Here is a 72,089-nt window from a genome sequence, read left to right as displayed (position 1 = left end):
AAATTTGCACAACAGAGTTCACTCAACACGGGGACCAAGAAAAGAATGGTGATGGCGAGAAGCATCACTGTATCACGAATTCTTAAGAGGTGGTGTAATTCTCACAACATTGATGACATAAGAGATGGTAATGTTCCAAGATAAAGAAGAACAATTGCTGGATAGCAAGGAACTCAAGGTATAACACCAAACACGAACAAGCTTGTGTTGGTGGGAAAGCAATAAAGTGCTCGATGATAGTAAAATTCATCGAGGGCAAGGATGGTATTTCTAATCATGAATTCAATTGATATCCTAGAAGATCTCAGAATACTGATGAGGATCACGACACATTTGTTGAGAGATTTCATGAAGATGTAATTGATCGATGATGACATCAAGTCAAAGGAATGATGAAGCACAAGGTATTGGAACCACGGGTAAGACACAAACTCAAAATCAAGCTTGATGTTCAAGGCGAAACAATAGGACAAGGAAAATCAACGTAAGCTTAGCTCACCATCGAAAGTTATGCTTCAGGAATAATCACCAAGTAGCACAGTTAAAATTACCACGATAATGATGTAGCCAATCAGGCTGGAAATGACGTGATGGAGTATTGAACTTCTCAACAACAAAGTACTAGGGGTACTGAATCAAAGTGTTGATTCGATTCACTAATCGGTGTTCTCTGTTGACGATAACCCAGAACCTGGGGGAAATCTGAGGTCGGTGAGAAGCAATACTAGATGAAGACTCGCAGGAAGCAACACAGTTCTCGAGATACCAAAGGTTAATACTCGAGGAAGATCAAAATAGAGGTTGCGAAGATGTATCATTCAACAGAAGACAAGTGCTTTAACTTGTTTGAGAAATGGAATCAAGAAGAAAATGTGGTCGGGACCACGATTGCAAAGGATCAATACGTAGATACCAGATGATATCATATCAAGGAAATAGTTATTATTACAAGAAGCTTCTATGATAGGATCTACATCGTGTCCATGGGCATGAACACAAGTTCAAGGTCGACTCCCACTTCTTCAATGTATATCCTTCCATTCACCTCTCACTTTTCAAAAATGAGATTAGTTGTTTAAAGTTTTACCTGGTGCAATACCAGATAAGTATGACCCGTGAAATCTTTCGGGTTCACACAGATTAAGGAAGGCATAGGTTCAACCCATCGGGGCATCTTAGGAACATATACCACAAACTTCAGAGTAATTAATACAAGCTTGAAAGTAGAGCATGGTTTAGAAAGAAGAGGATACAATTTACCAAAGGCATTATGTATCCAAGGACATGCTCACAAGGTTATCAAATAAGAAGGACAGTGTCGGATACAATCCAACAAAGGATCTGATAGTCCATAACGGAGCTGATGTGAGCATCGGCACACAACCAGAGGAAGAAACAATGCAAAGGCATTGGTTTATAGAAACAACTAACTAATTCAAAGCTCAAATGTAAAGGTATTATGATTTCCGATTCAAGGGATCAGAAGCAAACGCTCTGATTAAGGATGGTTAAGCTGAATAGACTTAGGGGTACAATCGATGATAATTTGATTGGTCGATATCCGGCTCATGTTTAAAATGATGTCTGAGCCAGAAGGAGGAATTCTAGGAGCTGATTGAGGATTGCGAGCATTCGCGTCATATCGAATCAAGGGACTCAAAATGATAATGATAAATGATGCCAATAACATTACCATACTTATGGGATTAACCATAATGCAAGCAAGTAAGAATTTCAAGAGCAATAGGCTGCTGAGGACTTTCGGAAGATCGAATGGTATTTCGAAGACTTATGTGAAATACAAGAATCAACTGGGATGAGCGGATACTCAGTAAGTGCGAGAAATTGTCCGTAGAGGTATTCAGGTGGCAAAGAACTGCAAGGCAGTGGCACGAAGTATTCTCAGAACAATAGAGAATTTTCGGGGTATCTTGTAATAACAAGATCAACTGGGAATAAAAGTAAGAACCACAGGTGTATGTATTTATCCATGGGGATATATCGATGGTGGGGAATTTCAAAAGCGACGGGCACAAAGTCTCAAGAGGACATCATAGAGTAACTTTGGAATCTTCTGGTGCAGTAGGCGATCATCTATAAAAGGGGCTCTCCGGGTGAATGCGTCACATCTCTAGTTCTGGTATGATCTAGGCTTGCTTTGTGCATCATGTTTAAGTTTCAAATGAAATTGAAATGGGGAATGTTTCAAACCCTAGCACCAAAGCAAATTCAAATAGATTCAAATTATAAATGGAATTTCAATGAACCCAAAATGCTCTTCAAAAATGTTCATGGTCTTTGGAAAATGTTGGAAACAACAACCAGAGGTGATGCACATTTTTGCTAAACATTTTGGATTTTTGAATGAACCCATATGTATTTGAATTGGAGTTGTTTAAATAATATAAATATTTTAAAGGCTCCAAAAATGTTGGAAATTGGTGAGGGCCTCTGGTATATTATAACTAGTGGTCACAAGGAATCTCAACATTTTTAGAATTGTGCTAGTATTTATTTTAAGACAAAAGCAAATGTCAGAAAATAGAAAAGAAAACAAAAAATGGGAAAACTTACCTGGGCCACTTCCTGTGCGGCCCAGCTGGCCCTGCCAGTCGTCGTCTCCACCGCGCCAGGAGGATGCCGAGCACGCGCTCGCCGCACGCGGCCACGCGCCCGACCACCTCCTGCCTCCCTGCTTTCTCCGCGACCCCCTGCAGCGTCGCCACGCACCCCCCAGGCCTCTCTCACTCTCCCTCGCCCTCATCCTCTCCTCTGTCACCCTCTCCCGCGACAGCCGAAGCGCTGCCGTCGCCGCAGCTCACCGCCGACGCGCTCCCCGCCGTCCCCTTGCCCCTCCATCGTGTCCATGCGCTCCGCCGCTGTGGGCTACGCCTCCTCGTCGAGACGCGCGGCGCCAGACGCCCTGGAACGCCGCCATCGCCATCGTCTTCCACCTCGGGCTCCGCCATCCACCATCGTCGATTCACCGTCACCAGGTCTCCCCCGAGCCCGCTGTGCTGCTTCCGTGACCGCTGTGAGCTCTCCTCTGTTTCCCCTCCTTCCCCACGCTCTTTTTGTGTTGTAGCCCTGCTAACCATCAAACCCGCGAGCGCCAGCTGCCGGCCATGTCGTCGCCGTGGCCAGGGCCACCGCAGCTCGCAACCGAGCTCGCCATTGCACTCAGTGCACTCTGGCGAGTCGAGCGGACCCGCTCGCAGCTCCTGTTGTGCCCCGCAACACCCCGCGCGCACCTGGCCGAACTCTAGCTGCCGCACTCGTCGTCGCCGGCGCCATTCCGGCCACTCCCCGACCGCGCCACCACCATGGTTGGATGTGGACGAGCGTCCGCATCCCGTAGCTATGCTCCGCGCGTCAAACGGTGCTCTGTAGGTGATTTCCGCAGCGGACCGCCGCGTCTGGACTCGCCGGCGGCTAAACACCGGCAATCGCTGACCCGTTGACCGGCGTGGGTTGACCCCACTGCCCAGTTTGACCTCCCCCTCTCTCTATCACTAACTTGCGGGCCCCGCCTGACTAATTACTCCAGTTAGCACTAATTAACTAGTTAGGTTAGTTATTTCAGTCACTGACTAGTGGGCCCTGCCCAGTTAGTTAGGACTAACTAAGTTAGTTAGTTGACTGGGTCACTGACCAGTGGGACCCACTGGTCAGGTTTGACCTGGTCAGCCCCGTTTGACTTGCTGACGTCATACCACTGTCATGCTGACGCAGTTATTCATTTTCTGGTATTAAAATAAATTAGGAAAATCCAAAAAATGATATAAACTTCTAAAATTCATAGAAATTCAACCGTAGCTCAGAATGAAATAATTTATATATGAAAAATTATGAGAAAAATGCAAGGAATCCATTTATGCCAGTTCCATGCATGAAAAACCAACTTATACATGATGTATAAGTGAAAACATAATATGGGCATTTTAAATGCTTCATTTTGAATTGCATTTGAATCTTTGATTCAAATGGGCTTCAACCAACTTGGTAGCATCTTGCACTAGCCCAAACACTAGCATTTGCATATGTCATGTTCATGCATCATATTGTTGCATTTGTTTGTGTATTGATTGCCGGCACCGTTTCTTCTCGATAGGTTCCACTCCGGAAGGTGTTCCCGATACCTGTCAGAGGAGCAGTGCCCCTTCGTTGATCTATTAGGCAAGCAACCCCCTTGAGCATTTCGATAAATCCCACTCTCTCGCTCCTGCTCCTTATACTGCATTAGGACAACAACAATTCAACTGCTACTTTTCTGCTGCGGTAGTTGAACCCATTCCTCTGCATGACCTGTCATTGCCATAGTAAATAGTTGAAACCCACTAGCATGAGTAGCAGTTGCTTGAGCCTTGATGTGCCTACTCATCCATGCTTGTTTTCTTTATGCCAGCTATGCTTAGAGTTGTGTCAGGTCTGATTCATCGGGAATGAATCAGAGTGATGAACATGTCCTACCGATAAAGGCTAAGTGTGTGAACACGTTTTGGTAAAGGTAGCGATGAGAGGCCATGTAGGAGTACATGGTGGGTTGTCTCATTGGAACCGTCCCTAAGCACTGAGTTCTGTGTATGTTATCCAAGTCCAGTTACTACCACACATTGGGTTCCGGTTATCCGGCCCCTCTCGGCTTATTAATCTACTTAATCTCTGTCCAGGAGTTGCAACTAGTTTCTGGCGTTTATAGGTAGTGCTGGTTGTCTACCAGGTGGTGTCCGACGGGACGGTCTTGGGACAGACTAGGCACCGTGGCACGGTGTACCAAGTGGCACCCGGATGGTGGGCTTGGGAACCCTGCACACATCATTTGGGGCCGTACTGGAGACTTTGGCCGGAACTCCTTGTGGATGGAACTCGAATAGGCGATAAACCTGGACGAGAGACTTGTGTGGTTAGTCAGGTCGTGGCCGACACCCTCGCCCGGCTTCCGCTTGAAGGTTGCCGAGGTACATGACGTGTACAGGGCGATAAGTGGCGAGAGCATGTGTGAAGAAGTACACCCCTGCAGGGTTAACATTATCTATTCGAATAGCCGTTTTCCTCGGATATGGAAACTTGGAGGAATTATGTAGTACATAGACAACTTGAAGTGGATACTCTAAAATATGCAAGATAAGCGTGAGTGCTATAGATGGCCTTCTCGTAGGGAGACGGGAGCGGATCCATAGTGGAGTTTTGATATGGTGAATATGTGGACTCGTGTGCGTCTTCTCACCTCAAAGAAGTTTCTGATACTCGTAGTATAGGTTAGCCACTGAGTCAAAGCTGGCTTGCTCCTATTAACACTCCACCCCCCCTTTGTTGATAATGTTGCATATGTAGATAGTTCTGATGTAAGACTTGTTGAGTACCTTCGTACTCACGTTTGCTTATTTATGTTTTGCAGTTGGTTACACTAGTGACTTCGACGAGTAGCTTGTATCCCAGCTACGATCTTGTACCCTTGGGAGGGTCTTGTAGATAGTCAGGCTTCTCAGCCTTTTTCTTTTGTAGTTGTATGTACTCAGACATGTAATGCTTTTGTTGCTTGTATTCTCTGAATGATGGGTCATGAGACCCCTGTTTGAATTGAATGCTCTGTGACTCTTCTGGGCCTTTATCCATATGAGTTTGAGTTATGTTGTGATGCCATGTTGTACATCACATACTTGCATGTTATGTGTACATGTGACATGTATTGTTATGTGTGGGATCCGACAATCTAGTTTTTTATCCCTGGTAGCCTCTCTTATGGGGAAATATAGTCTAGTGCTTCCACTAAGCCTTGGTAGTCCGCTACAGCCCGATTTACCGGAGTCCTGCTAGCCTAGCACTACTGCTCTGAAACACTTAGACTGGCCGGCATGTGATTCACTTCGTTCCTGTGTCTGTCCCTTCGGGGAAATGTCACGCGGAGACATCCGGAGTCCTGTTAGCCTGCTACAGCCCGGGTTCCCGGAGTCCTGTTAGCCCAGTTGCTACAGCCCGGATTCATACGCTGTTGACCGACATGCTCGAGGTTGATTCATGTATGCATGTCCTTGTAAGTTAGTGCCACTTTGGGTTCACGACTAGTCATGTCGGCCCGTGTTCTCTATCATATGGATGCTAGCGACACTATCATATACATGAGCCAAAAGGCGCAAACGGTCCCGGGCCAGGTAAGGTGGCACCCGTGGGGATACCGTGCGTGAGGCCGCAAAGTGATATGATGTGTTACATGCTAGATCGGTGTGACTTAGGATCAGGGTCCCGACAGAATGTGATCACGAGATCCTAATGTCAGAGTTAGTAAATTCGTTTAACCCGAGTAGAAGATAGTTCAGAGTCCCAGAGTAAAGATCGAGGAGTAAAAGATTCTAATACCACCCAATGGCGACGTGGGCCCGTAAGACACACAACCATGTTAGTAAAAGTTTTGCAATGTCTAGACTCGACTTCGGCCAAAGAGTGTGGAAGAGGGATTCCTACAGGAAGTCGGCTCTGATACCAACTTGTGACGCCCCCAATTTGATCGTACACTAATCATACACGCAAACGTGTACGATCAAGATCAGGGACTCACCGGAAGATATCACAACACAACTCTACAAATAAAATAAGTCATACAAGCATCATATTACAAGCCAGGGGCCTCGAAGGCTCGAATACAAGAGCTCGATCATAGACGAGTCAGCGGAAGCAACAATATCTGAGTACAGACATAAGTAAACAAGTTTGCCTTAAGAAGGCTAGCACAAACTGGGATACAGATCGAATTAGGCACGGGCCTCCTGCCTGGGATCCTCCTAAACTACTCCTGGCCGTCGTCAGCGGCCTGCACGTAGTAGTAGGCACCTCCAGTGTAGTAGGAGTCATCGTCGACGGTGGCGTCTGGCTCCTGGGCTCCATCGTCTATTCGCAACAATCGGGTATAGGAAGGGGGAAAAGGGGGAGCAAAGCAACCATGAGTACTCATCCAAAGTACTCGCAAGCAAGGAACTACACTACATAGATATGCATTGGTATCAAATGGAGAGGGGGTAACATATGTGGACTGAACTGCAGAATGCCAAAATAAGAGGGGGGTAGCTAGTCCTATTGAAGACTACGCTTCTGGTAACCTCCATCTTGCAGCAGAAGAAGAGAGTAGATGGTAAGTTCACCAAGTAACATCGCATAGAATAATCCTAACCAATGATCCTCCCCTCGTCACCCTGTGAGAGAGCGATCACCGGTTGTATCTGGCACTTGGAAGCGTGTGTTTTATTAAGTATTCGGTTCTAGTTGTCATAAGGTCAAGGTACAACTCCAAGTCGTCCTGTTACCGAAGATCACGGCTATTTGAATAGATTAACTTCCCTGCAGGGGTGCACCACATTTCCCAACACACTCGATCCCCTTTTTCCGGACACACTTTCCTGGGTCATGCCCGGCCTCAGAAGATCAACACGCCGCAACCCTACCTAGGCACAATAGAGAGGTCAGCACGCCGGCCTAAATCCTATGGCGCAGGGGTCTGGGCCCTTCGCCCATTGCACACCTGCACGTTGCGTACGCGACCGGTGAGCAGACCTAGCCTCCCTTATACAAGAGCAGGCGTTCCAGTCCAACCCGGCGCGCGCCGCTCAGTCGCTGACGTCACGAAGGCTTCGGCTGATACCACGATGTCGAGTGCCCATAACTGTTCCTGCGTAGTTGGTTAGTGCGTATAGGCCAGTAGCCAGACTCAGATCAAATACCCAGATCTCGTTAAGCGTGTTATTTTGAAGTAACCGTCAACGCCGACCAGGGCCAGGCCCACCTCTCACCTAGGTGGTCTCCGCCTGCCCTGTCGCTCCGCCTCAAAGTAACAGTCAGGGGCCGTCGGGAACCCAGGCTCACCACTACCTGGGTGGAACCACCTGCCCCTTCAGCCCCCAACATCGGAATCACTTGCGGGTACTCAACGAGTCGACCCGACTTTAGTCACGATATGTAATATGTATAAAGTATATAGTATATACCCGTGATCAACACCCGACGTGATCACGGCCCGATAGTATAGCATGGCAGACTGACAAGAATATAGGGCCACTGATGATAAACTAGCATCCTATACTAAGCATTTAGGATTGCAGGTAAGATATCAACAACTGTAACAACAATGACATGCTATGCATCAGAATAGGATTAACGGAAAGCAGTAACATGCTACACTATTCTAATGCAAGCAGTAGAGAAGAATATGCGATATCTGGTGATCAAGGGGGGGGGCTTGCCTGGTTGCTCTGGCAAGAGAGAGGGGTCATCAACACCGTAGTCGTACTGGGTAGCAGCGGCGTCGGTCTCGGTGTCTAGCGAGAGAAGAGGGGGAAGAAACAATAAATATTAAGCAAACATATGCGCGACGATGCATGACATGTCAAGTAACGGTGCTAGGGGTGCCCTAACGTGGTATGAGGTGATACCGGTGAAGGGGGGAAACATCCGGGAAAATATCCCCGATGTTTCGCGTTTTCGGACAGATGAATCGGAGGGGGAAAGTTGCGTGTTCGTTATGCTAGGTATGCGTGGCGGACGAACGGGCTGCGTATCCGGATTCGTCTCGTCATTCTGAGCAACTTTCATGTACAAAGTTTTTCCATCCGAGCTACAGTTTATTTTATATTAATTTTAAAAGTTTTAATTTAATTTTAGCATTTATTTAATTATTTTAATCCAACATTATCCAGAATGGTGCACGCTGACGTCAGCATGACGTCAGCAGTCAACGTTGACCGTTGACCTGGTCAAACTGACATGTGGGTCCCACTGTCATACATTGTTAACTAATAGTAGTTAGTTTAATTAGTTATTTGGTTAATCTAATTATGTTTAATTAGTTTAATTAATTGTTAGCGAGCGTGGGCGTGGGCGCCTGTTTGCGTGCACCCCGGCACCCAGAGGGGCGCCGACCGGGGTAGGGCGAGGCTGGGCCAAGGCACCAGAGGCAGTGGGCATCCGCCGGCGAAGCTGCAGGTGGGCGGGCCAGGGGGAGCGCAAGGCCGGCGCGTGGGCGCACGGCCGGGAGGTCGGCCATGGCCCGGCGCACCAGGGGATCGGGGAGAGCGCGTGCCGGAGCGAACCACCAGCGCGCCCATGGCGAGCGGTTGCAGGCGGCAGTGGCGGGTGATGGGGAGCGGTGAGGAGGAGGGGCGCGACCATGGAAGGGATGGCGCGCGCGAGCGCTTGAGCACGGCCGGCGTAGCGAGCTGCGAGCTGTGGGGAGGTGCGGGCGAGCGCTCTGGACGGCGGTTGTAGCAGCGGGGAGGTGATTGGCCGGAGCGGGGAGGGCACGGCCCGGGGCGGAGGCCTCAGCAGCGAGCGAAGGCGCGGGGGCCGGCGGGGATGCGGGCCGCGGTGAGCGAGCAGGGACAAGGGGCGCGCGTGCGAAGGAAAGAAGAGGAGAGGGTGAGCTCATGGGGCCATAGGGATTTAGGCAGCGGGGCGTGGGGTGGACGACGAGGATGAGGCGACGGCGAAAAGGACATTGAGGCGGCGACGTGGTCGACGACGAGGTGGCCGTGGCGGAGGCGTTCCGCGCGGCGTCGAGGCGGTGAGGATGGTCGATGGGGTCGGGGCGCCATGGGAAGGTTCGTTTCCCCGACCCCCCCGATCTGGATCAGGGAAGGGGAGAGAGACGTGGGGATTGTGGGGAGGAGGAGTGGGGCGACTGGTAGTTAGGATTACGGTTGAGGGGGTTATGGAGGGGCGGTTGCGCCTGTTTTAGTTAGGTGGGCCCAATGGCCCAGTAGGTTAGGTCCTCCGTTTTCTTTTCCTGTTATTGTTTTGTTTTATTTTTACTTTTTCTTTTCTGCTTTCTTTTATTTATTTAATAATTTATAGTTTTATAAAAAGTAAAACTCATACCTAAAATAGAGTTACAATTCCATCTACTTTCACAGAAGTTTTACCCCTGATCAAAACAGTTTAGCATTTTATAATATTCAAAAGGCATTTATTTAATAGTTTTACCTACTGTTTTAATCACTTAAGTGCATTTAAACCTTTTATAAAAATGTGTTTTCTCCACAATAATTACCTATGTATTATTTGTCACGACCCGAACAATTTAGTTTTAATATTTGAAAACTTTTGTTGTTTGCTTGATTTTGGATTTGAATTAGAATCGGTTTCTAACTAACATGAGATTAGCAATAGTAACCGAGGTGACGTGGCGACATTAACATGGTATTACTGTAGCCTAATTATCCGGGCTTCACAGTAGAAGACAGGAAAACCATCAACAAAGGCAACACGCAAATCAAAGAGGCAACATAACAAACATATATGAAAGTGAACCTAAAAAACACATGGAAATAGAATCCACCAAACCCATACCAAACACTCTTCTCAATCAGTGACACGAGCCATACAACCTTCAACAGGCCGAACACAAACGACAATGACATAAAAGCAAGGCAGGACCAAGCCATACCAACCCCAAATCAATGATATGAGCTATACAATCATGAACAGGGCTAAACATAAACAACAATGAACTAAACAACCCTCAGTAAGGCTCAACATAAACAAAAATGAATTTAAACAAGGTAGGACCAAGTCATATTAACCCAGCCAGACCACACTGCCCAACATGCTTCTCCATTTTTCAGAAGGCCATTGGACGAATCCAGACACAGCAGGTTGATCCACATGGGACACATTGCAGCAGACAAACCCAAAAGGCACATGCCAGCATGAACCTATGCCTAGACAAACCCAAAAGGCAAATGCCAACATGCATCCATGGCTTCCTGAACACAACCCCACATACAAAACAACAAACTCTTTAGTTATCTAGCTAGACGTGGCCAAATCCATGGACATGAAACAAACAAAAATCCCATACAGAGAAACTAACCAAGGGACCCAGCAAAGCTAAAGATAAGTAAATCTAAAGCAGATCTTCCCCCAACCCCTTGATAAGTAAAAGGGCAGGTACCTGACAAAATTTGAAAGGAAACAAAAGTTGGTAGAAAACCACCAACAAACAAATCCTATGAACCCAGACAAAGCCAAGCACCTAATGGAGTGGTAAAAACAAACATCCATTCACCAGGAACCTATCCAGAGTAGCAAATCCAAAAAAGCTGTAAAAGACACACACACCTGTCACCTATCACCAGGCAAACAAGACAAAAGCAAGAACAACTAAAATCCACTCAGAGACAAGGACATGCGCTGGTTCGCCACAACAGCACAAGAATACCATGATCTGTCACCGTGCACACCTACCCTAACGCCAGGCATACCACAACAAGCAAAACAGCACACGAACACACCCGACCGACAGGCATACCACAACGAGCCAACCAGCACACGCACACATGTGCACACGAGTCAAACAAGACACAAAAAGGCCTATCAACAAAGAGAAAGGGAAAGTGCAATGGACCTGCAGATCCTTGGAGCAAGACGCGAAGACCAGCACGCACGCGAGGACGAGCAGGTTCGCTGACCAAGCAGGAGCAACTGCAAAGAACATAGCAGCCGCCAGAAACGTCAAAAGCCCATCTTGGCTGAAGAAGACCACATGGGTCGGGACAAAAACAAAATTTACCCACAGATCGAAGAACGGTGCAACGGATCCAGGCCCAGCGAAGAGGAGAACAGCGAATCTGCAACCAACACACACCCTAGATCCAAAACTGGTCACACACGATAGATCGAGCAGAGAAAAGAGGAGATAACCGAGAGGAGAACCACCTTAACCGGCATCACAGCAGCGCGCCACCATCGGAGCCCGTCGGCGACCAACCCTAGCGACGACTCGCAGACCAGATCGTAGGAGCACGGAGAGGAGTGAGCACCGAGTCGAAACGAAACAAAACGAGGACAGGAGGAGAAGAGGCAGGCGACGACGCGGGATAAGGGAGACGACCCACCCACCACGCCCCACGCCGCCGAACAGTGCCGAACCGCTCGAACGAATCACAAACGGCCAACTCGACCGGCGGGGCACACCCCGTACCTGCCGACGAACGACGGCCGAGCACGTCGACGAGCCCCCCCCCCGCGGCTCCCTCCCCCCGACGCGTGAAGCGCCCGCACCCACCCACACCCAAACAGGCACCCAGAGAGAGGAGAGCCACCCACGTTGGCGCTTCTGGTCCCACCTGTAAACGAGAGGGGCGAACGGGAGGAGCACGACACCGCGTCTCCCCCCCCCCCGACGCGTGAAGCGCCCGCACCCACCCAAACCCAAACATGCACCCAGCGAGAGGAGAGGCACCCATGTTGGCGCTTCTGGTCCCACCTGTAAACGAGAGGGGCGAACGGGAGGAGCACCACACCAAATCATAACTGGAGCTAACGAACGGACAGGATCACGATGCGTCAGCTTGGACCCACAGATCGGACGGTCAGCATTCAGATCGATTTGGGAAGCCTCCTATTCCGGCACAAATCAAGAATTGAGATGTATGGTTGATTTGTTCTATCAGAACTTTAATGAATATCGGCCGGTTTGCATGAGTTTCTTGCAGTTAGTTCAAATGCGGGTTGAAATGTATGTGAACAACGTTGAAGCGGCCTCCCACATTTGTGTCCACGGACTGCCCCCGTTCGCGGATAGATGCGGAAGGATGCCCTTTCATCATTTTAAGAAAAATGCAATATTTGTAAAGTTTGTCATAAATAAGTTTGACGACAAACCCCCCCCCAACTATACGTATATGACTAGTTGTAATGGAAGTATTATAGTTAGTATCATGCATGCCATAGGCAATTTTGATGAGGTGTCATAAAATTAAATGAAAAAAGAAAAGGTTGAGTATCATATCATGATACCGTATCATAATAAATGCTACGTTATTACTTTATATCATAACTTTAGAGTATATATCATGCATGACAATAAATAAAATACTACATATACTAATATACTCCCTCATTTCTAAATATAAGTTCTTTTAAAAATTTTAATATGGACTATGTATGGATGTATATAGACGTAGTTTAGAATGTATATTCATTCATTTTGCTTCGTATGCAGTTCATATTGTAGAATCTTTTAAAAGATTTATATTCAGGAACCCTTGCATTAATGATGTAGTATCAGTATTATACGCATGATATGTACTCCCTCCGTCCGAAAATACTTGTCATCAAAATGAATAAAATGGGACGTATCTAGATGTATTTTAGTTCTAGATACACCCCTTTTTGTATATTTTGATGACAAGTTTTTTCGGACGGAGGGAGTAGTATATATATACTCCCATTACAACCAACGATACTAGCTTTTGCAAAAGTCCAAATTGTATAAAAACATGCACATGCCTTTATTGCGTGATGTGACCGTTCGTATAGCCCCGCTGCAGCGTGCGAGAGTCCCGGGCTAATGAATGAATTTTTTCCTAACTAAAGTCACATAGCTTCGGAGCGACTGATATGTAGGTCCGCCAACAGGCTGGTCTACATGTCAGCCAGGCGACTGAACGCCCCAGACGGAGAGATAAGTCCCGTGCAGCCACGCGTCCTGCATGCGGTTTCTGTTGGATCCTTTGCGCTATGCTCGCACCCTTCCCCACCATATCCCGCCCCCCAGTGTCGTCGGCTGCGGTTCCTCCCCACCTCCTTCTGCGCTACGTGCTCTGCGCTCGGAATCCAGAAGGGGAGGCCTCCCTGTAGCTTGTGGGTACGATCCGGTTCATCTCGATTCATCCGCCGGGCTGTTTCTCTCGATCTATTCCAGTACCACTGTTCTTGGTCGCTTTTTTTCCCGGAGTTCGTGGCCGTTTCTTTTCCGGGGGTCGTTTCTTAGCGTCTAAGCGAAGTCAAATGCGGCGATTTTAGTTCTTGGCGACCAATGTGGGTGGCGGTTCCTCCTGATCTGTACCAGTACCACCTTCTCGAGCACTGTTCTTGGTCGTTTTTTTGCGGTCTTGGTCGTTTCTTGGGGTCTTTGCGAAGTCAAACTGCGGCGATTTTGGTTGTTAGCGGCTGCCTTCTGTCCAAGCGTGTTATTAGTCAGATCTGTTCTAATTTTTGATGGTTTTCTTCGAAGAAGACGCTTATCTTGGCGGGATCATCTTGCGAAGTCTGGATATTTCTTCTCGAAACGTGTTCTGGGATTCCTAGGGCCTGTTCTCGCACTTTCTGCTATTTTTTATCTTGCAAAATATTACTAGATGTGAATGGATTTTTTAGTAACCGCTAAGGGGCTTACGGTTCGTCTCATCTCTCGTATAAAGTTTAGAACAGAATTTCCTGACTTCACAGTTCAGGATGACTGGATCCTCTGACTTGGAGGAGGCAGTGCCCCCTCTGTGTAAAACGGGGAAGGGAAGTCAGAGGAACAGGATCCCTGTGGATAACTGCTGTTCATAAATCATCGTATTAGATTGCAGTTTAGGAAAATCAAGCGAAGGGAAGTCAGAGGAACAAGATTCACTGTATATTTATTACTGTTCATAGATCCCTGTAGATAACTGCTGTTCATAAATCATCGTATTAGATTGCAGTTTAGGAAAATCAAGCGAAGGGAAGTCAGGGGGTACTGTAGCTTCCCTCCCTTTGTTAGAGGATCTGGATCCTAACTGGAGGGGAAAACCCCCTGGATTCTGATGCGTCAGGAAAAAGAAACTGCCATGCTCTTTCTCCGGCCAAGGGATTACCATGTGAATAATCAACTCTTGGACCATATGAATGCTGGCGCTTCTCGGAGTGGGGTTAAAGGGATTACCCCTTCGGTAGTTTGTGATTTCCCTAAACAAAAGAGAAAAGCAAAACAGGGACTCGTCTTGACTGCCTGTGCTGATTGGTCACGCAATCGACAATGGAGCTTCATCTTCGGCGAGCAGATTGATGTTGCCGCCTGTTGCCTGCCAATACCATAAATATTAGTTTCTCCACGATGATGCCAGAGCTCGTCCATCTCATTATTCTTGCTGTGTCGGAGCCAATCACCATGAGTGTGTGCTTGTGCTCGCCGATCCCCGTTGATGAGACGGACAGCTTCAGCGGGTTCGCTCAGCTTGATTCACTAGGAATGGATCGCGCCATGTGGTCAACTGTTCATCAATGTGGTCAACTGCGTCAGCGGCCATGTGGTCAACTGCTCGTCAATGTCAGCGTATTCTTCTGCGTCTCAGCGAAACGGGATGGCATGGAGCCATGGAGGGCAGCTGCGGACGCAACAAGAGCGGTGGCACGAGGTGGGGTGGAGTGATGGATTTGCTAGGGTCCTGCCCTTTCCCCTGAACACCAAACAATCCCTTACTGGTTTCCACAGTTCCCCAGCATTCATATGGCCCAAGAGTTGATCATTCATTTTCTACTATACTCAGATCTGTCCTCACTCCTTACCGTTTTAATAAAAAGATGGTTTCCTTCCTTTTCTGGTTTGTGGTTTGCTTTGCATTGGTATTATGTTCTAAGGTTAATTTGTGACTTATCATTGATTTACTTCTGTGTTTCCAGTGACTCCAGTGAGACTCAGATTTGTCTCTGCTAGAATCTTGCAATGACAATTTTTGACGATGATGATGATGCGGAGCCACAACTGAAGGTCGTTGACAACTACTATTTTGTGAAAGCCAAGAACGAGTTTGTTTGTTTCAGCACCTTGCCCCTTAAGTTTGATGAAAATGATAAAGTCTCCGGGAAGGGTATCTACTTGCGTCGATATTCCACAGATGGCGCCCCTGCAGTATACAAGCAGGTTGTAGCTTGGACAGTAGCACTTAACCGTGAGCAGCCAAAGATCTCAGTGCTTTCAAGTGAGGGCTATTGGATAGAATTGGATCTATTGAAACCACGGAAAATCTATTGGAAGTTTGCTCGATCAGCATTAACGACAGTTCAAATGCTCCACTTTGTCAAAAGGCAACCCAGAAAACCGATGATAAGTCTTTCTGTTCACCTTCGTGAAGTATTCAGGTATTTTGTCCACATAAATTTTTTTCTTGGCTAACGCTAGCTATGGGCTCATAAGTTTTGCATTTTGGATGCTCATTTGTAGTAAATTTGAAACGGAAGAGATGGAGAATGCTTTAGGGAAACACCATCACATAATCAAGCGATGTGCAGAGAGGGATCCTGCTTTAATGAGGTCAAAGGTGTGGATATCAAACTTTCCTGTATCGAATGTAGTTGTTCAGTTTGTAAACTCTGTTGAGCTCGCTCTATTTTCATATGATTCCTTTTTTTGACACCACACTTTGTCGAGCTGAGCTCTAAACTACTCGAACTTTGGCAAGCTAGTATTACTTGGACTTACTATTTTTGTATGTTTAAAATATTTGTCAAGCTAAGTTCTAAGTCCTCTTGAGCCGTTGTTGCTGATTCAATGGTCAGCAATAAAAAAGACATTTTTCTATAAACAACTGGATGTACTCTTTGGAAAGATAGTCACATTCTAATTGTCAATTTTGCCTCATGCTCCGTTCCCGCTTGTGTTTCTGGCTCCTGAGGTTCTCGGCTCTAGTGAGTTGTGTGATGATTTAAGTTGTTGATGTTTCTGTAGAACAGTAGAAGAAAGCTACACTTAGGTGTATATCTTGTTTCTGTAGAACAGTAGAAGAAAGCCCATTGGGCCCATGTAGCTGCATGTATATCTTCTTCAAAGGAATAGAGAAGAAGTGATTTTGCCAATTCCAGTTTTGTTAACATGGTAACAGAGCTATGCCATCTCCACCGTAGACCTAGGTTCCCGTACGTCGCGGTCGCCGGCGAGTTGCTGGCAGCCGTCCCCATCGCGTTCGTGCGAGTCCAGGTCTGACTCGGGTGAGTCAGAGTGTGCAGCAACGCCATCCTCCGCCGTCCCAGCTGCGCTATTCCAGGTCAGACTTGGGCGTCGCCGCTGCCATCATCCGTCACCCCAGCCACGCGAGTCCAGGCTGAGCTCTGCCGCCGCAGCAATTTGTTGCTGTCTGCTTTCTAGTCATCGTGCTGCAGCTGGTATCATCTGAATTATACTCTTAAACATCCCCCTTCAAACTCAGGGATGGTCAGAAATACAAGCCTTTGTCAAGAAAAAACTTAGCGAGCAATGCAAGATGTTGGCCATACTGAGGAGGGTTACTATTTCTCTCAGCATCGCTACACTCAAGATTTGGTTTCCCGCTCAGCTCTTTCTGATACGCGCACTGCTCCTACCCCAATGGAGCTCCACTTGCAGTTGCGTCCTAGTGATGAAATTCGCCTTGAGGATCCTTCTCACTATCGTCATCTTGTGGGCAGTCTTGGCTATCTCACTGTGACAAGACCTGACATTGTACACGCTGTCCACATTTTGGGTCAGTTTGTCAGTGCTCCTACCTCAATTCATTAGTCACTTCATGTGCTTTGATACTTGAGGGGGACATCTTCTTGTCAGTTGTTCTATGCTTGCTCCAATCAGCTCCAATCTTCTTGTCAGTTGTTCTATGCTTGCTCCAATCAGCTCCAGCTTCATGCCTACTCTGACTCCACTTGGGCGAGTGATCCTGTTGATCGTTGCAATGTCACCGGCTACTGTCTCTTTCTTGGCACTTCTCTCATTGCAAACAGACTGCAGTTTCCCATTCCACTGCTGAGGCTGAACTTTGATCCCTAGACACTACCACATCAGAGATTGTTTGGCTTCGTTGGCTCCTTGCTGATCTTGGTGTGTCATGTAATGCTATGAAGCACCCATACAGTGACACTGATACGTGGATATGGGTATGGGGATACAGGATACGACAATTTCTGGGAACAACAATACGACGATACTGCGAGTATATATAAATAATTAATAAAATAACATGCAATAAAGACAAAAATACTAATTGACTGCATGGGATGGGATCATAATACTGCCCCACTGGTTGTCTCCATGCCTCTTTTAAGTCGGAAATGATCATCAATATCCTCAATCTTCGTGGTGCATGCAAAATACGTCATATGATAGTATTAGCATTTTTTTCAATTTGGCACATAACACTCAGCAAGCATGCCTTTAACTCTCTAGCGCCAGCAACAACTACAGGTTAGCAGCAACCTTTTCTTACGAGCATTGGTCAGCAGCAACTCAGGAACTGTATGAAAAAACATGGCTAGCGTTGGTGGCGACTCCAGGCAGCCGCGGCGGCGCGTGCACAGGACCTCGTCGCGGGACTAGATCGAGTCGCTGGTCTTTCGATCGAGGAGATGAGGACCGGTGGGTACCTGTGTAGTGTTAGGAGTGGGCTTCTACTGGGCTCGGGCTGTGCTCCCGTCATTCTGTATCTCTGACGTGTTGACGGCGTATCGGATTTATTTTATTTTCTTTTTAAATCGGAAATCACGTTATCACTGAGATACTCGTATCGGTGCCGTATAATGTGTATTGGCGCCGTCCCGTACGGGGACACACCAGTTTTTGACGTATCGGTGCTTCATAGATGTGATGCACCCACCTCGCTCCTTTGTAACGGCACCGCTGCTATTCAGATTGCCAATGATCCAGTTAAGCATCAGCTAACCAAGCACATTGGCGTGGATGCATTGTTCATGTGTTCTCACTGCCAATAGTCAACTATTCTTCTCCAGTATGTTCTATCGGAGCTTCAAATGCCAGATTTCTTCACCAAGGCTCAGACTGGAGAACAACATAGACTTAATGTTCTCAAACTATGTTTCTAACCCATGTGTATAACTTAGATGTATATCTTGTTTCTGTATAACAGTACAAGAGAGCCCATTGGGCCCATGTAGCTGCATGTGTATATCTTCTTCAGAGGAATAGAGAAGTGATTTTAGCAATACCAATTTCGGTAACAGTTGGTGTTTAAAGTTCGGTCTAGCAGCGAGTTCAGAGGAGGGCATTGAATGTCGGAGGTTGTTTTTGTGATGATGCGGACTATATCAAGTTACGTTTTGGTACGTTAGCCGCTAGGCAGTCAATGTCGGCACCGGCTAGAGCTGTTGATGCCTGAGGGAGAGGTTGACGGTGCCAGGCTGCTATTATCACAATATCCCTCCTTTTTCGGTTAGTGCTATCAATGCAAGAGCAGGCACGTTGCTTGCCAACACTATTCAGATGATGGAGGAATTGAACCAAGTGCTAGAAATCCGCTCGTTTTTTAAAACAAAATTGCTGCCTGCCCTATATGTGCTCTATAGATAATCATCTTCTCTCATAGTGGCGATGCTGAGGCTCTATGGTGGGTAGCTAGGTTATACTCCCCCCTTTTCCGTAACAGTTGTCTGTTTGAACATTGACACAATATCCAAAATATAAATCTTATCAGTAATTTGTATCTTAACATACTATAAGATCTAATACAGTTAATATTGTGGAGTGGTTTCTGAGACAAATTTATGCATATGATTGTCTAGTGCATAAGCCAAATGTTTCTGAAGATATTTATAGTCAATGACTGGAAGGTTTGACTTTACCAATGTCTAGAGCTGTCAACTTGATCAGGTTGTTACAGAATTGATCCAACAGCTAGGAGTTAAACTGACCTTTTGAAACAAATCTGACTGTACCTGTTGGGCTGGCGTGTTACAAATTGTTGCCGTCACGTTGACTGACACAACCAAAGTGGAACTGCACAGCACTAGTCATTGAAACAGTTAGCTTTAATGAAAAAGTAGTATTGCAACATCCTTTCATATACAGGTATGGGCTATGCATTGCCGTTTGTTTTAGTGTCCATTTGTATGCTGCTTGCCGTGTCTGCATTCCCATTTACAAAATTCCACTATGCTTCAATTGATACATGATTTTTTTTCCTTTCTGCACATACAGGTTCTGCAAAGCTTTATCAATGACACTTCTGGGAAATACTTTGAGGTATCTAAGTTCATAGTTTGGAGCTTTCTTTGGATACGTAGTGTTTTTGGCATGCAGGCTAAATACACATTATTTCAAACCTTCTTAAGCTTTATTATCACACCATTGTTTACATGGTGTTTCGAAATTTCTCATGTCTTGTCTAAATGTTGTTACTTTTCATATGAAAATTAGTGCATATTAAGGAGTCTGAGCACCAAGGAGTCATTCATTGTTGTTGCTGAGCCTCTTGCAAGTGGGGGTAAAGGCAATTGCGATACAGATAGTGATGGTAACATAATCGGCGATGATGGTGATGGTACTGAGCCAATATGTGCAATATGTGACGAAGGAGGAGAATTACTTAGGTATATATGTGTTTTTTTATACTTACGAGATATCTTTTTAATGCCTCTCACAACATTGTGGGTTAGCATATGCTCCATATCTCACTTGACATCATTATAGTTATTCTAATAGTGTTGTAGTGTCCTATTTAACATGCATTTGTGCGAGTCGTTATTGAAGCTATCCTTGCAAGCATATGTTTGATAGTTAGTTTAGATTATACCTTCATGTTTGTTGGTACGATAATACTAATCTGTACTATATTTGCTCTCGTTCTGAGCCCTTCTTTGTTTCTTTGGATCCTAATGATCTCAAGAACAGCAAACTTTGGCGCTATGTTTTTCTGAAGACTTTGCATCTGGTGTAGGTTATGTGTGTTCAAACTTTATTATAATTTAATCTGGTGCATTATGCTTTCTGTAGCTAATTATTTCCTGTGTGTTCATGCTTTTTGTTGCTTCTTAAACCTAAGTCTCTTGTTGCTTCTTCTTATCTTAAGAATGTACTCCCTCCGTTCCAAATTACTCGTCGCAGAAATGGATGTATCTAGAACTAAAATGCATCTAGATACATCCATATCCGCGACAAGTAATTTGGAACGGAGGGAGTATTGAGCAGGTTTCTTCGCCCTCCCTATCTGTTCTTTTATGTTTTCTGTTTCTAATGTTGGAGAAGAATGTGTAAACTTGTCAAGGGGTTGATCCTCATACCATTTGATGTTACCTTGTTACCATCCACCATTTCATGGATAATTCATTTTGTGTGAAGTGACCTACATAATCTATTATGTCGAATTATCATGGTATTTTAGCTGACATAAATCTCGTAACTCCACCTGACGCTTAACACAATGCTTTGATGCAGCTGTAAAGGTCGATGCAAGAGAGCCTTCCATCCTACAATAGAAGCTGGCAGAAAGTCTAAATGTGTAACACTTGGTTACACTGCTGTACAAGTAAAGGTGGCTTTCTGAAGTTTTTACTGACTGATACTTCAGCTTTATCACTTCATTTTGTTGTCACATATTAATTACTGTCATTTTTACATATTTACAGGAAATGAATAAGTTCATATGCGAAAACTGTAGATATGAACAACACCAATGTTTCAAATGTGGAGAACTCGACTCGTCTCATGAGCCTAATGCCAAGGTGACATATTGTTTCTTCCTTAGAAGACTCTACCTGTGGTAGAGAATATCGGTTTTTGGTTTCCTGATTTCTTTTCCTGTGCCCTTTCTTCTTGTCTTGGGAATGGCAAAATGCTGCTTGTGTTGTTATTCATCTTTGTTACATCCTGTGCCCTACTGATCATTAAAACCATAATAATGCGCTTCAAGTATCTTTGCCTCTTCTAGTCCTAAGTTTGGAAACTGTATGTTGTCAGGTCTTTCAATGTTGTAAACTGTTTTGTGGCCACTTCTACCACCCCAAGTGTGCTGCAGAATTACTTCAGTCTCACAGTAATGGAGCCTGTGAGTTGGAGAACAAGATTGCAGCTGGGATGCCATTTCCATGTCCTGTACATTGGTGCTCCAGACCTGATTGTAAAAAAATGGAGGAAGGGACTGAAAGAGCAATGTGGCTTGCTGGCTGCAGACGTTGTCCAAAGTCATATCACTTAGATTGTTTGCCAAGGTATGGTGCAGTATTCATCTGGGATGATTTTCCTTTCCTTAATTTGTGGATTCTTGGTTCTGCATGGTTGAATTCTTCTCATCACGTATATTTATGTTTCACAGGGAGATATGCTTTAAGTATGGTAACGGGGGTATACGTGCTTGGTTTCTATCGGAAAGAAACCTATCTAAAAGACTCATCATTTACTGCATGTAAGTTAATTCTTTACCCGTTTCCCTACTTCCTCCACACCGGCTACTAACTTCTGTTCATACCATGCAGAGACCATGAGATAGACCCAGCTATGGGAACACCTTGCAGGGATCATATAAAGTTCCCTGCTCTTGTAGAAAACAAAGGTCATGGTTCAACAGAATCCACAAAGTTTCAGCACTCTGAGGTACTTAAATATTAAAGTTGCTAGCATGTGAACACACATAATATAAAGGTTGCTAGCATGTCAACATACATAAAACCATAACCTAAGGAAGTGAAACTCCGACTAGTGAAATGTGCTTGTGATTGCCACATTGTTGGCCTTATAAGCTACCCCCTTTGATCCAAAATAAGTGTCCCGTTTTTAGTTCAAATTTGAACTAAAACCACGACACCTATTTTTGAACTAAAACCGCGACACCTATTTTGGATTAGGGGGGGGGGAGGAGTATTTTGCATGATTCTGTAAACTAGTAATCAAGTATAATGCACAAAAATAACCTCATGGCACTCACCATGTTGCTTTCGTCAATTATAAGTAAATAAATGGAATCAAATGTAGGCTTCTTGATTTATGAGTATCACTTTGTAAAGGTTGTTTCTTGAGCTTCTATAATGACTCGAATGGTAGCTTGCTTTTCTGTAGCACCCTCCCAAGGGCCTCGATACTTTTGGTAGGGGTTTGACTAATGTCATAAAATGTAGAACTAAGATGTCAGTTTTGGTCATCAGACCATAATGTTCACAAGCCCATATAAATAGTTTATACTGATTTATCGGTAAATTAGTGGCATAAAGTGTTAAGGATATGCATGTGTTAGTTGGGACTATTACCCATAGTTACCAAATTCACTGCTCCCTTGATTCGCAATTTGGGTTTTTATTGGGGAGAAAAGCCACATAAATTTTATTGGAAAGGACTAGGACACCTGGAAAAAAGAAGACTGACGGATAAAGATTTGGTGTACTCACATGGCATGATAAACACGAACGAGCAATGAATGTGGTGAACCCAGCAAAAAAGAGAAAGCAGAAGCTAGGAAGCACTCACGAGAGAATGATGTAGGGGCCCATTGTGTTTGTAGGGGGATCATGAAGGAAGCCATGCAGATGGGATGTAAAAAGAGTAGTGTTGAATGGCAACTAATGGATGGACACCCACTTGATGGAAGGTGCATGTGTGAGACGGAGTTGGCAAAATGGTCAATGTCAAGAATCAGCGGACAACAAGAGAAACGATGTCGGGCATCGAAGACATGGGACTCAATAAAATAAATATGCCTTGAAAGAGCACCTATCAACGCTGGCATCAAAACATGGGCAACTGTAGTAGGAGAGTGGCATGCTAATAGCAGCACAGAGAGCCACATATGGGGTAGTAAGCATGTAGCAGCTAGCCGCTAGCTAGCCAGCGGAGGCAATGACCAGCGAGGACCGGCCTCCTTGAGATGGCGAGGGGCTGCTTGTAGACCGGAGGGTGTCTTCAGGAGTTTTGAGCGAAGCTAGCTGGGGACGAGCAGTGGGAACAATAGAGGGCATTGGCTGCCCAAGAAGTCGCAATAATGTCTTAGGAGATCAAGGCGCAGCATGTATTTGGGGCCAACAACCAATCTACTTGGTGGTGGATTGGTGCGGCAAGCGGGGAAGCTATTGGGCTAGGCGTAGTGAACCGTGGAGGCATGGCCTATGGCATGGGGACCGGCCTCCTTGAGATGGCGAGGTGGCGCTTGTAGACTAGAGGGTGTCTTGAGGAGTTTTGAGTGGAGCTAGCTGGGGACGAGCAGTGGGAACAATAGAGGGCATTGGCTGCCCAAGAAGTCGCAACAATGTCTTAGGAGATCAGGGCGCAACATGTATTTGGGGCCAACAACCTGTCTACTTGGTGGTGGGTTGGTGTGGCAAGCGGAGAAGCTGTTGGGCTGGGCCCAGTGAACCGTGGAGGCATGGCCTATGGCATGGGATTGGGAAGCTTCGACTGCAGACGACAGTCGTCGATTTAAAGCTTAGAGATGGCGCATCAATTGGAGGTTGCAAGGATGGAGTGAGGAAGTTGGCGACCTTTATTCGGGAACAAGAGCTGCCGAGACAGCTTGATCTGGTTGGCAACGCATCGTGAGTTGTGACGCGCATGAGAGGGTGCCTGATGCAATCATGGTATCTGTAAATGCCTAAGCAACAACAAAAGTAGATGAGTCTAGAGGAAGAATCAATCTGAGAAGATAGGGAGTTTGAGAGGCAAACTCGATCGAGAAGTGGAGATAAAAAACAAAATGCATCTATCTGGATTGAGGGCATGAGTTGTGTGTGACCCCCCCCCCCCCCCCCCCCTTAAAAATGGGCCCCTTGATACCATGTTAGAGGATGCAACTTGAATTATTGCATACCCCAAGGGACAAGTATATAGTACATGAGACTTGGGAGTACAAGTTAGGCATCTAGACTTGGGAGTACTCTACTAATACTCCTTGTGAAAATCTTGATTATAGTTTGAAGCCATTCGCACTGAATCTCGTAACTATGCTATTACCATATTGATCTGGTTCTTTTTCTTAGAATGGTAGCTTATATGTGGTCCATTGATAGGTAGGATGATCATGGATGATGCAACACCATCTCGTGTTTGCTAGGCCATGGACTTGGGAGTTGGGATGAGGGTTGCAAGTCTTCTTTCCACCATGATGATTACAAACCTGAGTAGTATGAGCATTTTTGTTGGAGGCGCTATGAGCATGACGGGTTGGTCAAAGGCATAAGGATGATTATCCCCACAAGGTGCATGAGCCTAGAATGCGAAGGAAGGAAAAGTAGAGATCTCTGAGGGAGGGGCTTATCATGCCCGTGTAGTAAGTGTGAAATTAGCCGAGGTTAGATTATAGCCACGAGGTGGCCTCTAAATGTTGTGGAGGGTGCCTTGTCATACAGAGGGTTGTTTGAAGCCTGATCAACCACTTGTATTCAATAGCCAATAGCCACGTAAGTCATGCAGTAGCATGAAGTTTTTCATATCGTCAAGTCAAGTAGAGTCGCATGCCTTCATAGCAATTTATAGCCAAGCAGCCCCAACTAGTCATAAGGGATTTATAACAGCGAATGAGAGGATGTCTTGGTACATGGGAGGTCAGAGGGTAGAGTTGCAGTAGTGGAGCCTACTAGGTGGTATTTTCATGAAAAAACTTTCAACTCTAGAGTAGCTCAAATCCAGAAAGAGGGAACAACTAAAATAGAAAGGCATGTGAAGTTTGCTAGTAAGACTCAATCAAGGCAACATACATGAGGCAACCAGGTTCGAACTCAAGGAGAGGCCACGATAGAGAAAAATCCCTAGGCAAGGTCATGGATGTTCAAGTTGAGCGAAGGTGATGATAAGGGTTCGGCGTCCCTAGCCCATGAAATGAGTTGTGATATTAATGCACTTTGGCTTCTTAAGAATAACAATTTATCTGCACCTTCCTTTCTCTATTGATGTAGGATTATGTATGTTCACCTGGTCCTTCACAAAGGAAGGCAAACACTACAAAAGTAGAGGAAATTAAAGAAAGGCTTGAAAAGAAGAGAAGGCTTCGGCACAACAAAGAGATGGGTTCGAGATTGTCTATAGAAGGAAATAAAAACATCAAGAGAGATTCAACATATGTTTTGTTGGGATCATCTCACAAGGCATCTAGGTAATTTGCTAAAGCTCTATTGATTTTGAATATACTTGTATCCTAACTCCTATCTCCTTGTTATGGCCTTGTCGCCTGAGGTCTGGGAACTTGCACCCGAAGTCCACTATAACTTGCTCCAAGTGTTGTCAATCTTGCTATTCATGGAAAACTAAACCAGGGACTGGGTTTCAACCCAAGTGCCGAAATTAGAATCTTTTGAAGATACCCTAAGGATTCCAATAGGTGCTCCTCTTCCTTCTACCTTGATAACCTAGTCTCTTTTAAGAAAATATCTTGTTCTTTTTAACACTCTCTCGCGTCCAATCCAATAGCATCAGATGCCATGGCAGTTTTGCTCAATCTGACTTGTCCTAGCCCTTCTCCTTTGCCCTCTCATTTCTAGCAAGTTGGGAACCCTCACAATCCTCTTCCTTGGTTCTTTCCTCCTTCGGCTATAGCAGCCCAATCCCCAAACATCCTTCTTGTTGCTTCCTCTCTTGCCTAGAGCAACCTAAATCTACACTTTGGGTGCGCGATCTAGCGTCACCGCACCAATGGCCAATCTGGGAAGCAGACCAACATGGCCTCTACTTCGCTTGAAGTCAACCGCGTCGGTGTCCCGCACCTCCGTCACGTCATTTGTGTTACCCTTCTCCCTCTTCCTCTTTCTCATGCATGTATGCTCTGCCAATACATGCCGCGAGCATCCTTGGCCCACTAGCTTAATTAGCCTTGTGTGTGTTTCTCAACTCGATGTTCACAATAATCCACTTTGCTTCTGCCGCGGGCACCCTAGCCGTGCGCAACTTCCCCACTCCCTTCTACATCTGCTTGGAACTATGTCCAACACTTTCGCCTTTGTGCCCCCCACCCACACACACACGAGTTGCCTATCCTACCACTCAACCTCGTTGAATGTGCATCCTGAATTCCTCCACTGCACCCATGGACCATGCCATGTGTACTGGCTGAACATCTATACATTTGGTGAATTAACCCAGTCTGACAAAGTTCTCGTCGGCTCTAGTTTGAAATCCATGATCCCTTCGACCCCTCGCTTCCTGGTCATTGCCCTCATTGTTTTACTTCATCGGTTATGAGAAAGATAGCTCATCGACGAGCCCATGTTTGACCTTGCCACCTAATTGTTGTAATGCTCCATGTCGTGACCCCCAACCATCACTAGTCGGTGTGGAGCCTTTTTTGACGACATGCTTGCTCTCGTAGCCTAGCTTGTCATCATTCAACCGCCAGGTAGAACTTTGATGAGCTCTTCTCTACCACCATCACACTTATTACTAACGGGTCCTACTTTCAACGAGCTTGTGTAATGGTTTAAATCTGATCGGTGGAACCTACTAGTAGGTTTAGATCGTTACTAAAAGTGTACCCCCTTTGAAATACTTTCCCTTTTTGAAAAAGTGTAACATTTGTTTAGTTCCATGTGTCATCATGTCATTGTTTATAGTAATATAAATTGTGTCATCGTTTATAGTAATATAGAGGGTCTAACTTAAGCCTACATGGTGGTTGTTCATCGATTAACGCATATAATTTTTTACTCAAGAACGAAAACAGAAGAACATTAATATCTCCCATATTTAAGCCAATTTAGTGATTTATTATTTGTACATTCATAGAATTCATAACTCAACCCAATAATACCAATTTTTTTGCATTATTTTGGGATTAGTTTATTCATTATTTCTAAAATTCGTTCTCTTATCTGCGATTAGAGGAAACCATTGTGTAGAATTTTGATGATGGTCCTGAGGACTTTGAAGATTCTGCCAAACCAGGTAAGAACCTCGTCTGATCATGTTGATCCCATGGTTGAACCACTATTATTTTTATTGTTACATTACTTAATTCCCTAGAAATGTTATTTGCTATGCCCTATTGTACCTTAACGCAAAAAACATGGGAATTGATAATAATAATCCTTGCCACTTAGGTATTGACACCCACCCACTGTTCATACCCAAATAGGTGGGATTTAGAGACTAATAGTAACAAGTTTGGATATGGTTGGCACATAAAATCATAGGACATGTGAGAATCACTAATTAAGACTCGCATGATTTTACTACTCTTGGGGGCCATTTAGTGCCCAAGGTTTCTAGAAAGGAGGTTTTTAAAGTGTAGAATGAATCAGAGGATGTTCTTTTACAAAACCTCAAGTCTCGGCCCTACCCAAACCATACATGTGCGACCACGTTACCCCAATATGGGTTAGTACCTTGTTTGGCCAAGCATAGGACCCTTGGTAGAGTAGGGAACCGTGCAGGAGATTCTATGTTGGCTCTCGGATAGGACCTTAATGATTGATGATATGGTTATCTGGACACAGTGATGGGTCTCATTGAAAATGTATCGACAATAGCAACCCCTTCTTTAGGAGTGGCGTGTGTTCTAGTTGGTTGCTAAATATTTGTGTCGAGCCTAGTGTTGGAGGGCAGTACCCCATTAAGCAGGTTCTGTGTTAACATTGAGTAGGGGATAAGTTATGTATTGTTCTTGCATACACCTATGGCACGACATGGCTGGCATTCTTGTCGATAGTCGTGTCCATGATCAAGGGTAACTAGTGAGGTCACACTAGACTTGTGGATGTCTTTGATTTCAAAATAGGAAACTTGGGACGGTACCATAGTGGTGTGTATTGAACACCTGGAGTTGGAGATGTGTCACTTATATGCTAGACATGGACTGAAAGACTTGTATTCCATTCCATGAATAGAGATTGAAACGATTATTACTTGGTTAATGATGACATAGAATGTAGTAAGAAATGTCGTTTTAACCATAATCGAGAAAAGTATATTTTTCGTCTCTCAACTCTTTGCGAAGTATGAATTTGGTCCCTCAACTTTAAAACCAGACATCTTGCACCCTTAACTTTTCAGACTGGACAAGTTCGGTCCTCTGACTTGTTCTAAGTGGTATCTATGATGACATGGTGTGTGTTGACCCCAAATGTACACATCCCCATCGCGACATTTTCTTGAATACCCAGCGTGCGCTCGAGATCCTCCTTCCCCATCTTGCTCCCATTGCTCGCCCACATTGCCGCCTCTACTCGACTCACCACCCCACTATTGTGAACGCTGGTGCCGTTTTGCCCTGGCCTGCCCAAGAGCAGCATTGACGTGTTGTGCGCGCGGGAGGAGATGATGCTGCCACTAAAGCCGCCGCCTTGGCGCATGGCCCCTCGAGGACAAATGGTGCTATAGCAAAGCGAGCGAGGTGAGCAACGACGACGGCGCGCTCAACAAGTGGGAGTTATGCATGCTCATGTTGCCTAACATGAGGATGAGGACATCTCATGTTGGTTGCATTGCGTCTCGACGAGAATGCTTACACGGGTATGCCTTCGAGCCAGCTTTGGTGCTGATGCCGCCACGACGGCTTGTGGATAGGGCAGATGGTGAGGAGGTGCATAGGGAGTGAAGGCGGTTGCTGCAGGGCATCGTGAAGCTGTCGCGGGAGCATGAGTGCCGCTTCCAAGCCTGCCGAGGGATGTTGGCACTTCACGGTAAGTGTCGCTGCACTAGGTGGACATGAAGACAATGGCGGCGCGGGGGTAGAGGAAGGGTCACGCGTGGGAGTTGACGAAGCGGGAGTTCGGGGTACGAGCGTGTTGTGGTGTGGCGGACATGAAGCATGCCGCACTTGGTCGCTATCCGAACATCCTTCGCCTCCTTGTTGCATCGCTCTCACTGGCCATCGCCGCAGAAGATGTCAGGCACTGTCTGGAAATGTTGCAGGCGCGTGCAAGGTGCCTAGTAAAATGACAAACAGAGTTTGGACGAGAAAGAAAGAAGAAATGTGATTAGCAGGAGAGATACTATTTCCATGTGGAAGAAGACCAGGAAAAACATGTGTCCGCAACAATACTGGGTTTGCTGAGCCGAGGAACCAAATTTGTCTTGTTTGAGAAGTTAAGGGTGCAAGGTCTCTGGTTTTATATTTGAAGGACGAAATGTTTACTTTACAAAGAGTAGTAGGACAAAAGATATACTTCTCTTTACAATCTAGTGTTTTGCAACAGGAATCCATCTTCCTGCAACAAATGGAAAATAGTATAGTGACCCCTCCTTTTTACTTTGTCTTCTCGTATACATTTCGTATAGCATCCTTGTTGGTTGCTTGTGAGTACATTCAGTGTACTCATCTGGCTTTTAATAATTGATGACCAGACATGAAGGAGAGACCAATACCAGAAGGAGTTTACAACGTCCATGCAAGCTAAGGTGCCCTTGTCAACTACCTATAGGGTTAAGACATGTTGGTTAGCATTCGAAGACAACTTTGAAGTTTTGATTCAGACTTGCTTGATATTTCGTCCTCGAGCTATGTTTATGTTTAAGACTTTGCCATAATGGCCCTACTTATGTAGAAGTATTTGGTATGTATGGATGTAACTTGTGATACCAATTTGGTTGTAATCATCGACAAACTGATCATGCTATCGCTATTGTATGCAAATGGGCAGTCCAGTCAGCTAGGTCGGGTCCCTATACATGCCTACTAAACCAGTTTGGTTTGACTGAATGATCATGTCGGTTTCAAGCGGTTGTTTGGTGGCATGATTTGTTTTGCTAGTGTGCCGATTTTGTCGTTGGCGATTAGCAACAATAAACATGCTAACGAATAAGGCAATTTTTGTGGCTAAATGCCATTTTTATTCTGAGCTACATGCAAGAATTTGTTCCATGGTTGCTCCGTATGTCGGCTCATGATTGCTACGACATAGATGATGTTGGGACTTGTATTTAACAATGTTGTGCAACTAAGGGTCATCACCCGTAGCGTTCTTCTAAAATTTATGTGCATTCTGTGGCCGCGCAGAGATGCGAGGTACTGGGCACGACAGTGTTGCAGTCCATAGTGGCTGGTGAGGTATACCATTTATATTAATTTATGGTATAACAAGTTGGCAATTAACTTAGCAAACAACCCAGTTCAACATGATTGACAAATTCTTTATCAAAGAAAAATTGGATGTTCGATTATCAAGAGTGAGTATGTGAGTTCAGGGCAACAAATTGCAGATTGCTTGACTAAGGACAAGAACAGTGAATTCAGCTTGGCGTGTGACAAGATGGGAATGATAGATATCGATCACCCCTCTTAAGGGAAGTGTTGCTTGTGAGCCCATATCTAGGCTGGCACATAAGGCCCAGGCCCATGTACTTGACCTTGAAGAGGAGGTCGTGCATGTTTGAGGCATAGCGCCGCCAAAGTTGTATAAGTGAAAGGTTAGTATCCAACCTGATCGCTCCGCTCCCTTCCTCCTAGCTTAGCCTAACCCAACCCCCGCCCACTAGCCTCGCTGCCGACATATTCTCGCCGCTAGCCCTCCATTCCCAGCCCTCCCCGCCCATGCAGCCCCTTGCGATAGCTCTGGCGACCTCAACCTTAGCCCTGCCAGCGTGCACAACTAGATGGTCCTTTGCTCACTCCTACAACGATGTCGCCCGCTGCCCCCCTCCCCCGAGCCAGGCACAGTTGCGGCTCCTCGGCGCGTTCCCACCTCCGCTTGCCTGGGAACTTGCTCTGAGGTGCATCGCGTCAATGGAGGCGCAAAGATCGACACGGGTGGCTTTCAGCTCTCGCGGTGCAAAAACCTATTAGCTCCGCTCCGCCCCCTCCCTCCTAGCTTAGCCTAACCCAACCCTCGCCCACCAGCCTCTCTATTGACATATTCACGCCGGTAGCCCTCCACTCCCTGCCCTCCCCACCCATGTAGCCCCATGGCATCCCTTCGCAACAGCTCTGGCGACCTCAACCTCAGCCCCGCCGGCGCGCACAACAAGATGGACTTTGAGGTAGTCCTTTCCTCGGTCCTACAACGACGTCGCCCCCCCTGAGCCAGGCATAGTTGCAGCTCCTCGGTGCGTTCCCGCCCCAGCTCGCCCGGGACCTCGCTCTAAGGTGCACCGCATCAATGGAGTCACAGAGGTCGACACAGGTAGCTTTCAGCTCTTGCGGTGCAAAAAGCAATGCCCGCGAGTGCAACGTGAGGCCGCCCCCAGCCCCCGCTCCAGCAGTGTCGTCGGAGCCCGTCCCAAGAGAAGACTGCCGGCCTCTGCTTTCGTTGCCTTGACCCCTGGCTTCACTCTGTCGCTCCACCCATTGAACAAGCTAGCTCCTTCGAGCACAATATCCAGGTGGAGCTTCATGGAATCCCAACGCAGGCGTGGCACCTTCTTGGCAGTAGCTGCTGGGTCGAGCGGCTGCACCTGAGCACGTGGTCGCACGCTGACCTTGCCATATTCCAGTTGATAGCGTGCATGCATGATTCGGCTTGCATCCGTCGCAAGACCATCCTGGAGATTGTGGAGTATGTCCTCGCCCGCAATCGTGCCCTGCCGTCGACCATCCGCACCCTCACCAGAGCTGTGGCTGGCCGCCCTGCTTCGGCCAATGCTGGCAATGGCGGAGGCCCGAGCAATGAGGCGCCTGGAGGTGATGATGGCGCGGCTGAATGCGGGCATGGCGCAGGGCGCAACACAGCCACCGCCACAGCCGCAAGCGATGCCGCATGTATGGCGCTCCCGACGGCCGCGCAGATGGCAGGGTCGTTGATTCTGCTGGCTAGAGAGCTACTAACCACCGTACACGTGCTGATGGTGTCACCGCCTCCTTATCACGCCTCAAGACGTACGATGGAGCACAGGTCTGCCACAGGTGGTCCCTGGCGTTCTCGTCGCATTTCCAAAATGAGTAAGTGCGGTGGAAAGAAGAGGCGTGCTACAGAAGCTGCTTCTTTGTTTGCTGGCCTGCTCGCACGGCCTAGGTGCATTGTTCGGCACCAGATGGCCGCCGCCCATTGGTGGAAAAGCCTTGCTGTTTTCGCCATGATTCCAGAAGGGGAAAGTGCAGTGGAAAGAAGAGGCGTGCTACAAAAGCTGCCTCTTTGTTCGCTGGCCCGCTTACACGGCCTAGGTGCATGATCCTGCACCAGATGGCCATCGCCCATCGGTGAACCCCTCGTGCCTTGCCTTGGACCCGCCGCCCTTGTCGTCGAGCGCACGTGATCCCGGCCACGTAGACATTGTGCCATACTTGGTCAATCCTAGCGAGCATGGGGACAAGGATGGCTCCATGGGCCACCTGTGGTTAGACAGCGAGGTTCCTGATTCGCCAGCCATGGTCCCCGAGGCCGATTCGTTGTCGTGGCAAAGCAACGCCTCGACTCTGTGAACCCTTGATGTGTTGCATGCCTGGCTGCTCTTTTTCATGGGATGGCACGATAGAGATTCAAACAGCGAAGCCCACCTTGTCGTCTGGCCAGGACGAGGAGCTTCTGGATGCTTCCACTGTAGAAGAGCTGAGCCAGGGCCTTTCTCCAGCAGCCCATCACGGGCACATGCTGCACCTAAAGTCCAGCAAGAGCAACAACCCTCCATGGAAAGCCCATAAGCTTGCATGGACTAGGTTCCTCTCCATAGAGAATCACCATGTGTTTCGCTTCGCCCCCGATCATCGTGTGTCGCTCTCACTCGCATGCTGCTGTGACGACAACCTGGACCCTCGGTGACTTCCTTGCTGTTGCTACCAAGGAGATTGTCTTCGCCCTCCTGACTCTTGGCAAGTGACACAGGAGGTACCCACCTAACTTCGCGCCATGACAAGCAAGGCTGTTGCCTCGCCCATGGCTAAGAGGCGCACTCAAATCCGCATCTAGCGCACACTAGGAGTCGTCGGGGTCAAACAACGAAGCCCACCTTGTCGTTTGGCCAGGACGAGGAGCTTCTGGATGCTTCCACTGTAGAAGAGCTGAGCCAGGGCCTTTCTCCAGCAGCCCATCACGGGCACATGCTGCACCTAAAGTCCAGCAAGAGCAACAACCCTCCATGGAAAGCCCATAAGCTTGCATGGACTAGGTTCCTCTCCATAGAGAATCACCATGTGTTTCGCTTCGCCCCCGATCATCGTGTGTCGCTCTCACCCGCATGCTGCTGTGACGACAACCTGGACCCTCGGTGACTTCCTTGCTGTTGCTACCAAGGAGATTGTCTTCGCCCTCCTGACTCTTGGCAAGTGACACAGGAGGTACCCACCTAACTTCGCGCCATGACAAGCAAGGCTGTTGCCTCGCCCATGGCTAAGGGGCGCACTCAAATCCGCATCTAGCGCACACTAGGAGTCGTCGGGGTCAACCAGAAAATCACCACCGTCGAGATGCAAGCGTATGATGGCCTCTTCATGACGCCCATCTACATGTTCGTCCTCTCGACCATCGCCGCACTGGTTAATCGTGAGCTCCCCTTTGATCCTACCATAGCGTTGATCATCACGGTGATCGTGGGTAGCTCGATTGAGGTCTAGCTGCGCTCTTGTGCCCACCTGTCGACCTCTCCTACATGGATTACGGCCCTAAGATCCTTGAATGTAATGTGCGCGGCCTCAATGCTGTGCTCGTCATACCGCCATCCGATCACTAATTGTAGCTACTAGTGCTCGATCGTTTGTTTCAAAGAAACAAAGATGGAATTGATCTGCTCACCGATTGTCCTCAAGCCCTAGGCTTGGAATTCGACGATTATGTATACCTGTCCGCGTTGGGGACCCGTGGCGGCATCTTTGTTGGCCTGGAAAAGTAGAGAGGAGACCATCATTGATCCTCTCTTCACCTCCAACACCTTGTCTGCTAAGGTCTCTACCCTGTCCGGTGTCGGCACACTGTGGTCTACAGACCATAGCATATGCCGCCAAGGTCGTCTTCTTGCAGACCTTCACGACATCCGCATCATGTGCCTTGGATCGTGGATGTTGTGGTAATTTCAACCTCATCTACCGCAATGAAGACAAAAACAATGGGCATAACCGCTGATCCTCGTCAGCTTTGGGTCACTTCCGGCACGTGCTTAACGACCTCGCGCTGAAGAAGGTTTACCTCAAAAGACGCCGCTACACTTGGTCGAACGAGCAATCGCCCCCGATCCTCATCCACCTTGATCGCGTCCTCTGCACCACGGATTGGGAGGAGCTGCATGGTGAGTGCCACCTCCGTTGCTTAACCTCCGTCATCTCCAACCACAGCCCCATCATGGTTGATCGGCCAACCGACACTTCCCTTTGTGGACTTCTAGACGCGCTTCGATGGTTTTCAAGATATCGGCACTATGTCGATCATGCTGACCCCCTTCTAAAGCTTCATGCTAGGCATGCAAGCCACAACGTGCAAGCTCACGGACCGTCGACAAGTGCGACTCAAACTCTTGATCTCTTGGGAGCTTGTCCTTAGGCTCTGTCCCCGCACGAGGACTGGCTCCGGCGACAAATCAAGGCCTCCTATCTTGGTCTTGCATCCCTGGAGCGCACCATCGCTCGTCAACGTGCCCGCCTCGCGTCCCTCAAGGATGGCGACGCCAACACGTCCTCCCATCAGCAATGCACGTATCGGCAACAAAAGAACTGAGTACACAACATAACATCGGAAAAGGATGTGATCACGGATACATGCAACATGGTTGCGGCGGCCTATGCGCACTTTGATGCCCTTGGCTCCGCGGTGCCTTGAGAGTGCACCCTGGACCTCTCGGCGCTCATCACGCCCGCCAACCTTGACGACCTTTATGCACCCTTTGATGCAGCGGAAATCTGGCAAGTTGTGGAACAACTATGCCTGCGCAAGGCTTCAGGCCCCAACGGCTTCACCACTAAATTCCTTCGCACTTGCTGGCCCACCGTCCAACAAGACCTCGTTGACGTTTCCCAACAACTTTTTGCACTGCGGGGCCAAGGATTCAGCTGCTTGAATCAGACGCTCACGCTGCAACACAAGCGTGCCGATGCTCCTGGCCTAGGCAATTACAGGCCCATAAGCCCGACCCACCTCGTCGTCAAGATCTTCGTGAAGGTACTGTCGTTGCGCCTCGCACCCAAGCTCAATGCCCTCGTCAGCGCGAACTAGAACACGTTCATCCTGGGGCGTAGCTTGCATGACAATTTCGTCCTTATGCGGCACAAACCTTCGGCGCGGGGACCTAGTCGTTTCTCTTTGATGTCTTGTGCCAATATGGCTTTGGATTCCTGGACTGACTGGCCATTATCCTCTCGTCGGCCAGCACCAAGGCGCTCCTAAATGGCGCGCCCGGCCCGGCCATTTTAGCATCTTCGCTGGCTTTGACAGGGCGACCCTATGTTGCCCCAGCTTTTTGTCCTCGCAACGGGCATGCTAGGTCGTCTATTGTGTCGTGCCATCGAGCTGGGCATGCTGCAACAGCTCCACCCTTGGCGCCCTATCTCTGTCTTCTCGCTATATGCGGACAACGTGGTCCTCTTTTTCCACCCTTCACAGGGAGATATTTTGGCAGTGAGCATCTTGCAGCTTTTTGGGCGTGCCTCGGGCCTTCAGGTTAATTTCAAGCTTCGCGCTCATTACAACCCTGACGATGTAGCACCCGTTGTCGACCTTCTAGGTTGCCTCATTATTGATTTGCCCATCACCTACCCGGGCATCTAGTATTGATAACGCGCCCCCACCGTGGCTCAGCTACAACCCGTCGTCGACAGGACCGCCGTTATGCTCCCAGGGTGGAAGGCACGGCTCATGAACAAGGCCGGTCGCCTCGCGTTCGCCATGGCCGTGCTGGGCGCGATCAATATACACCAGCTACTCATGTTAGCGCTCCCAAAGAAGAAGACAATCAAGTCGCTCGAGAAAATCCAGAGAGTATTTCTCTAGGCGGGACGCGCGATAGCAAATGGTGGCAATTGCCACGTTAATTGGCGGTGCGTCTCGCAGCCAATCTTGCTTGGTGGCCTCGACGACCATGACCTAGAGCGCACTGTCGTTGCGCTTCGCACGTGCTTCACATGCGTTGGCTTTGGTTCAACCTCACGGACAGCACCAAGGCATGGGGTGGCCTTAACCTGCAGTTTACCTTCGAGGAACACGCCTTCTTCGCTTCCATCACCATGCAGATTGGCAACGGCCAACAGGCCCTATTTTGGGAGGACCACTGGATTGGCCAGCGTTCTGTCTGCGAGATCACACCGCTCAAGTGAGCCTGCATCCTAAAGCGCTGCAAGCTGCAGACGACCTATAGGCTAACCGTTGGGCGCATGACATGCACGACACCATCGGCCTCCACGGTATAGGCCAATACCTTTGGCTATGGCACATGATCGAGCAAAAGACGCTCTCCATCGAGGCAGATTGCCTACTCTAGAATTTGAACTTGAGCGGCTTCGCATAATCTGCCCACATGGCCACATTCCATGACTCCACCACCTGCAATGCTTGGAAGCTTACCTGGAAGTGTTGGGCTCCGTTGCGTCTCAGGTTCTTCCATTGGCTCGCCTGTCTTGATTGGTGTTGGACCACGGATCGCCTCTCCGCCATGGCATGCAGCACCCCACAGGCTGCCCCTATGCGACCAAGGACCAGAGACCACGCACCACCTCCTCTTAGCGTGCCCCTTCTCTTGCCAAGTTTGGTACGAGATCCTGAGCTAGCTGAGGATACCCCGCCACTCGCCCCACGGCGATCGATCTCTCAATGCTTGGTGGCTCAAACCCTTATTGACTTTTGCGTTTTCTCGAAAAAGAAGAGGTTAGTATCCACGGCCACACTCCACCTTGCAACTAAGTTGTCAATGGCCACCATTACAACAAGGCTACTACTTTACATATGTCATCTACCCTCATTGGGCCACAATTTTGAAGACAATTTGACACTCGGAGGGCATTTAGAGATCTCATTTTGCAATGTGCTAAGAAGCTACGAGAAAGGACGTTGAGAGAGCTTTTGTGGTGCTACAAAATCACCTTGCTATTGTTCGTGGCCCTATTGAGTACTAGGACCAAAAGTTGCTGTGGGAGATCATGGCAACATGTTTGATCTTGCACAAAATGATCATCGAGGATGAGAGAGGTCAACCAGAGAGCTTTGACTATGACTTCAATGGGTTGCACGTCCAACTATTGATATGGAGCAAATATGAACCAAAGACTTCTACAAGTGCATCGCAGGATCGAGCACTGAGAAGCCATGACCAACTATTGATATGGAGCAAATATGAACCAAAGACTTCTACAAGCGCATCGCAGGATCGAGCACTGAGAAGCCATGACCAACTCTGAGATAATCTTGTGGAGCACTTGAGGGAACTTCACAGTTCTTGATTATTATACTTTTATTATGTTTCATTTTGATTATTTACTTCCTTTGGACTGTGTTGTGTTTGAATTTGAATGTGTAAATTTTCAAACAATGAATTTGACTTGTTGTTAGAATGTGTGCGTTAGAAGTATGAAGGTTTCATTTAATATGTTTGTGCAAATGTAATTCAGATGGGGTTTATGCATGGAAAGATTGATGGAATAGTAAAGAAAAAGTATAGAGTTTAGGGTAAGGACTAGGTTCAAGGTTTAAGCACTCAAATTTTAGAAGGGGGGGATGGAGATGCTCTAACTCTTTAATGTTTACAGCTGATTTCAATGTTCATGGATCTGCTGCCAATCATGGCACCCAAGCCATAGGCCAGGTGCTTCCTCAGTTTTCCACTTTCTCAGGTCGAACCCCTAACTGGAACAAATATGCTATCTTAGTACAACTATAGTTTAATCTGCCACATTCCACTAAATATTATTTTACCGAAAAAGGCTTTCGCCCCGCTTTATATATAAAGCACCAACCACTTACAACGAGCGATACAACACACAACACGACACGCACCCAAGGCAAGATACATAGGTGCTAAGACGCAACCAACACTCCCCCAACAATTCCAAGACAACAAAGATACACACTAGGCACACTAGGAAGTCGAGGGAGAACTCAACCGGGAACAAGCCACAGAAGAGACCAAGCTGCAAGCCGTCGATCCATGAACCCCAAGGCGGTGCCTTGAAGAAGGATACGCCACCGGAGTGCCGCCACCACCCGATCCAGAGGATCAAGATTTTCATCCGGGGTACCTTGGAGGACATGGAGCAACCGCCACGGAGTCTTCAAGAAGATGCCGACGTCCTCGGGCGCCGCCTCCGTCGGCCTGGACATGCCAGGCAGGATTTTCATCCAGGTTAACAACTCCGCCTCCGAACAGGTTACGGACAGTCCTGGGGACAGAGCCGCATCACCGCCACTGATCGACAAGCACCAGCCGCCATGCCGCCCATGTGACCATGGAGACTAGCCCGCACCTGAGCCGCGAGCTCCGCCCACGAGCACGCCGCTCCCACCACCAAGGCCGCCGCCCTGCATCCCGACACTCTGGAGACCGACAAAGGAACATGCTTGGAAACGACCGACCGATCCCTATCATGGACAGAGCTGCCGGTGACCAGCCTGCCCCGAACACAACGAACCCGGAAGCACTAGGCAGGGGAAATGGGGAGGAGAGGAGCGGAGCATGTCCGGACCGGCACCCCCTGCACCGGTGACGGGTAGAGAGCCCACCTGTCCCTCCTGCAACCTTCCCAGACGTCACCCCTGACGCCCTGCCATGGCCTCCAGCCCGACGCGGCACAGCAGCGGCCACCCCGTCCACCGCGGCGAGGGTCGCCGGACTGTCCGAATCCTGCAGCCAAAGAGGGCCTCCAAAGCGCCCAGCCACCGATGACCCACACCGCCGCACCGCTGCAGGAGCAAGCCGCACGTCGCCGCGGACCACGCCCCGAGCCACGACCTCACGAGGTCATGGCCAGCCCCCCGCGCCGCCTGCTAGGAAGGAGCCGCCAGATCTGAAGGCCGATTTTGAGCCCCGTTGCAGTCAGGTCCACGCCGCCTCGGCCGCCATGACGAGCAACACCGCCGGCAACACACGCAGCCCTCCACGCCGTAGCAAAAGCCACCAGCGCCGTTGCGCCCCACAAAGCGCCACGTCCTGGAACGAAGGGGCCGTCCCGCGCCGCCCACCACCGCTCGGAGAGGAGAGGAGGCCCCGCCGCCGCCGCTGCCGGCCGGGCTTTGCCCGCCTGCGAGCTCCGGCAGCGGCGAGGATAGAGGAGGAGGAATTGAAGGTAGGGGCGGCGGCGGCTAGGGTTTCCCCCCGTCGCTCGCGGGAGCGACGCGGGGGGAGGGAGATCTTTTCAGTTCGAGCTTTTCCAGCCCCTGATATGGGTCTTTCTATTACTCATCTAATGTTCTTCCAGGGAAAAGCTAATCATCTGCTAATACCTTCTTATTGACAAACTTAAAGTAGTGTTAAATGGATACAAGGCTAATAGATTGTTTTATGCAGGTAGGTTTACCTAAATCAAATATGTGTTTTGTTCTATTCTTTTTTACCACATGTCAAACATTTGCTCAGTAAGAAAATCATATCGAACTTCTATTGTTAGAAAGTTCTGGTTGACAGCAGAAAAACCATTCATCTAAACCTTCATATCAGTGATCTTCAAATTGGCACATTTGAAAACAAAAATTCTCTACCCAAGTCTGCCTTCTGTGTTCTGTGCCTCTGTTCTTAAAGTTTTACCCGGCATTATTGAATCTTCAGGAATGCAAATTGCTGATGGAAAGTGAAGCTTATGTCAACATCATTGTGTCCTGGTTGCCCTAGCACTACAAAATATCTACGGTTTGATGGTTCTAGAAGTTGGGGTATCGATAAAATTTCTAATTCTGCTTATTAATAAGTTATGCAGATACCTATTAATCTATTATTAATGCTAACTTTGATGATGAAATGTGCTGGAAACATACTCCTTATGCTCAATGCTCCTCAAAAAGTGCATACAAAACATCTGTGCAGGAGCCATGGCTGGAATCCGCGCATCTACTTGTGGTCCTTCGGATCAAGAAAATCATACTCCTAATGCATCTTGGAAGGATAAAACCATCCCTCAAGCCCTTCTGCATGGAGACTTATAAGGTGGGGTTTAGCAACTGGTAAGAGAGCATCTAAACATATTTTGAAAGGATGCATCCTATCCAATGCATCCGTGAATCAGATGCTCATATGTTCCATTGCCCCTTTGCTAGATCAGTCTGGTTCTCTTATTTAGGCTTTAGATCAGATGTTTTTGCTCCTGGCGCCTCTATATTTCCTCCATGCTTAATTCTAATCATCCTGGTATCTCCGTTGCTAAATCATTTCCATGCTCTCATTTTTGGAAAGCCAGGAGTGATTTGCTTCTTAATTAAACAAGCTGGTCCATTGTGCAGGTTCTTCATGCTTCCTCGGCCATTCTCTCCTGTAGCTTTGATATTGCTGATTCTTGTCGGTCCTGTTGGCTTTAATCTTGATTCCATGTATCTGCATTTTAGTTTGATTTCTTACATGCATGTAGTCTAGATGGTCTAGGGCATTGTATCCAGGTTGAACTTCACTTGAGCGTACAGGAGGTGGGATGCGGAGCTAGCCGGGCGATGCGGCCGGAGTGCAAGGCGTGATGCCATGCAACAGTGTCGTGTGAAGCGACATGTTACGAGGAGGTGGAGCGTGACAACCTGTGTGATCCAGTACTAGAGCCAATGTCCTGCAGTGTTCCCATACGAGTGAATCGTTGATGCGTCAGTTAGTTAGTTCGTGGAGCTTGTTATCCAGTCATGTGCATGTGCATGTTGGTCATTGTGTCGTTGTGTTGGAGTATGGCATGCGTTTAGGAGGTAGTGGTCTGAGATGGGCTGCTATATATTCTGTAATCATCATATTTATTTGAAGAGGCAGAAAGGAAAAGGTTGAGCTGTGAGAGGCAGCACGACGCCAAAACAATTGTCTCCATTTTTCTTGAGTGTGTTGTGAGATGCAAAGTGAGGTGGAAGGGGTGCTGCGTGTGGCAGCTCCAACACCTTTCTGGAGACAAACTCTAATGCGCTACTCTATTTGTGTTAATCTTGCCATGATATTTGCCTGCAGGTCCACAAGCATACTGCGATGCAACTTTTAATCCTTCTGTTGCAGGAATAGTAGCAGGGCTGGGAGTGTTGCTCCACAACCCATCCACTTATGGTGCAAGATTTGTTCAAGCTACCACCTTCCATATTGGCTCCGCTCTTCAGGGTGAAGCTCCAGCGTTGGGTTTGGCCGTTATGTTGCAAATGCCCTCACCTTTCTAGCCAATATTGGTTCAAGGATCAGAGAAGTTTCGAAGATCCATCAACAAGGTTTTCCATGCTCTAGCAAGGAGTCCAATGTGACTTCCGTAGAAGTGCTCTCTCTGGCGTGCCCAATATGCAAAGCCCTTGAAATACTTGAAATGCAAAACGCGGCCCTTTCTGGCGTGCTGAATATGCAAAGTCCTTGAAATATTGGAAATGCAAAATGCAGCCTGGGCTCACATGCTATCTTTATCTGCGCCACCCAGTTGCATCGGGATTGCTAGACCCAGGTAATGCAAGATGTAAACTATGTACGTTTTCCACATTTGAGCTCGCATCTTTATTTGCGCAACCCAGCATCGGGATTGCTAGACACAGGTAATGCAAGATATAAACTATGTGCATTTTCCACATTTTCTCTTTCCACTTGTCAGAACAAAGAACTGACATAGCTAGGCACTGAACATGCGGCTCTATGTGTCAGAACTAGCACAGTAGCCTGTGCATTGGCGGGTATTCATTTTGGCTCCCAGGTCCATATGATGCTAAAGTCTGTACCGACCATGCTCGTCCTGATATGTGTTGGCTGCTGTATTCCAGGATCGTTCGTTAGGGTGGGTTCCTGGGGGCAAACGAATTTGTTCGCTGGGTTGTTGCATCCAGCGCGAACTAATGGTTCGCCAGGACCACCTCCCCTGGGGAACGAATGTCATATATTGGTGTCCTTTATTTAGTGCCTCTAGGGCATATTTCCACTATATTCCGCGTAGATGAGGCACTCACCATCTAATCTGTTGACATGTATCCATGATCTCAAGTGTCAGCACATATTATCTGTGGTATTTGGAATGGCGCCGTCATGAGAACCCACTTGGTCTATAGATAGACGTCATCATGCTCACTTAGTCAGTTCCTTCCTCTCTTGCCTTGAGCTCTATCTCGCGCAGGAACCCTATCCAGTGTTAAATCACCTTTGCCTCGTGTTAGATGGAAAAGGACATGATTCACGACCGCTAGTTCTAAGTCCGACACATGGATCATCTTCCACCGCTGTCACCATAGCCGGTGGTTCTCGCCGAGTTAGGGCAAGATGAACGATCCGTGTGCTCCTCGTCTTAGTAGCATTTCATTAGTTCATCTCGCGGAAATTTTTTTCTTTTGTTTTCTTTTTTTTTGAGCAATGAAAACAGCAGGAGACTCCTACTGTTGCTTTTATAAATATGTTATCCGAACGGAAGACCACGTGCGAAGTGCAAACCCGACTAGGGACTAAAAAAAGCAGGCGGGAGAGGATGGAGGCGCTGGCGTCTGGCGACTGCCCGGGCGGCGCCCCTGGCGACGCGGGCGATGCGGCTGCCCCGCCGCCGCCCAGCCCCCCGTCCCCCCCCCCGAGCGCCGCCCCCTCGCCGGCGTCCGCCGCCCCTGTCCCTCCGCCGACCCCTTCCCCCTCTCTGGCTCTTCGCGGATTGTGTGGGCTGACATCGCCGAGGCCGACGACGTCGCCGCTGGCCGCCCCGTCGTGTGTTGGGACCGTGTCCCTCCCAAGGCACCGCCGCGGCTGCTGCCCGACCACGCCGGTGGCCCTACTCCCAGGGGTGGGAGTTCAGCCGCCCATGGGTCGGGCCAGCGCCGGCGTCTCCCTCCTGCCGCCTCTTCGGCGCGGGGATGCAAGGTCTGGCCTTGGGTTCCGGGATGCCCTCCCGGTGGCGCCGCGCTGGCAGCTGGGGTGTTGCCGGACGCGTGGATCGCGGCCCTGCTCGCGCCTCCTGGAAACCCTCGACTCCGGCCATGCCCTCCTCTGCTCCGGCCTGTCCGGCTCTGGCGAGCCCGCCCGAGCTCGCCCCGGTCCTCTCCCGACGTGCTCCCTTCCGGCCCTTCTTCCCATCGCGCGGTTCCTTCGTGCCCCTCCCTCCGGGTCGCGTCCCCGCCCCGCCTTCCCCTCGCCGTCCCCGTACGCCCCCGCCGGCGGCCATCGTGGCGGTGCTCGAGGAAACCCTAGCTCCACGCTTGGCCACTTCGGGGCGCTCATACCGGGCTGCGGTGCTCTTGGGCCGGCCTATGGGCCTGGCTGCCGGGCCCCTCCCCAGGGTGGTGGACACGGCTACGGCCCAAGGGATGGGGGTCTCTGCGGGTGGGGTGGGCCGGCTCGACGGGCCGGTTCCGTCCCGCACGGCCCAGGTTCGCCCTCTGGCGGCCTCGGGCCCAAGCAGGCGGTCGATATGGCCCCCAGTAGGGTTCCCTCGTCCCCCGCTTCCTCCCACCCGCGCCGCCAGTTCCAGTCGCCCCGCCCCGATCCCTACTCGCCGGCGCCGCCATCCTCCCCACGCCCCCCCTCTCCCCACGTCGTCCATGACTCGGGAATTGGGGACGACGCGGGGCGCCCCAAGCGCCGGGCCGACGAGCGCCGTGACCCGCCCCGCCCCTTCCCCGATGGCCACCGGCGTGAGGCCGACCTACGGCAGCAGCTCTTCTCCCGGTCGGCTCGACACTCCCCGACGCGCGGCTCCCGCCGCTCCCCTCCCGCCCCTCGCGCCGCTCGCCGGCCCGCGACGATCGCCGCTCGCGCTCCCCGGCACGCCGCTCCTCTCCTCGGGCGGCGTCGCGGGACCGTGGTAGGTCGCCGGCCGGTGAGTCAAGGCCGTCCTCGCGGCGGCGGATCCCCTCGCCTGCTCGTCGCCGGGACCGGTCCCCCTTCCCGCCCCGCCCGCTGCCCGTCGCCAACCCCAACAGCGCCCCGGCCACCCGTCGCTACCAGCCTCCCCACTCCCAGGCTGCGTTCCCGCCGTCTAACGACGGTAATGGCAATCGGGGGCGCGAGGGTCCCAAGAAGAAGAAGAAGATGAAGAAGAAGAAGAAGAAGGGCCCTTCGCGCCCTCAGGCTGCCGCCTCCACCGCCGCCGCGGTTCCCCCTTCGGGCACCAACGCCTCTTCCGACGGCCCGCCGTGCTTCAACTGCGGCTTGATCGGCCACTTCCAGGTGGCTTGTCCCAACCCCCCGATGTGCTACCTGTGCAAGGATGCCGGGCACCCCGCGATTCTCTGTCCGGATCGCCCGGTGACGGAGGAGATCATGATGTACGGCCACGGCATCGAGGACATGGCCTTCTTCCACATCGAGGTTCCAGAGATCCTCCCTCCCTCCCCCTCGCTGCTGGCGATTGTGACGGTCGTGGGCGAGGCCGTCGCCACCCCGGAGCTGCTTGAGGCAGAGCTCAACCACTTGTACAGGTGCACGTGGGATTGGCAGGTGACCCCCACCGCTTCCAACGCCTTCTCGGTGATCTTCCCCGACGCTATGAGTATGGGATTCTGTACCCGCAGCAACAACATCACCCTGGCACTCAACGCCATTGTGGTGAACATATCTGAGCCGCGGTGGGATCCCAAGGCTGTCGCTGTCCTGGACACTGCTTGGCTCCTCATCGCCGGCCTGCCAGATGTGGCCTGGTCTGAGCAAGTCATCCGCAGTATGTCCAAGATCCTAGGCAAGGTGGTGGTGGTCGACGAGCTCTCCTTACGCAAGGAGGAGGTTCGGGTCAAGGTGAAGTGCCTGGACTCCTCCAAGCTCCATGTCACGATGCGGGTCTTCTTCAACGACGACGGCTACGACCTCAAATCTGCCCCGAGCCTCCGAACCATGTCGGCCGCCCCCACTTCTCTGATGATAGTCACCTGGGGGTGGCCCAGCTGATGCCGACGACTCCCACCGCAGGCGCTCGCGCCACTCCTGCCTCGACGATCCAGGAGATGACGAGGACGGCTCGGAGCACTCCCGCCCCCCCTCCCGGGAGCCCTCCAACCCACCAGCGGGTCGTGGCGGTTCCGGGACGGGGCGCACTCGAGTGTCGGTCGCTGACCTCGCGGTGACCCGGCGCCGTCTCCGCCCTTCGCTCCTCGCCGTCGGGGCCGGACCCCCCGTCCCCCGCCGGCTCGGCCTCCCCAGTCTCCACAGGTGGAGGCGGGTGTGAGGTTCCCGTCGCACCTGCCCCGTCACCTCCACCCGCGGGGGTTGCGGTCGGTATCACCCTGGAGCTCGCTGGCCCGCTTCCCCCGCCGGTGCCCTTCGATGTCCGCCTCTCCTCGCCGACCGCCCTGTCCGCCTCGGTGGCTGTGGATGTCTCCTCGCCGACCTCCGTGCACCCCCCCTCCGACGGTGGCGTACGCCAGGCGGCCCCGCTCCACCTCGACACCGGTGACGTCCTCCCGCCGAAGTGCCCGCCTTGATGCGGCGCGGCCGGCCGACTCTCCGGCACCGTCCATCGCCGAGCGCGCGGATCTCCGCGTGGCGGTCCGGAACCTCGAGTCAGGTGCGGACCCCGACCTCCCCAGTTCTTCCTGTTGCTCATTTTCCGCTCTTGAGGCTGCTCCGCTTGGCCATCTCGCCAAGGTGGCCAATGACTCGGCCATTGTTTTCAGGGGGGAGGTCGGTCCCCCCTTAGAACAGATCGCGACCATTAGGGCCCGGGAGATTCTAGATGGCAAGCTGGCTGAGACCCGCGCTCGCCTACTTCGGCCTCCCGAGAGGTCGACCACCACCCCCGCGGTTCAGGCCCCTTGGTGGTCGACGGGATAATCCGTGGCCGCACCCATTCGCGCACTGCTGCCTTCCGCGCTCAAAGCGCTTCCCGTGTCCTGGGGTCAAGCAGCCCCCCGATGGGGGCTTACATGCGGGTCCTTTTCTGGAACATCCGCGGCTTCGGCCATGATGGTCGTCGTCGCCAACTCATTGAGTACATTCCTGATGAACGCATTGACATCATGGCCATCCAGGAAACCTTGCGTACTGAGTTCACCCTTCAGGAGCTTGAACGCCTTAGCTCCCACCTCTTCGCTTGGCACTGGCTCCCTTCTAGTGGGACCTCAGGCCACTCTGGCGGCATCCTCTTAGGGGTAAAGGATGCCACCTTTGAGGTGGGTGACATGGACCGGGGCGAATTCTTCATTAGTATGGAGATCTTCGAGCGCGCCCTAAATTTCAAATGGGAGGTCATTATTGTGTACGGACCGGCGGGCCACCGCTGCTCCCCGGCCTTCCTAGCAGAGCTGCAGCTGAAGATCTCTAACTCCCTCCTCCCAGTTCTCGTGGGCGAAGACTTTAATCTCATCCAATCCCCGGATGAGAAAAATAATGATCGGATTAACTTCCCCCGGATGCAATTATTCAACGATTGGATCGCGGAGCTAGGGCTCCGCGAACTTGATCGGACGGGTGCCAGGTTCACCTGGACGAACCGGCAGATTGTCCCGACACAATCCGTCCTGGATCGTGTCCTAGTTTCCCCTGAATGGGAATTACGCTGCCCACTGGCATTGCTTCGGGCTGTCACCCGGATCGGGTCTGACCATGTCCCCCTCCTCCTCTCCACCGCCGACGAGCGGCCCTCCACCCCGCCGCGATTCCGGTTCGAGCCCTTCTGGCTCAATCAGGCTGGCTTCCGGGAGGCTGTCGTCGCTTGCTGGATTTTTGCTCGCTTTGCTCCCCATCGCTCCATGTCCGCTGTCGACTCGTGGCACTTCTACGCCAAGCTAGCCCGCCAATTCATGAAGGGTTGGGGGGCCAACCTGGGCCGGGACCTTAGAGAGCGCAAAAGGCCCTCCTGATGGCTATCCAAGCCCTGGACACCCGCGCCGACTCGACCGGGATCTCCCCTGATGAGTGGATGCTGCGATACGATCTGGAAGACCAACTCTCCACCATTTACACAGATGAAGAGGCCTACTGGCGCCTACGTGGTACCCAGAGGTGGGTACTTCGGGGAGATGCCAACACCGCCTATTTTCAGGCGGTGGCGAACGGCCGGCGTCGTCGCAATTCCATCCACTGCCTTTGGGATGGAGACACGCTAATCGTTCTCCCATCGGCCATCCGTACCCACGTAGACGGCTTCTATAAAGCCCTATTTACTCCCACCCCGCGGGGTGGGGCTAGTCTCGCCCCCGACATTTGGTCGGGTGCGCAATTGGTCTCGGTAGAGGCCAATGCGGCATTAGTTGCCCCTTTTGACGAGGACGAGGTCCTCGCAGCCATTAAGGGGATGAGCCCCTCCTCGGCCCCGGGTCCTGATGGCCTGCCCGTGACGTTCTTTAAAACGTTCTGGCCTACCATCAAGCCGGAGGTCATGGCTCTGTTCGAAGAATTTTATTCGGGCTCCATGGACCTTGGGCGCCTCAATTACGGGATTGTGACCCTCATCCCCAAGGTCCCGGGTGCCTCGGACATCCGCCAGTTCTTCCCAATCACAGTGATTAATGTGATTTTCCGAATCTTGGCCAAAGGGTACGCCAATAGGGTGACCCTCCTCGCTGACACGATTACCCATCCGAACCAATCCGCCTTCATACAAGGTCGATTTATTCTCGATGGAGTGTTAGTATTCCACGAGGTCCTCCACGAGGTCCGTCTAAAACGCCTTCGCGTGGTCTTCCTAAAGCTAGACTTTCACAAAGCCTACGACACGGTACACTGGCCATTCCTGCGTGAAGTGTTGCTTCGCAAGGGCTTCGACGACCGTTGGGTGACCCGCGTCATGCAGCTTGTCTCTTGTGGCCGGACCGCGGTGAACATCAACGGTGGCATTGGGCCCTACTTCCCCACCCTTTGTGGGGTCCGTCAGGGTGACCCCTTTTCTTGTTCAACATGGTGGTCGATGCCCTAGCATCCATCTTGGATAAGGCCAAGGCTGCTGGTCATATCCGCGGCTTAGTTCCCCACCTAGTCGGAGGGGGAGGGGTCTCCCTCCTTCAATATGCGGATGATACCATTATAATGGTCGAGGGATCCGCCCTAGATATCACTAACTTGAAGTTCCTCCTCCTGTGCTTCCAACAAATGTCGGGCCTAACCATCAACTTCGATAAGAGCGAAGTGATGGTCCTCGGGTACCCCTTGGAGGAAACACAGGCTATTGCTGACCGACTAAACTGTCGGTTGGGTTCTTTCCCCACGACCTATCTGGGGATCCCCATTAGTGACTCGCGCCTCACCGTGGCTGATCTTCGCCCCACGGTGACCCGTATGCAACATCGCATTGAGTCCTGGAAAGGGCGCTGGCTATCGAAGGCTGCTCGCGTGATCCTTATCAACTCTTCGCTTGCTAGCCTCCTTTGGTTCCTCATGAGCTTTTATAGCCTACATGAAACCCTGCACCAGGAGATCGCCAAATACCAATCCAGATTCTTCTGGGCTGGGGAGGGGGGTAAGCAGAAGTACCACATGGTCAGCTGGCCAGATGTATGCAAACCTAAGGACCAGGGCGGTCTTGGGATTTTGTCCTCCCGGCGCATGAACATTGCCCTCCTGACTCGTTGGCTTTGGCGCATTGCCAATGGAGATGGAGGTCTCTGGCTTACTATCATCCAGAACAAGTACCTGCGTGGGAAGCCTCTCGCATTTTGTCAGCGCTCAGGCGGCTCTCAGTTTTGGCAGGCCGTCGTCCAGCTGCTGCCTGTTCTGCGCATTGGCACATCCATTTCGGTGGGTACTGGGTCCTCGACCCTGTTCTGGCTTGATAGGTGGCTTGGCGACACCCCCCTACCCGCGCGCTTCCCAGTTCTCTTCGACATCGTTGTTGACCCTCGGGTCCCTGTCGAGACGGCCCTTATTGACTTAGGGCGCCTCGCTTTCTGCCGCCCCTTTGGCCCCCTTGAGGTTGCAGCTTGGGATGCCCTCTTCCAGGACATCACACTCCTTCCTATAGACGTTGCCGACTCCCCGGACGTCATCTCTTGGCGACTGGAACCCTCCGGCTGTTTCTCCACCAAATCTCTCTACGCGGCTATCGCCCCATCGACGGCCCCCGAGCCCTTCAGTTTGATTTCGGACATCCGCCTGCCCCTGAAGATCAGGATCTTCCTGTGGCAATGGATCCGCGGCTGCCTCCCGTCCGGAGTTGAGGTCCTTAAGCGTCATGGACCTGGAGATGGGATGTGCCCCATGTGCGGCATGATAGAGGATGCCAACCACATCTTCTTGTCGTGCTACACGGCACAGTTCCTCTGGTCCTGTTTCCGCGAAACAGTTAGGGGCCAGTGGTGCAACACAACTTCCCTGACCTGCTTGCGGAAATTCAGGGCTCACCCCCTCGCTACATGCATATTACATGGCTGTGCGTGGGGGTCCTTGCCTGGACGTTGTGGACTGTTCGCAATAAGCTTGTCATACAGAAGGTGCCTCTTCGGCGTGCTACTGACTCCATTTTTAAAATATGTGGTTACTTGCAGCTCTGGCAGCAGCTTAGCCGCCCTCAGGACCGGGACGTCATCAGCACCCTCCTCGCCGACCTTCGATCGATGGCCTTCCGCTTGGCGCCCCCGCTCCCCCCGCCACCCCCGGAGCCCGACTAGATGTTGTGTCACTCCCGACGCGTGTGCCTTTTTGTTTTTCAGGGCTTGTTGAGCTGTGCCCTCAGCATTAACCCTTCCACTACTTATCTGTCTGCGTGTGTGTGTGTGTGTGCTTGAACCTTGTTGGATGTTGGCTTGGGCATTTGCTTTATAATATAAAGCAGAGCGAAAGCCTTTTTTGGTAAATATGTTATCCGAAGGTTAACAAATCAACATGGGGTTTTACATGGATATTACAGGAAATGAGACAAGCCCCTTTGGGCAGTCCCTCTCAGAGTAACTACAAAGCCTACTGAGAGGAGTGTGTTTATGTTGTAAGAGAGTTCCTTAATCCTTCTAAAAAGGTCAGGTTTTGAGAGTTGATTCTATAGCCCAGAATCACAAAGTCTTCCTTGAGCCAGTCAAAATGGGTGGCCGTCTCACCATCAAACACCACTTTATTTCTCTGCTTCCAGATATTCCAGGATGCCAAGATGGTCACTTCTTTGAATAGTGGCCTTTGCCAGCTTGCCCTAGCTTGATCATATTTTTGTTGCATTTCCAGCTGATTGTTCCAGCTGATACCAATTATCTCCCAACATCTAATGGCAAAGGGACAATCGTAGAACAGATGTTCATTAGTTTCTAGGACCCCCATGTTGCAAAGAGGGTAATCATGATCATCACCAATGTTAAAGTGTCTTCTCAGAAGCATATCTCTGGTATTGACTTTGTCGAGTAGCATCAGCCAGGCAAAAACCTTATGTCTCATGATGCATTTTGTCTTCCAAATCGAGGTGAGGAACTGTGGCGCTAACACATTTTTGAACATGAAGTTATAGAACTTTTTTGGTTTGTATTTTGTGTCCCCCCAACACAAGATCCATTCATCAGTGGCCATAGGTTCCAAGCTGATTTTTGCCATCATAGCCTGCAAATCATCTAGTTCGGTCCGGGCTTCCATTGATAATGGCAACATAAAGTTCTCCGCAGGCGTGCTGTTGTTGTAGAATTGGGCCAATGAAATATCCTCATTGTTTGTGTAGGAGAACAAATGCTCGTGTGTGTTCATCAGCGCTCGGTCTTCCAGCCAAACATCTTTCCACAAAAGTACAGTATCACACGCTGCTGGAATACAAGAAGTAATCCCACGATAGATATCCATCAATGAGAACACATCTCGCCACCAGAATGAACCACAACTAGGTTTTGCATGGGGAGGAGTGTCGTCATAATAGGCATCCTAGACTATCATCACCCATGGTGTATATTGTTTGTGCATGAACTTATGTATTTGAGCAATAGGGCCTTATTTTGAATTTGTAAATTTAGGACACCAAGCCCTCCTATTTTCTTAGGGCGGCAGACCATATTCCACGCAGCGAGAGAATGAGTTAGCATCTCTATCAATTTCTTTCCTCCATAAGCAGTGTCTTCTCGCTCTGTCAAAGACCTCTATTAACTTCAGAGGGAGTTTCAGTACGCACATGGCAAAGGAGAGTAGCGAGGAGAGAGCAGAATTGATTAACTGCACTTGTTCCCCATATGATAGCCAGATACTCCCTCCTTTCCGGTTTATAGGGCTTATCTCAAAATATTAGTTTTTCCATTTTATAAGGCTCAATTTTGTTGTTTTCCATCACATGTTCAGATTCCAAGGTAAATTAAATCATTGCATGCAAGTATTAAGAGAAAATTGACCAATGCATGTAATTTATGCATGCATGCATTGCAATTAATGCATTGGTAAACATTTTTTTTGAGAAAAACAAGAGCATTAATTGGGTGCTTTTGCAAACTACAAAAAGTATTCCACCACTCACCATCTACCTTGGTTGGCGAGATTTTTGAATTGAGCCTTATAAACCGGAAAGGAGGGAGTAGCAGTTCCCTTCTACCTCGGTTCGATTCTATCCACTAGCGGCATCAAATCTTTCACTGTGGGTCTGGTAGTCCTGAGTGGTAGCCCAAGATACATGAACGGCATTTTGCCAACTTGGCAGCCTAACACGTTGGCCAGATCTGTAGCTTTTTGAGCTGCCACATTAATTGGCATTAACTGAGATTTGGCGTAATTAAATTTCAGACCAGTAGCTCGGGCGAAGGAGTCCAGTATCGCCTTAATTGTTTTGAGCTCATCATGATTGGCTGGAAGGACAATTAACGTATCATCGGCATATTGGATAACTGGGAAGTTTTTTGATGCGGGTTGGTTGATTGGGAGTGTAATGAGCCCTTCCGACCAGGCCTTGTTAATTAAAGACTGTAGAAGATCTGCTGCCAACTTGAATAGTAAGGCTAGTCATAGTGGGAGTAACTTAGACTAGTGTCATATAAATGACACTAGTCTAAGTTACTACCTTCATAGTGCAAAGTAACATAGTACTAGTGTCATATGTGGCCTTATTTAATAGCTTGTAGACTCATGTTGTCTTGGAAAGCGCTATGTTACAGTAACATATTATGTTACTACTTCTCATTAACTACTTGCCACATAAGCAAAAAATTCTCGAGGTGCGCTATGTTACTACCTAAGTTACTCCCACTATGACTAGCCTAAGACTAGCTACAATGGATAGTAACATACACTAGTAACATAGACATATCCCTAGACTATGTTACTACCTTCATAGTGGGTAGTAACTTAAGGGTGGTAACATGTAAAGATTCATTTATTAGGTTATAGACTCATATTGCATTGGGACATGTGATGTTACAGTAACTAGCTAAGTTACTACAACTACCTTTCTCCTCAGACTAGCCACAGTGGGAGTAACTTCAGTAGTAACTTCGAGTCCAACTCAGCAAATTTGCTTATGTGGCAATGAGTTAATGAGGAGAGAGGTAGTTGTAGTAACTCAGCTAGTTACTGTAACATCACATGTCCCAATGCAATATGAGTCTATAACCTAATAAATGAATCTTTGCATTTTACCATCCTTAAGTTACTACCCACTATGAAGGTAGTAACATAGTCTAGGGATATGTGTATGTTACTAGTGTATGTTACTATCCATTGTGGCTAGTCTCATTAACGCATTGCCACATAAGCAAATTTGCTGAGTTGGACTCGACGTTACTACTGAAATTACTCCCACTGTGGCTAGTCTAATGGTGATATCGGGTCCCTTTGTCTCATCCCCCGCTTGCATTTAAATTCCGTGCCAGGTATCCCATTGAGAAGTATTGAAGAAGATCCCAAGTCAAGCAGCATTTTAATCCACGTGCACCATCTGTCATCAAACCCCTTGCACTTGAGCATGTTTAAAATGAATGAGTGTTCCATAGTGTCGAAAGCCTTTTGAAAGTCAAGTTTTAAAATGACTATTACCCTGCCAGAGTGCTTGCATTGATGCAAGTACCCGAAAGCCCAGCCTAGACAATCTTGTATTGTCTGAGATTTAATAAAGCCATATTGATTGCGATGTACCACTTTAAGTATCCATCTTTGAAGCCTTTCTGCTAGAATCTTTGTAATGACCTTGAGTACACAGTTTAATAAAGATATCGGTCTATAATCATTGACCGTTTCTGGTGTCAATTTCTTTTGTTTTCTTACCGCGCGTTTGATCTTTTCTTAACTCAATCCTAGACAAATTGTTGTTTTTAGGCGAGATCTAAAGCACTTGCCCATTTTTGATCTACTCCTTTCTTCCGAAATTATTCACTGAGCGCACTTGACTCTCTGATACCTCATTTGCACAACATTTTTTATATCAAAAAAGGCTTTCGCCCCTCTTTATATAAAAAGCATGATCCACAACAACACGGTTCAAACTCACGCCATGATAACACATGCACACACCCAAAACAGGATACAATGATGCCGTACGCAACAACACCTCCCCTAGCATGCACTACAATAGCCACCGGTGTCCTCCGCCGTGAACACGCCACTGTGATGAGATGAAGCCACATATGACGAACCGTGAGCTCCAAGGCGGCGCCTTTAGGAAGGAAACGACACCGGAGCGCCGCCACCGCGCGACCCGAGGGTCAGAGTTTTCCCTAGAGCAACACGACGGGCAATGAGAGCCGCGACGACGCCTTTGGGAAGGGAGCGAGTTTCGCCGCCGCCGGTCCGTCTGAAGAAAGAGTGGGTTTTCACCCCGGCCAACACTCACTGCCACCGAATGCCACACCCCGGTAACCACACCGCCCCCACGGCCATAGTCACCGGGCAGCATCGAGCCACGGGCTCTGCCCATGAGCACCGCGCAACCACCACCAGGGCCATCGCCCCGGCATCCAAGGCCTAAACACCACCTCACTCGAGACCTGCCGCTACCCCAACCAAAGAGACTGAGCGCCCCCTAGCATCTGGCCTCCATCGACTCATCCTGCGACACCGTGTGTGAGACGAGCTCGGTCCTGCAGCCGTGCGCGAGATGGGCTCGGTCCTAGTGCCAGGCACGAGAAGAGATGGACTTGCAGCCCGGGCGCGAGACGAGAGATGGACCAAAGTTGGGGACGGGCCAACCCTCCGACGAAGATTGCGCCCGGACACCGAGAGGAGGGGTCGAAGGCCTGCACATGCCGCTCACCGACGGGCCAACGCTGAAGAAGTCCAACCGCCGCCGTGAGACGATCCCGACCACAGCCAAGAGCCACCACCACGCCGTGGCAGCCCCATCCACGCCGAGCACAGCCCGCGACACCTGCCATCACCGGATCGGCCAGGGGTCGGCAGGCCTGCCACCACCAGAGAGCGCTGCAGAAGGGGCGGCCATCAGAGCCGGCCACCACCTGCAGCGAGCCGGAGCCCCGCCACCACAGGGGCCAGGCGACCTGAGCCGCCGCTGCGTCAGATCTGAGCCGCGTCCAAAGCCGCCGCCACCGGGAGTAGGGTACGCCCCAGCTTGCACCAGCCACTCCACGCCGCCGCTTGCATGCTGCACCCCCGTTGCCAGCCGCCGCCGCCCAGCCCAGATGGCCCGTGCCATCCAGTGCCGTGTGGGGGGAGGAAGAGGCCCCCCGGCCAGCACGCCGGTGCAGCGGCGAGGGAAGGGAGGAGTAGGGAGGAGGGCCGAGCCCGCGCGCTAGGGTTTCCCACCCGATGGCGCTCGCGGGAGCGGCTAGGGAGGGGAGGGAGAAGGGGTCAACTCTTGGGCTGTTCACCCTCATGTCGCACAACAATTTTTTAAACAAGCATTTGCGCAACAATTGTACTCCCTCCGTTTCAAAATAGATAACCCAACTTTGTATTAGCTTTGTTCTAAAATTGTACAAAATTGAGTCATCTATTTTGGAATGGAGTATTGTACAGTTAATTCCCCAATGAGTTCATCTTAAGGAACATATTTCAAGGTCTTTAGCTAAAATAATTTTCTTCAAATTAAGTTATGCGGCACTTGTGGCTGTGCCCGATTCCCCTCGCATCTAATTCTTCACAGGTACAATGGTTTTAGGTGATTCTAGTGCTGGCACGCACGTTGAGTTTGCCACTCATCTAGCGGAATCTAGAAGAGAATCTGGCACAAGCTCGAAGGGGGCGGGTGAAGCTTGAAGGGTCAAATAAATTCAAATCAAGCTAAAATTTGGCAAATCAAAGCACCACAACTTGAAAGTATTATTTGGAGAATATCATTCTTTGTTAGCATGGAACTCTATGAACGCTCCCTCAACTTCAAGTGGGAGGTTATTGTTGTCTATGGCCCCACCGACCATAGCCGGTCCGCCTCCTTCCTTGAGGAGCTCCACCGGAAGGTTTCGGTTGCCTCGCTTCCGGTGGTGGTTGGGGGCGATTTTTAACCTCCTACATTTTGTGGAGGACAAGAGCAATTCGCACGTCAACTTTGCCAGTATGCAAATGTTCAATAACTGCATTGCTGACCTTGGGCTCCGCGAAATAGACCGGGTTGGTGCCAGGTTCACCTGGACCAACCGTCAGGCTACTCCGACCCAGTTCGTCCTGGACCGGGTCCTAGTTTCCCCGGAATGGGACCTCCGATGCTCTCTTGCTTCCCTCCAGGCCATCACTCGGATCGGTTCCGACCACGTCCTCCTCCTGTTGTCTTCAGCTGACGAGCGCCCCCGGTCCCTCCTTGATTCCCGTTTGAGACATTTTGGCTGTCCCAAGCTAGCTTCATCGAGGCTGTGGACACTCGCTGTTTGGAGGCTCGCGCCCAATCCCAATTCTAGTCCCTGACTCGCCCCTCTTCCGTCATTGACTCGTGGCAATTCTGTGCCAAGCAGGGCCAACCGTTCATGAAGGGGTGGGGCGCCAACTTGGGCCGCGACCTCCACGAGCGAAAGAAGGCCCTTCTGTCTGCTATTCAGGCTCTCGACCTACGCGTTGACGCCTCTGGCCTCTCTCCTGAGGAGTGGCTTTCTCGGTACGACCTGGAAGACCAACTCTCGATCATATACTCCAGCGAGGAGGCTTACTGGTGTGTGCGCGGGACTCAGAAATGGGTTCTGAAAGGTGACGCCAACACGGCGTACTTTCAGGCCATCGCGAATGGTCGGCGCAGGCGCAACACCATCCCCCTTCTTTGGGATGTGCTGACTCTTTTGCAGTCTCCTCGGGACATTAGGTCCCACGTTGACGGCTTCTATAGAGCTCTGTTCACAGCCGCTCCTTGGAGCAGCTTATCCCTGGCCCTGGACTGCTGGTCCGACCGCCAGCTTGTCTCAGATGAGGAGAATGCGGCCCTCACGGCCCCCTTATCTGAGGACGAGATTTGGGCCGCCATCAAAGGCATGAACCCTACCTCAGCTCCGGGATCGGATGGCCTGCCGATTAAGTTCTTCCAAGCCTTCTGGAATGTGGTCAAGTCGGAGGTCATGGCCATCTTTGATGAGTTCTATGTTGGGTCCATTGATCTCGGGCGCCTCAACTACAGGACGATCTCGCTTATCCACAAGGTCCCGGGTGCAGCTGACATCTGTCAGTTCCGCCCGATTACGGTGATAAACGTGATCTTCCGTATTCTGGCAAAAGGGTACGCCAATAGGGTGACCCTGATCACGGACCAAATTACCCACCCCAACCAGATGGCCTTCATCCAAGGTCGATATATTCTAGATGGGATGCTAGTCCTCCATGAAGTTCTCCATGAGGTCCGGTCCAAACACCTTAAGGCTGTCTTCCTGAAGATCGATTTCCATAAGGCTTACGACACTGTTAGTTGGCCCTTCCTTCGGGAAGTTCTCCTTCGAAAAGGCTTTGATGACCGGTGGATCGCTAGGGTTATGCAGATGGTCTCCTGTGGTCGCACTGCCGTGAACATCAACGGTGAGATTGGTCCTTACTTCCCCACTCTATGTGGGGTGAGGCAGGGCGACCCTTTCTCCCCGTTCCTGTTCAATATGATGGTGGACGCACTGGCTGCCATCCTGGACAAGGCGAAGATGGCAGGCCATATTCGGGGGCTTGCGCCCCACTTGGCCGATGGTACCGGCATCTCCCTGCTCCAGTACGCTGACGACACCATCATCATGGTCGAAGGGTCGGCCACAGACATCACTAACCTTAAGTTCCTCCTCTGCTTCCAACAGATGTCTGGCCTCAAGATCAACTTCGACAAGAGTGATGTGATGGTGATGGGCTACTCTCCGGCTGAGGCTCGGGACATTTCCAACCGCCTGAACTGCCGCCTTGGGTCCTTTCCCACCACTTACCTGGGAACGCCCATTAGTGACTCTCGGCTTGCTGTTGTTGATCTGCGTCCGGCAGTTGCCAAGCTGCAGACGCGCATTGAGCCTTGGCAGGGTCGGTGGCTATCGAAGGCGGCCCGGACGATTCTCATCAACTCTTCGCTCTCCAGTCTCCTCTTGTTCCTCATGAGCTTCTACAGCCTTCACGAGACCCTTCACCATGAGATCGCCAAGGTCCAATCCCGCTTCTATTGGGCTGGGGACAATAACAGGCAGAAATACCATATGGTTAGTTGGCCCGACATATGTAAGCCTCGGGAGCAAGGTGGCCTCGGTATCATGTGTTGGGGAACGTAGTAATTTCAAAAAAAATTCCTACGCACACGCAAGATCATGGTGATGCATAGCAACGAGAGGGGAGAGTGTTGTCTACGTACCCTCGTAGACCAGAAGCGGAAGCATTAGTACAACGCGATTGATGTAGTCGTACGTCTTCACAGCCCGACCGATCAAGCACCGAAACTACGGCACCTCCGAGTTCTAGCACACGTTCAGCTCGATGACGATCCCCGGACTCCGATCCAGCAGAATGTCGGGGAAGAGTTCCGTCAGCACGACGGCGTGTTGATGATCTTGATGTTCTACCGTCGCAGGGCTTCGCCTAACCACCGCTACAATATTATCGAGGATTATGGTGGAGGGGGGCACCGCACACGGCTGAGAGATCAATGATCAATTGTTGTGTCTTTGGGGTGCCCCCCTGCACCCGTATATAAAGGAGCAAGGGAGGAGGAGGCCGGCCCTAGGAGGGGGCGCGCCAAGTGTGGAGTCCTACTAGGACTCCCTAGTCCTAGTAGGATTCCACCTCCCATATGGAATAGGAAAAGAGGAAGGGAAAAGGAGAAGGAAGGAAGGGGGCGCCCCCTTCCCTAGTCCAATTCGGACCAGACCAAGGGGAGGGGTGCGGCCACCCTTGAGGCCCTTTTCCTTCTTTCCCATATGGCCCAATAAGGCCCAATACGTATTCCCGTAACTCTCCGGTACTCCGAAAAATACCCGAATCACTCGGAACCTTTCCGATGTCCGAATATAATCGTCCAATATATCGATCTTTACGTCTCGACCATTTCGAGACTCCTCGTCATGTCCCCGATCTCATCCGGGACTCCGAACTCCTTCGGTACATCAAAACTCATAAACTCATAATATAACTGTCATCGAAACCTTAAGCGTGCGGACCCTACGGGTTCGAGAACAATGTAGACATGACCGAGACACGTCTCCGGTCAATAACCAATAGCGGAACCTGGATGCTCATATTGGCTCCCACATATTCTACGAAGATCTTTATCGGTCAGACCGCATAACAACATACATTTTTCCCTTTGTCATCGGTATGTTACTTGCCCGAGATTCAATCGTCGGTATCTCAATACCTAGTTCATTAGTTGCAATGCTTGCAAGACTTAAGTGATGTGCATTACCGAGAGGGCCCAGAGATACCTCTCCGACAATCGGAGTGACAAATCCTAATCTCGAAATACGTCAACCCAACAAGTACCTTCGGAGACACCTGTAGAGCACCTTTATAATCACCCAGTTACGTTGTGACGTTTGGTGGCACACAAAGTGTCTCCGGTAAACGGGAGTTGCATAATCCCATAGTCATAGGAACATGTATAAGTCATGAAGAAAGCAATAGCAACAAAATAAACGATCAAGTGCTATGCTAACGGAATGGGTCAAGTCAATCACATCATTCTCCTAATGATGTGATCCCATTAATCAACTCATGTCTATGGTTAGGAAACATAACCATCTTTGATCAACGAGCTAGTCAAGTAGAGGCATACTAGTGACACTCTGTTTGTCTATGTATTCACACATGTATTATGTTTCCGGTTAATACAATTCTAGCATGAATAATAAAAATTTATCATGATAGAAGGAAATAAATAATAACTTTATTATTGCCTCTAGGGCATATGTCCTTCAGTCTCCCACTTGCACTAGAGTCAATAATCTAGTTCACATCGCCATGTGATTTAACATCAATAGTTCACATCACCATGTGATTAACACCCATATTTCACATCGACATGTGACCAAAACCCAAAGGGTTTACTAGAGTCAATAATCTAGTTTACATCGCTATGTGATTAACACCCAAAGAGTACCGAGGTGTGATCAAGTTTTGCTTGTGAGAGAAGTTTAGTCAACGGGTCTGCCACATTCAGATCCGTAAGTATTTTGCAAATTTCTGTGTCAACAGTGCTCTGCATGGAGCTACTCTAGCTAATTGCTCCCACTTTCAATATGTATCCAGATTGAGACTTAGAGTCATCTGGATCAGTGTCAAAACTTGCATCGACGTAACCCTTTACGACGAACCTTTTGTCACCTCCATAATCGAGAAACATATCCTTATTCCACTAAGGATAATTTTGACCAATGTCCAGTGATCTACTCCTAGATCACTATTGTACTCCTTTGCCAAACTCAGGGCAGGGTATACAATAGGTCTCGTACACAGCATGGCATACTTTATAGAACCTATGGCTGAGGCATAGGGAATGCCTTTCATTCTCTCTTTATCTTCTGCCGTGCTCGGGTTTTGAGTCTTACTCAACTTCACACCTTGTAACACAGGCAAGAACTCCTTTTTGACTGTTCCATTTTGAACTACTTCAAAATCTTGTCAAGGTATGTACTCATTGAAAAAACTTATCAAGCATATTGATCTATCTCTATAGATCTTGATGATCAATATGTAAGCAGCTTCACCGAGGTCTTTCTTTGAAAAACTCCTTTCAAACATTCCTTTATGCTTTGCAGAATAATTCTACATTATCTCCGATCAACAATATGTCTTTCACATATACTTATCAGAAATGATGTAGTGCTCCCACTCACTTTCTTGTAAAATACAGGCTTCACCGCAAGTCTGTATAAAACTATATGCTTTGATCAACTCATCAAAGCGAATATTCCAACTCCGAGATGCTTGCACCAGTCCATAGATGGATCGCTGGAGCTTGCATATTTTGTTAGTACCTTTAGGATTGACAAAACCTTCTGGTTGCATCATATACAACTCTTCTTTAATAAATCCATTAAGGAATGCAGTTTTGTTTATCCATTTGCCAGATTTCATAAAATGCGGCAATTGCTAACATGATTCAGACAGACTTAAGCATAGATACGAGTGAGAAACTCTCATCGTAGTCAACACCTTGAACTTGTCGAAAACCTTTTTGCGACAATTCTAGCTTTGTAGATAGTAACACTACTATTAGCGTCCGTCTTCCTCTTGAAGATCCATTTAATCTCAATGGCTCGCCGATCATTGGGCAAGTCAATCAAAGTCCATACTTTGTTCTCATACATGGATCTCATCTCAGATTTCATGGCCTCGAGCCATTTCGCGGAATCTGGGCTCATCATCGCTTCCTCATAGTTCGTAGGCTCGTCATGGTCAAGTAACATGACCTCCAGAATAGGATTACCGTACCACTCTGGTGCGGATCTCACTCTAGTTTACCTACGAGGTTCGGTAGTAACTTGATCTGAAGTTACATGATCATCATCATTAGCTTCCTCACTAATCGGTGTAGTAGTCACATGAACAGATTTCTGTCATGAACTACTTTCCAATAAGGGAGCAGGTACAGTTACCTCATCAAGTTCTACTTTCTTCCCACTCACTTCTTTCGAGAGAGACTCTTTTTCTAGAAAGGATCCATTCAAAGCAACGAATATATTGCCTTCGGATCTGTGATAGAAGGTGTACCCAACATTTTCTTTTGGGTATCCTATGAAGACGCACTTCTTCGATTTGGGTTAGAGCTTATCAGGTTGAAACTTTTTCACATAAGTATTGCAACCTCAAACTTTAAGAAACGACAGCTTAGGTTTCTTGCCAAACCATAGTTCATACGGTGTCGTCTCAACGGATTTAGATGGTGCCCTATTTAACGTGAATGCAGCTGTCTCTAATGCATAACCCCAAAACGATAGTGGTAGATCGGTAAGAGACATCATAGATCGCACCATATCTAATAAAGTACGGTTATGATGTTCGGACACACCATTATGCTGTGGTGTTCCAGGTGGCGTGAGTAGTGAAATTATTTCACATTGTTTTTAACTGAAGGCCAAACTCGTAACTCAAATATTTTACTTATGCGATCATATCGTAGAAATTTTTATTTTTGTTATGATGATTCTCCACTTCACTCTGAAATTCTTTAAACTTTTCAAATGTTTCAGACTTGTGTTTCACCAAGTAGATATACTCATATCTGCTCAAATCATCTGTGAAGATCAGAAAATAATGATACCTGCCACGAGCCTCAATATTTATCGGACCACATACATCAGTATGTATGATTTCCAACAAATCTGTTGCTCGGTCCATTGTTCCGGAGAACGGAGTCTTAGTCATCTTGCCCATGAGGCATGGTTCGCAAGCATCAACTGATTCATAATCAAGTGATTCCAAAAGCCCATCAGCATGGATTTTCTTCATGCGCTTTGCACCAATATGACCTAAACGGCAGTGCCACAAATAAGTTGCACCATCATTATTAACTTTGCATCTTTTGGTTTCAATATTATGAATATGTGTATCACTACGGTCGAGATCCAACGAACCATTTTCATTGGGTGTGTAACCATATAAGGTTTTATTCATGTAAACAGAACAACAATTTATTCTCTTACTTAAATGAATAACCGTATTGCAATAAACATGATCAAATCATATTCATGCTCAACGCAGACACCAAATAACACTTATTTAGGTTCAACACTAATCCCAAAAGTATGGGGAGTGTGCGATGATGATCATATCAATCTTGGAACCACTTCCAACACACATCGTCACTTCACCCTTAACTAGTCTATGTTCATTTTGCAACTCCCGTTTCGAGTTACTACTCTTAGCAACTGAACCAGTATCAAATATCGAGGGGTTGCTACGAACACTAGTAAAATACACATCAATAATCTGTATATCAAATATACCTTTGTTCACTTTGCCATCCTTCTTATCCGCCAAATACTTGGGGCAGTTCTGCTTCCAGTGACCAGTCCCTTTGCAGTAGAAGCACTTAGTCTCAGGCTTAGGACCAGACTTGGGCTTCTTCACTTGAGCAGCAACTTGCTTGCCGTTCTTCTTGAAGTCCCCCTTCTTCCCTTTGCCATTTTCTTGAAACTAGTGGTCTTGTCTACCATCAACACTTGATATTTTTCTTGATTTCTACCTTCGTTGATTTCAGCATTACGAAGAGCTTGGGAATCGTTTCCGTTATCCCTTGCATATCATAGTTCATCACGAAGTTCTATTAATTTGGTGATGGTGACTAGAGAATTCTGTTAATCACTATTTTATCTGGAAGATTGACTCCCACTTGATTCAAGTGATTGTAGTACCCAGACAATCTGAGCACATGCTCACTGCTTGAGCTATTCTCCTCCATCTTTTAGCTATAGAACTTGTTGGAGACTTCATATCTCTCAACTCGGGTATTTTCTTGAAATATTAACTTCAACTCCTGGAACATCTCATATGGTCCATGACGTTCAAAACGTCTTTGAAGTCCCGATTCTAAGCCGTTTAAGCATGGTGCACTAAACTATCAAGTAGTCATCATATTGAGCTAGCCAAATTTTCATAACATCTGCATCTGCTCCTGCAATAGGTTTGTCACCTAGCGGTGCATCAAATACTTAATTCTTCTGTGCAGCAATGAGGATAAACCTCAGATCACGGATCCAATCCGCATCATTGCTACTAACATCTTTCAACTTAGTTTTCTCTAGGAACATATCAAAAATAAAACAGGGGAGCTAAACGCGAGCTATTGATCTACAACATAGATATGCTAATACTACCAGGACTAAGTTCATGATAAATTAAAGTTCAATTAATCATATTACTTAAGAACTCCCACTTAGATAGACATCCCTCTAATCCTCTAAGTGATCACGTGATCCAAATCAACTAAACCATGTCCGATCATCACGTGAGATGGAGTAGTTTCAATGGTGAACATCACTATGTTGATCATATCTACTATATGATTCACGCTCGACCTTTCGGTCTCCGTGTTCCGAGGCCATATCTGTTATATGCTAGGCTCGTCAAGTTTAACCTGAGTATTCCACGTGTGCAACTGTTTTGCACCCGTTGTATTTGAACGTAGAGCCTATCGCACCTGATCATCACGTGGTGTCTCAGCACGAAGAACTTTCGCAACGGTGCATACTCAGGAAGAACACTTATACTTTGATAATTTAGTGAGGGATCATCTTATAATGCTACCGTCAATCAAAGCAAGATAAGATGCATAAAAGATAAACATCACATGCAATCAATATAAGTGATATGATATGGCCATCATCATCTTGTACTTGTGATCTCCATCTCCGAAGTACCGTCATGATCACCATCGTCACCGGCGTGACACCTTGATCTCCATCGTAGCATCGTTGTTGTCTCGCCAATCTTATGCTTCCACGACTATCGCTACCGCTTAGTGATAAAGTAAAGCATTACAGCGCGATTGCATTGCATACAATAAAGCGACAACCATATGGCTCCTGCCAGTTGCCGATAACTCAATTACAAAACATGATCATCTCATACAATAAAATTTAGCATCATGTCTTGACCATATCACATCACAACATGCCCTGCAAAAACAAGTTAGACGTCCTCTACTTTGTTCTTGCAAGTTTTACGTGGCTGCTACGGGCTTAGCAAGAACCGTTCTTACCTACGCATCAAAACCACAACGATAGTTTGTCAAGTTGGTGTTGTTTTAACCTTCGCAAGGACCGGGCGTAGCCACACTCGGTTCAACTAAAGTTGGAGAAACTGACACCCGCCAGCCACCTGTGTGCAAAGCACGTCGGTAGAACCAATCTCGCGTAAGCGTACGCGTAATGTCGGTCCGGGCTGCTTCATCCAACAATACCGCCAAACCAAAGTATGACATGCTGGTAAGCAGTATGACTTATATCTCCCACAGCTCACTTGTGTTCTACTCGTGCATAACATCAACGCATAAAACCTAGGCTCGGATGCCACTGTTGGGGAACGCAGTAATTTCAAAAAAAATTCTACGCACACGCAAGATCATGGTGATGCATAGCAACGAGAGGGGAGAGTGTTGTCTACGTACCCTCGTAGACCGGAAGCGGAAGCGTTAGCACAACGCGGTTGATGTAGTCGTACGTCTTCACGGCCCGACCGATCAAGCACCGAAACTACGGGACCTCCGAGTTCTAGCACACGTTCAGCTCGATGACGATCCCCGGACTCCGATCCAGCAGAATGTTGGGGAAGAGTTCCATCAGCACGACGGCGTGGTGACGATCTTGATGTTCTACCATTGCAAGGCTTCGCCTAAGCACCGCTACAATATTATCGAGGATTATGGTGGAGGGGGGCACCGCACACGGCTAAGAGATCAATGATCAATTGTTGTGCCTTTGGGGTGCCCCCGTGCACCCGTATATAAAGGAGCAAGGGAGGAGGAGGCCGGCCCTAGGAGGGGGCGCGCCAAGTGTGGTGTCCTACTAGGACTCCCTAGTCCTAGTAGGATTCCACCTCCCATATGGAATAGGAAAAGAGGAAGGGAAAAGGAGAAGGAAGGAAGGGGGCGCCCCCTTCCCTAGTCCAATTCGGACCAGACCAAGGGGAGGGGTGCGGCCACCCTTGAGGCCCTTTTCCTTCTTTCCCGTATGGCCCAATAAGGCCCAATACGTATTCCCGTAACTCTCCGGTACTCCGAAAAATACCCGAATCACTCGGAACCTTTCCGATGTCCAAATATAGTTGTCCAATATATCGATCTTTACGTCTCGACCATTTCGAGACTCCTCGTCATGTCCCCGATCTCATCCGGGACTCCAAACTCCTTCGTTACATCAAAACTCATAAACTCATAATATAGCTGTCATTGAGACCTTAAGCATGCGGACCCTACGGGTTCGAGAACAATGTAGACATGACCGAGACACGTCTCCGGTCAATAACCAATAGCGGAACCTGGATGCTCATATTGGCTCCCACATATTCTATGAAGATCTTTATCGGTCAGACTGCATAACAACATACGTTGTTCCCTTTGTCATCGGTATGTTACTTGCCCGAGATTCGATCGTCGTTATCTCAATACCTAGTTCAATCTCGTTACCGGCAAGTCTCTTTACTCGTTCCGTAATACATCATCCTGCAACTAACTCATTAGTTGCAATGCTTGCAAGACTTAAGTGATGTGCATTACCGAGAGGGCCCAGAGATACCTCTCCGACAGTCGGAGTGATAAATCCTAATCTCGAAATACGTCAACCCAACAAGTACCTTCGGAGACACCTGTAGAGCACCTTTATAATCACCTAGTTACGTTGTGACGTTTGGTGGCACACAAAGTGTTCCTCCGGTAAACGGGAGTTGCATAATCTCATAGTCATAGGGACATGTATAAGTCATGAAGAAAGCAATAGCAACAAACTAAACGATCAAGTGCTATGCTAACGGAATGGGTCAAGTCAATCACATCATTCTCCTAATGATGTGATCCCATTAATCAACTCATGTCTATGGTTAGGAAACATAACCATCTTTGATCAACGAGCTAGTCAAGTAGAGGCATACTAGTGACACTCTGTTTGTCTATGTATTCACACATGTATTATGTTTCCGGTTAATACAATTCTAGCATGAATAATAAAAATTTATCATGATATAAGGAAATAAATAATAACTTTATTATTGCCTCTAGGGCATATTTCCTTCATCATGTGCTCGAAGCGCATGAATATCGCGCTCCTTTCACGCTGGCTTTGGCGCATCTCGCAAGGTCATGGTGGGCTGTGGCTAGACATCATTCGGAATAAATACCTACGTGGCCAACCTTTGTCCTTCTGTCAGCGATCCGGGGGATCCCAATTTTGGCAGTCTGTCATCCAGTTGCTTCCCGTCCTCCGTATTGGGACCTCCATAGCGGTCGGATCGGGATCGGCGACCATGTTCTGGTTTGACCGCTGGGCGGGCGACTCCCCCTTCGCAGCTCGGTACCCCGATCTCTTCTCCATTGCTGTCATCCCGACTATCTCCGTCGAACGGGCCCTTATTGACTTAGGGCGCCTCGCGTTCTGGAGGCCATTTGGGCCTCCGGAAGATGCCTCTTGGCAGGAGCTTCTTGATTGCATTGCCCTCTATGTGCCGGATGTCGATACCGGCCCGGACGAGGTTCGGTGGCGCCTTGAACCATCGGGGCAATTCTCCACCAAGTCCCTCTACTCTGCCATCGCCCTCTCCACTGTGCCGCCTCCCCTCCTAGCTGTATGGGCCATTTGCGTTCCTCTGAAGATCTGGATCCTCTTGTGGCAGTGGATCCGCGGTCAGCTCCCATCCGGGGTTGAGGTCCGCAAGCGCAATGGTCCGGGCTCCGGCTTGTGCCCGCTCTGCAGTACCCCCGAGGACTCGAACCATATCTTCTTCAATTGCGTTTCTGCCCAGTTTATGTGGAGTTGCTTTAGAGAGGCGGTCAGTGGTAACTGGAGCCACACCAACTTACCTGACCTCTTCGACGAACTCCGGACCTCCCCCTTGCCCACTCGCCACATTAGGTGGCTGGAGATTGGGGCCCTCGCGTGGACCATCTGGACGATTCGCAATAAGCTTGTGATTCAACGCACTCCGCTTCGTCGAGCTACTGACGCTCTCTTCAAACTGTCTGGTTTCTTGCAGCTCTGGCGATCGCTTAGCCGCCCTCGGGACCGGGACGCCATCTCCGCCTTCATCGCCGACATTCGTTCGATGGCCGCCCGCCTGTCGCCGCCGCCCCCTCCGCCTCCTCCAGAGCCTAACTAGATGATTGACGAGCGCTCGCCTTGGCTTTAGCCTTTTATGTGTTTATTTCTGGGCTTGTTGAGCTGTGCCCTCAGCAGAACCTTCGGATCTCATGTGTGTCTTGGGTGTGTGTGTTCTGTACTAGATCTTATATGTGTGCTCTGGGCGGTTTGCTTTATTTATAAAGCGGGGCGAAAGCCTTTTTCGGTAATATCACATGGATTTAGAATATTTGGAATCAAAAGGAAATTCAATTGCAAGTGTGTTTATGAGTGATTCCTAAATTACTGGGATGTTTTATTCTAGCTCCCTAATAATATTGGAAGGATATGTTCATGGGTTATAAAGAGAACCATCACGTGAATTTCCTTATTTTAAATAGATCAAAGCTCTAAGCAATTTATTTATTTGCGTTTTAATGGCATGATGACATGATGATGCAAAACTAAAATAAAACAAAGAATATAATAGCAATTAGGGAAAGAAATCTAGAGAATTGGTCTGTGTGGCAGGGGACACTTGAGAATGGGAAACGGGTGAGGGGAAATGAGTTCGTGTGTGTGCCCTTTTTTATAGTAGTATATAGGAAAAGAGAGTGTGTGTTCTCTCTGTAAATGAAGTGTGTACGTGAAGTGCTTTATGTGGGCCAAGCTTAAATAATGAAAAAATAAATTAGAATCTTCCCAACCAAGCAATAAACTCTGTCTAAAAAATCAACATAGTAAAATAGTTTTAAAAATGTGCAGAGTTCTATATATATTCACACTTTCTAAAAACTGGCAAAAATTTCCAATAAAAAAAGTCCAAATAATGTTCTCCTTAAAAACATTCAATTTTTAATAAAACATTCAGTTTAAGAAAATGAATATTCATGTTTTTCCAAAAAAGAATAATGATCCACAAATTATTCCACGAACCACTACTCTTTCATCAGATAAAGAACACTAAGAAAGCTTTTCTAATGTCCAAACTTCATACTCTGAAAAACAATAATAGCAAATGTTTATCAGAATTAAATATAAACTATGGTATATAATAACACATGGATCAGGTTTTAGAGTTTCTACGCCCGTTGCAAGACACTGGCATTTGTACTAGTGCATGCTAAAAAGAAAGAGACCAATCTCAAAAAGAAAAGCATGCATCTAGACTGTTTAGCTAAGCTCCAAGGTCGACACCAATCAAGCATTACCAGGCTACCAGTACCTAGTAGTCATACACAATCATCACTCCGGCAGCTGCATTCCTTGACCAGATCCATCAGCATATTATTATCTCTACGGATGAGGAGGGCCCATGTGTGAGTCGCTCCTTAATTCGACGCCTGCGGGCTTCATCCACGTGGGATCTCATCGGGTCAATGTCATCAATGTCATCGCATTTCTCGCATGGCTCTTCTCCATGCAGCTCAATTCTCTTCAACCCCACAGTTCGCTTCATGACTAGCCTTATGTAGTTTGTCACCTTGTCTTCCTCCTCGAACCCGGACATCTGCAGAACCTTCAAGTTCAGGTGCTTCAAATCCTTCGATGGCTCCCACACCAAATTGGTCTTCTCAGCAATGCCCTTTGTTATTTTGGCACACAAATGCCGTTCTCGAGACAACTTCATGCATGTACATAGAAAATAAACAATACATGTTACAATTAAACTCGCAACCAGCACATGCAGGAAAACATAGGAACAATGGCAATTACACATATTTCCCATTTAAAATTTAGCAACAAGCTCACGGATGGAGGGAGTAGCATCTAAGCAAGTTTAGGCCTCTGTAGAGCTTCTGGAAGATCTGCATGAAATAAATCCTGGATTAAAGTAATTGAATATGTTTCGAGGATTCCTATGAAATCGCGGTCCCCTGTGCGAAATTCAAATGGAGCATCGCGACTTCCATTTTCACTGCACCATCATTCCTATGCAACCATGTGTTCCTCATATCCAATTACAATGCGGCGTGTCTGCATTCTACTTGTAAAACTCTGCTACCTGGCTATCTAGAGCAATTGCTGCACGAGCGGCGTTTTCCACCACTGGTGGTTTTACTGTTAGCCTTTTTACCCCTGTTGGCTGGACAATCGTCCATCCCTTTTGCACGCACAAGCTCGGGCTAAGGTTGGATGGCCGGTGGGCCCGTTCGATTATAGGGCCAGGGGACAGTGAGTGGGTTGCTCCAATGCTTGGTCAGCAATTGGCTGGTGATGGACGTGGGATGGGTTGCGCGGACGACCGAAGCAGTAAAACCTAACCACCAATCCTCTTCCATTCATTGGGGCGCAGCTGCAGAGGAGCAGGATCAAAGTGAAGACTGAAGGCGTTACAGCAAGGTCATCCCCTTTTTTCTATTTCTTTCTTTGTCCCTGAATTTAGGGCTGCTGAGTTCGTGTTCGTGATAGAAAATTACGGGTTAGTATTTCCATTGGTTTGTGCCTTTGTGGGGTTACAGACTAACAGGGCATCTATGCTTGACGAGGCCATTGAGTATCATAAGCAATTGTAGCTTCAAGTACATGTCTGTACAAGCATGCTTGGATGGCTGGATGACGAGTCCTGCTTGAGGGATACGGCGGTCTCATCGATGGCACTGCAGTTTAGTTCAGCTCAGCAGCCGAGATCAGGAATCAATGGCATCAAAGTTTCTATGGAGTTCAAACCATGGGAAGAGACGGGGCAACTCAGAAGGCGAGGTCGGGCGGCTGGGCGAAACCCTAGCCGCCGTCACTCGCACCCCTTTCCCTTGCCGCCGCTAAAAGGCGCCGTTGGGCGAAGCCCGGCTGGCGTCGGCGTCGGCGGGGCCCCTCCTCCCCTGGTGGTTACGACGCGAGACGTGGCGAGCAGACGGGGAGCGCGGCGCTCCCGCAGGGCGACGCAGCGGTGCCTCGGGCAGTCGGGATTTGGGCGCGGAGGCGGCTGCGTGATGAAGGTGGCAGGGCGGGCCGGCACGGTGGGATGGCTGGCTGCTGTGCCAGCTCCATTAGATCCGGCGGCTGCAGCCTCGGGCTGCCGCGGCGTGGACTGGAGGCACTGCTGGCTCCGCAGGCGGGCCTGCAGTGTGGTGGGGAGTGCGGCGGGCATGGCCTCGGCCTCCCCTGCTGCCCGTCCGGCCGGCTAGCTCTGGTCGCGGTCGACCGGCCCTGGTCCCCGCTCGGTTCCCTGCCTTGATCGAGCAGAGGCTCGATCTGCGTTTCCCTGCCTCGACCGCTCTTTGCTCGATCCAGATCGAGCAGCCTAGTCCGTCGACTTCAAAAAGAAAATGAAAAAAAAAGAAAAAGAAAAAGAAAAAGAAGAACTCCTCATGTCTTCTTCGAGCTATGTCGTTGTTCCTAGGTGTTCAGTGATCTTTGATGGCACCAACTACGTTGAGTTTGTCGGCTTCATGCGCATCCATATGCGTGGTCTTCTTCTCTGGGGTGTTCTCTCTGACGAGGTCCTCTGTCCGCCATGCCCTGTTGCGCCAGTGGCCCCAATCCCACCGGTGCTGCCGGTACTTGCTGCTGATGTTTCTCAGGCTGACCGGGATGCAGTCAAGGCTCTCGATGATGCTGCGGTTGATACTTATGACCAGTAGGTATCAACTTATTCAGATGCTCTTTTTGTGTACCGCGATGATCTGTCTGCTTAGACTCAGTGGTGCAATGATGATGCTCGTGCTGCTACTGTTCTCACTGCGAGTGTGCTCCCTCAGTTTGCTTCGGAGTTCATGGGACTTGGCACAGTTGTAGTGATGTGGTCTTATCTCTGTCAGCGCTATCAGTCCTTTGGTGATGCTCTCTACCTATCTGTGGTGCTCAGGAGCACGCACTCCAGCAAGATGATTCCTCTGTTGATGCGTTCTATTCACAGTGCTCTGTCATCTAGAGTCAGCTTCTCTTCGGACAGTTATTTGTGAGACTTGCCGTTGTTGTCAGACTACGCGGTCTAACTTGGAGTTTCAGCGTGTCCATGAGTTCTTATCTCGCCTCCGCGCCGAGTTTGAGCCTCGACATGCTCACTTGCTTGCCCGTGGTCGTGTCCCTATCTCGGAGGTACTTGCTGAGCTTCGTGCGAAGGAGACCCACCTTCGATCTGCTGGGTTGCTTGCGGTTCCTTCTGTGTTGGCTGCTCGAGCTCCTGTGTCGTCTGCTCATCTCACTGCTCCACCGCTCCTGCCCACACCTTCAGGAGGGTGGGCCGCCCTCCTTATGTTGAGAAGGGTCAGTCGCGCCGCGACACCTTCTGTGACTACTGCTCCAGGCCAGGTCACCCAGAGTCTGATTGTCGCCAGAAGCAGCGAAACCAGAGGCGCTCCTCTTTCAGTGGGACTCCTGTGTCGTCATCGACTCCGTCACTCACTGACCAGGACATTGTGCGGCTCAAGCGCCTTCTGGCTTCATCCAGTTCTTCATCGACGGGTTCTGCTGCTGCTGTGACTGCTTCCACCACTTCATCATCGCCGGCATCTACACCATCAGGTACTGAGCTTCCTTTCATATGTCCTTTGATTCTTCAGCATTGTCTTCTCTTCGCCCTCTTGATTCTCCTATTAATGTTCTTACTGCTGATGGCACATCTCTTCATGTTGCTAGTCGTGGTATTATTTCCACTCCATTCTTTTCTATTCCCAGTGTTTCCCATGTTCCTCGTCTTATCATGAATCTCTTTTCCACTGCCCAACTTACTGATTCTGGTTGTTGTGTCATTCTTGATACCGACTCTTATTCCATTCAGGATCGTCGCCCTAAGGTTTTGGTTGGTACTGGCCCCCGACGCCGTGAGT

At 49.0% G+C, this 72,089-nt stretch overlaps 1 protein-coding gene across 18 annotated transcripts; it reads left to right on the top strand.

Annotated features, from left to right (window-relative positions):
* The first annotated feature begins 13,498 nt into the window (after positions 1 to 13,498).
* Positions 13,499 to 41,201, top strand: LOC125519770 (protein ENHANCED DOWNY MILDEW 2-like). Of its 18 annotated transcripts, none has more exons than XR_007288315.1 (14): positions 13,499 to 13,633; positions 15,418 to 15,876; positions 15,959 to 16,055; positions 19,694 to 19,738; positions 19,913 to 20,085; positions 20,930 to 21,026; positions 21,121 to 21,216; positions 21,452 to 21,702; positions 21,807 to 21,896; positions 21,967 to 22,084; positions 25,369 to 25,565; positions 27,284 to 27,346; positions 40,007 to 40,381; positions 40,852 to 40,866. XR_007288315.1 is itself a non-coding variant. In XM_048684531.1 (13 exons), the coding sequence occupies exons 2-13, from the start codon at positions 15,461 to 15,463 to the stop codon at positions 40,900 to 40,902; spliced, it is 1,617 nt and encodes a 538-aa protein (XP_048540488.1). In that variant the 5' UTR covers positions 13,499 to 13,633; positions 15,418 to 15,460; the 3' UTR covers positions 40,903 to 41,201. The 18 variants fall into 18 exon arrangements, 16 of the variants coding, with proteins under 16 accessions (XP_048540488.1, XP_048540487.1, XP_048540485.1 ...); XR_007288314.1 differs by lacking the exon at positions 40,852 to 40,866 and adding an exon at positions 40,675 to 40,693; XM_048684531.1 differs by lacking the exon at positions 25,369 to 25,565 and having other exon boundaries at positions 40,262 to 40,381; positions 40,852 to 41,201.
* Positions 41,202 to 72,089: the final 30,888 nt, after the last annotated feature.

This window comes from Triticum urartu, chromosome 7, assembly GCF_003073215.2.
Source record: "Triticum urartu cultivar G1812 chromosome 7, Tu2.1, whole genome shotgun sequence".
In the NCBI taxonomy this organism is placed as follows: Eukaryota; Viridiplantae; Streptophyta; class Magnoliopsida; order Poales; family Poaceae; genus Triticum; species Triticum urartu.
This window is presented reverse-complemented; position numbering and strand designations above follow the sequence as displayed.

What these genes read in the sequence shown, in the direction of transcription:
- LOC125519770 (XM_048684526.1), top strand. Translation starts at nt 15,461, where the DNA reads ATGACAATTTTTGACGATGATGATGATGCGGAGCCACAACTGAAGGTC. An exon ending in CTGCTTTAATGAGGTCAAAG is followed by an intron (nt 16,056 to 19,693) that starts GTGTGGATATCA and finishes CTGCACATACAG; the next exon opens with GTTCTGCAAAGCTTTATCAA. An exon ending in CAAAGTTTCAGCACTCTGAG is followed by an intron (nt 22,085 to 27,283) that starts GTACTTAAATAT and finishes ATCTGCGATTAG; the next exon opens with AGGAAACCATTGTGTAGAAT.